Below are 72,089 nucleotides of genomic sequence, written 5' to 3'. Positions count from 1 at the left end.
GTCCTTAGCCAATCTTCGTTTAATCCATAGCCACTGTTTCGAGTTACAAATATGAGTAACCAAACCGGTATCAAATACATAGGCACTACTACGACCATTAGTAAGGTACACCATACACATCAATAACATGTATATCAAATATACCTTTGTTCACTTTTCCATCCTTCTTATCCGCCAAATACTTGGGGCAGTCCCGCTTCAAGTGACCAATCCCTTTGTAGTAGAATGTCACATCCCTAGCTTCTAGTGCTGCCTAGTGTTTGCATCATGTTTAAATTTTTGAAACTTGAACTGAGGAAATTTGGAAGCCTCAAAAACTTAAATAAAAGAAGGGCAAAAACCCTAAAATCTCATTCATTGTTCCAAAATGCTCTTCTTAAATGTTTGATAATTTTTGGCAAGGGTTCTAGTCCCAACCAAAATATTGAACATTTTTAAGGACTTAATCTTGGGACTTTGAATTTAAATCATTAGCTATTTGAATTTGAATTATATTCATATAATTAGAATATAATTTCAAATACCCCTGAAATATTTTATGAGCTTTTGGAAAAGTCCATCTAGCAAAATAAAAATATTCAAAGGAGTTTTTGGCATTGTTTGAATTATTTTAAATTCAAAACAGTGGCAAAACAAATTTAAAAAATAAAACAAACAGAAAATAAAACAGAGCACTTACCTGGTGCTCACCTCGCAGCCCACCTGGTGGCCCAACAGGACCGGCCCAGCGCGGCCCAGCCCACCTCCTCCTGTCGTCTTCCTCCCCTCGGCCCGAAGCAGCTCGGTGGCGAGCGCTGGCGATGCCCCGGCCACCTCCTGCTTGCCGCCTTCCCCTCGTCGCCCTGGACCCCGTCCGCGACGCCACGCAACCCCCCCCCCGACCCTTCTCACTCCCCCTGTGCTCCTACCCCTCCTCTGCTCTCTCCCGCAGCACCACCGACACGCCACCATCGCCGCCGATGCCGATTGCCGCAGCCACCGGCCACCCCTCGCCCTTCCGCTGAGCTCAGGAGCTCCGCCTCGACCCCCTCTTCCTCCCCACCGAGCCAAGCCCCTCAGGAAGCTCTGCATCGCCTCCACGCCATCGTCTTCATCCTCGACCGCCGCCGATGGTCGCCGCCGATTCGCCGTCACTCGTGCGCCCCCGAGCTCGTCGATGACCCCACCCGATGCGCTGTGAGATCCTCCGTCTTTCCCCTCCTCCCCGAGCTCGTTCCTATCCTCTAGCTATGCCAGCCGCCGTACCCGAGTGCCGCCGTCCGCCATGGTCGTTGCTCTCGCAGCCAGCGTGCGTCTCCGCTCGAGCTTGAGCCTTCGGCGTGCTCCTGGAGCAACGGCGAGTCCAACACAACCCCTAGCTAGCTCCCCCATGCACTGGAACCACGCGGCCGCCCACGCCCGAACTCCGGCGGCCGCAACCGAGCTCCCCGCCGCCGCCTCCGGCCGCCCCAGGCCCGGCTGGCTCCACCACTCGACGCGCGCTGGTCTGGGCTCTCGAATGAGCCCAACCCCGCTGCGAACGGGGCACCACAGCCCGTTCCCGAGTGCCCCGCCGCGTCTGCTGCCGCCGGCGGCTAAACGCCGGTGGGTTTGACCCACTTTGACCACGGCGGGACCCCCCCCCCTGTGTCCATGACATGTGGGGCCGGCCTTTGACTGAATTAGTGTAGGATTTTAATTAGTACTAATTGCCATGTTAGTTTAGGTGTTCGATTAGTTAACACTAATTAATTTAGTTAATTAATTAAGCCACTGACATGTGGGCCAGCCCTGCTGACATTTTCGTTAGTATTAGTTTAACCCTAATCAACCCAGTTAACCAACTGAGTCACTGACCAGTGGGCCCCACTGGTCAGGTTTGACCTGAACCCGCCCTGTTGACCTGATGACGTCAGGGTGATGTCATGCTGACGCAGTAAATGTTTTCTGGAGTTTTAAATAAATCAGAAATGATTTATTTATTTCAGAAAATATCCAAAACTTCAAAAATTCATAGAAATTCAACCGTAACTCCAAATGAAATAATTTATATATGAAAAATGATCAGAAAAATCCAATCTATCCATCTGTACTATTTTCATGCATGTTAGAACAACTTATAGCTGCTGTTTAGCACAAATCATATAAATGACATTTGAATTTCACATATGGAGTTTGGTTTTGAACTTAGGGTTCAAACCAACTTCATTTAACTTTGTTGCTAGCTGCATTAGCTCAAACCACAGCATATTGCCATGTCACACTCATGCATCATATTGTTGCATTGCATTGATTGTGTTCTTCTCTGTTGCCGGTGTTTGTCCCCTCTTGATAGACGTGGTTCGATGATGAGTTCGATGACACCGATGAAGAACTATTATTATCTTCAGAAGTGCCAGGCAAGCAAAACCCCCTTGTTCATTCCGATACAATCCCACTCTCTCGCTCCTGCTCTTTTTAACTGCATTAGGACAACACCGATTCAACTGTTACATGCTGCGGTAGTTGAACCCCTTTATCCTCTGCATGACCTATCATTGCCACAGTAAATAGATGAAACCCACTAGCATGAGTAGGAGTTGTTTGAGCCCTGTTGTGCCTACTCATTATGCTTGTTTGTCATGCCGGCTACTGCTTAGAGTTGAGTCAGGTCTGATTCATCGGGGATGAATCAGAGGTGTGTGAACATGTCCTACCGTTGAGAGCTAAGTGTGTGAACACGATTTGGTAAAGGTAGCAGTGAGAGGCCATGTAGGAGTACATGGTGGGTTGTCTCATTGCAACTGTCCTCAGGAACTGAGTTCTGTGTTTGTGATCCATGAACAGTTACTACCACACATTGGGCTCCGGGCGCTCCAAGCTCTCTCGACTTATTAATCAACATGATCTCTGTCCAGGAGTTGCAACTAGTTTCTGGTGTTTGTAGGTAGTGTTAGTAGTCTACCAAGTGGCACCCGGTACAGGTGGGCTTGGGACAGACTAGGAATAGTGGCACGGTGTATCAAGTGGCACCCGGATGGTGGGCTTGGGAACCCTGCACACATCGTTTGGGGCCGTGAGCGACACCCCGGCCGGATCTCCTTGCGGATAGAACCCGAATAGGCGATAAACCTGGACGAGAGACTTGTGTGGTTAGTCAGGTCGTGGCCGACACCCTCGCTGGGCTTACGCTTGAAGGTTGCCGAGTACATGTCGTGTAAACGGCGGTAAGTGGTGAGAGCATGTGTGAAGAAGTACACCCCTGCAGGGTTAATATGATCTATTTGAATAGCCGTGTCCGCGGTAAAGGACTTCTAGGTTGCCTGTACAGTTCATAGACAAGTGAAAGTGGATACTCTAAAATACGCAAGATAAGCGTGAGTGCTATGGATGGCGTTCTCGTAGGGAGACGGGAGCGGATCCATAGTGGTGTATTGATATGGTGAATATGTGGACTCGTGTGCGCCACCTCAAAAGAGTTACTTGCAGTCGTAGTTCAGGATAGCCACCGAGTCAAAGCTGGCTTGCTGCAGTTAAACCCCACCATCCTTTTATTGATAATGATGCATATGTAGTTAGTTCTGATGTAAGTCTTGCTGGGTACATTTGTACTCACGTTTGCCTATTTTATGTTTTTGCAGAGAGACTTCGGTCTCGCTAGTAGTTCCGCGTGGACTTCGATGTTTAGCTTGTTACCTCAGCTACGATCTTGTGCCTCGGCAGGATCTGGTAGATAATCAGGCTTCTTAGCCTTTTTCATTTGTAGATGTCTGTACTCAGACATGTTAAGCTTCCGCTTGTGCTTGACTTGTTTGCTCTGAATGTTGGGTCATGAGACCTATGTTTGTAATATCTCGCTCCCCGGAGCCTATTGAATAAAATACTTGAGTTGTAGAGTCATGTTGTGATGCCATGTTGTATTTGCACATATCGAGCATATTGTGTGTATGATATTGAAATGCTTGGTATGTGTGGGATCTGACTATCTAGTTGTTTATCTTTAGTAGCCTCTCTTACCGGGAAATGTCTCCTGGTGTTTCCACCGAGCCATGGTAGCTTGCTACTGCTCTGGAACACTTAGGCTGGCCGGCATGTGTCCTTCTTCGTTCCTGTGTCTGTCCCTTCGGGGAAATGTCACATGATGAATATCGGAGTCCTGTTAGCCCGCTACAGCCCGGTTCACCGGAGTCCTGCTAGCCCAGTGCTATAGCCTGGATTCACCCGCTGATGACCGACACGTTCGATGCTAGGTCATGGATGCCTGTCCCTGTAAGTTTGTGCCACTTTGGGTTTACGACTAGCCATGTCAGCCCGGGCTCCTTATCATATGGATGCTAGCGACACTATCATATACGTGTGCCAAAAGGCGCAAATGGTCCCGGAAAAAGGTAAGGCGACACCCGTGGGAATACCGTGCGTGAGGCCGCAAAGTGATATGAGGTGTTACATGCTAGATCGATGTGGCATTGAGTCGGGGTCCTGACATAGAAGCACTCAATTTCAGGCTTAGGTCCAGACTTGGGCTTGTTCCCGAGAGTGGCAACTTGCTTGACATTTTTCTTGAAGTTCCCCTTCTTTCCTTTGCCCATTTTCTTTAAACTAGTGGTCTTGTTAACCATCAACACTTGATGCTCCTTCTTGATTTCTACCTCCGCAGCTTTGAGCATTACGAAGAGCTCGGGAATAGTATTCTCCATCCCTTGCATATTATAGTCCATGACGAAGCCTTTATAGCTTGGTGGCAGTGATTGAAGAACTCTGTCAATAACACTATCATCTGGAAGATTAACTCCCAGCTGAGTTTAGTGGTTATGATACCCAGACATTATGAGTATGTGTTCACTAACAGAACTGTTCTCCTCCATCTTGCAGCTATAGAACTTGTTGGAGACTTCATATCTCTCAACTCGGGCATTTGCTTGAAATATTAACTTCAACTCCTGGAACATCTCATATGCTCCATGACGTTCAAAACGTCTTTGAAGTCCCGATTCTAAGTCGTAAAGCATGGCACACTAAACTATCGAGGAGTCATCAAATCGAGCTTGCCAGACGTTCAAAACATCAGCATCTGCTCCTGTGGCAGGCCTTTCACCTAGCGGTGCATCAAGGACATAATTCTTTTGTGCAGCAATTAGGATAATCCTCAAGTTACGGAACCGGTCCATGTAGTTGCTGCCACCATCTTTCAACTTAGATTTCTCTAGGAGCGCATGAAAATTCAAAGGAACGGTAGCACGGGCCATTGATCTACAACATAGATGTGCAAAAACTATCAGGACTAAGTTCATGATAAATTAAGTTTAATTAATCATATTACTTAAGAACTCCCACTTAGATAGACATCCCTTGAGTCATCTAAATGATCACGTGATCCAAATCAACTAAACCATGTCCGATCATCACGTGAGATGGAGTAGTTTCCAATGGTGAACATCTCTATGTTGATCATATCTACTATATGATTCACATTCGACCTTTTGGTCTCCAGTGTTCCGAGGCCATGTCTGTACATGCTAGGCTCGTCAAGTTTAACCTGAATATTCCGCACATGCAAAACTGTCTTGCACCCGTTGTATGTGAACGTAGAGCTTATCACACCCGATCATCAGGTGGCGTCTCGGCACGGCGAACTGTCGCAACGGTGCATACTCAGGGAGAACACCTATACCTTGAAATTTTAGTAAGGGATCATCTTATAATGCTTCCGTCGTACTAAGAAAAATAAGATGCATAAAATATAAACATCACATGCAATCAAAATATGTGACATGATATGGCCATCATCATCTTGTGCCTTTGATCTCCATCTCCAAAGCACCATCATGATCTCCATCGTCACCGGCTTGACACCTTGATCTCCATCATAGCATCATGGTCTTCTCGCCAACTATTGCTTCTACAACTATCGCTAACACATAGTGATAAAGTAAAGAAATTACATGGCGTGTGCATCTCATACAATAAAGCGACAACCACAAGGCTCCTGCCAGTTGCCGATAACTTTTACAAAACATGATCATCTCATACAACAACGTATATCACATCATGTCTTGACCATATCACATCACACCATGCCCTGCAAAAACAAGTTAGACGTCCTCTACTTTGTTGTTGCAAGTTTTAGGTGGCTACTACGGGCTTCTAGTAAGAATCGTTCTTACCTAGGCATCAAAACCACAATGATTTTTCATCAAGTGCGTTGTTTTAACCCTCAACAAGGACCGGTCGTAGTCAAATTCCATTCTACTAAAGTTGGAGAAACAGACACCCGCCAGCCACCTTTATGCAAAGCAAGTTACATGCCTGTCGGTGGAACCGGTCTCATGAACATGGTCATGTAAGGTTGGTCCAGGCCACTTCATCCAACAATACCGCCGAATCAAAATAAGACGTTGGTGGTAAGCAGTATGACTATCATCACCCACAACTCTTTGTGTTCTACTCGTGCATATCATCTACGCATAGACCTGCCTCGAATGCCACTATTGGGGAACATAGCATGCAATTTCAAAAATAATCCTACGCTCACGCAAGATCTATCTAGGACATTCATAGCAATGAGAGGGGGAGAGTGTGTCCACGTACCCTCGTAGACCGAAAGCGGAAGCATTAGCTTACGCGGTTGATGTAGTCGAACGTCTTCGCGATCCAACCGATCAAGCATCGAATGTTCGGCACCTCCGAGTTCTGCACACGTTCAGCTCGATGACGTCCCTCGAACTCTTGATCCAGCAGAGGGTCGAGGGAGTGTTTCATTAGCACGATGGCGTGATGATGATGATGGTGATGTGATCCGCACAGGGCTTCGCCTAAGCAATACGATGCTTTGACTGGAGGAGTAAACTGTGGAGGGGGCAAAGCACACGGCTAAGAGAACAATTGATGTTCTTTGGGGTGCCCCCCTGCCCCCGTATATAAAGGAGGAGAGGGAGGAGGCCGGCCAAGGGGCACGCCATGGGGGGAGGAAACTGACTCGGACTCCATGTCCAATCCGGCCTCCCCCTTCCTTCTTCCGGAGGAGGAAAGGGGAAGGAGAGGGAGGAGGAGAAGGAATGGGGGGGCGCGCCCCCTCCCCTAGTCCAATTCGGACTCCCCATGGAAAGGGGCACGGACACTCCTTGTGGGCTGCCTCCTCTATCCCCTATGGCCCATGTAGGCCCATTACTTCCCCCGGGGGGTTCCGGTAACCCCTCGGTACTCCTACCTGAACCACTCTGAAACCATTCCGGTGTCCGCATACCATCATCCAATATATCAATATTTACCTCTCGACCATTTTGAGACTCCTCGTCATGTCCGTGATCTCATTCGAGACTCCGAACAATCTTCAGCCACCAAAACACATAACTCATAATACAAATCATCATCGAACCTTAAGCGTGCGGACCCTACGGGTTCGAGAACTATGTAGACATGATCGAGACACCTCTCCAGTCAATAACCAATAGCGGAACCTGTATGCTCATATTGGCTCCCACATATTCTACGAAGATCTTTCTCAGTCGAACCGTTTATAACAACATACGTTATTCCCTTTGTCATCGGTATGTTACTTGCCCGAGATTCGATCGTCAGTATCTTCATACCTAGTTCAATCTCGTTACCGGCAAGTCTCTTTACTCGTTCCATAATGCATCATCCCGCAACTAACTCATTAGTCACATTGCTTGCAAGGCCTATCATGATGTGCATTACCCAGAGGGCCCAGAGATACCTCTCCGATACTCGGAGTGACAAATCCTAATCTCGATCTACGCCAACCCAACAAAACACCTTCGAAGATACCTATAGAGCATCTTTATAACACCCATTTATGTTGTGACGTTTTATAGCACATAAGGTATTCCTCCGGTATTCGGGAGTTGCATAATCTCATAGTCAAAGGAATATGTATAAGTCATGAAGAAAGAAGTAGCAATAAAACTTAACGATCGTTAGGCTAAGCTAACGGATGGGTCTTGTCCATCACATCATTGTCCTAATGATGTGATCCCGTTCATCAAATGACAACACATGTCTATGGTCTGGAAACTTAACCATCTTTGATTAACGAGCTAGTCTAGTAGAGGCTTTACTAGGGACACTATTTTGTCTATGTATCCACACATGTATCAAGTTTCTGGTTAATAAAATTATAGCATGAATAATAGATATTTATCATGATATGAGGAAATATAAACAACAACTTTATTATTGCCTCTAGGGCATAGTTCCTTCATTTAACCATGTCACTTTCATTATGTTGGTTTGATTCATGTTCGCTACTTCGATAATTTGATATGTGGGTGGCCCGTTGTTGTTCTTACTTGAAAAAACCTCCTACTTATGATTAACCCCCTCGCAAGCATCCACAACTACAAGAAAAATATTAAGATAAAATCTGACCATAGCATTAAACTTTTGGATCCAAATCGTTCACTTATGAAGTAGCGCATAAACTAGGGTTTAAGCTTCTGTTACTCTAGTAACCCATCATCTAATAAATACTCCACAATGCATCCCCTTAGGCCCTAATATGGTGAAGTGTCATGTAGTCGACATTCACATGACACCATAATGACGAAGTCTAACTCTCTTCCTATGCATCAGCATGTCATACAAGAACAATTCATGCACATCAATTAAAGGCCAATACATAGCATAAGAGTTTCTTGCAATTTTATCATGTTGGAAACATAAATAGGTGGAGATGTAGTTTCTCTCTCATAATAATTGTAAGTAGGAGCAGCAAGCACATGCATATTATACTCATCAAAATTATCATGGGTAGTGGTAGAACGCAACCCATCAATATAATCCTTAATAAGTGCAAACTTCTCCAATATAGTGTAGTTTGGAGAATTCAAAAATATAATAGGACTATCATGTGTGGGTGCAACAGCAACAATGTCACTCTTAACATAAGGAACTATAGCAAGTTCATCTCCATAAGCATAATTCAAATTGGCATCATGGCCACAAGCATAGCAAGCATCATCAAAGAGGGATATTTCAAACAAATCAACCGGATCATAGCAATTATCATGGCATTCATCCTTCGGTAAGAACGAAGGGAAATTAAACAATGTATGAGTTGAAGAGTTACTCTCATTAGAAGGTGGGCACAGGTGATCAATCCGCTCTTCCTCCTTTTGTTCTTCACTCTCCTCATCATCTTTTTCATCCAATGAGGTCACAGTTTCATCAATTCCTTCTTCCATAGACTCCTGCAAAATATTAGTCTCTTCTTGGACATCGGAGACTTTCTCAATAAATTCATCAGTATCGGAATTATATTTATAATTATCATAGCAATATTTAAGGATGGCAAAATTTCCAGATCTATAAACATCATCATCAAAAGCTTCATACTTAGATGAAAGTAGCTCCCGCGACTCCGCCGCCGCCGCCGCCGCCGCGGCTGCGGCTTAGCTCGCCTCCCGTCCTCCACCCCTGACCATGGCCTCCTCTCTCACCACCAACCACACCCCCTTTGATCCCTCCCCAGCCACCAACCAACCCACCCCTCCCCATCGTCCTAGCTCCCCTGCCAATCCAGATCGAGAGCTGCTGACTGCCGGTGCTGAGGATGAAGACGGGGACTCTCGGGCGCACTCCGAGGGTTGCCCTGGGATCCTCCCTCCGCTCAAGTTGCCACCACCTCCAGATCGGCTCCCCCCGAACTTCATGCCGCCGGCGGTGACCAGCCCATCGCAGGCATCTAAGGAGAAGGGGTGGGTGGAGGTCGGGGGACAGCATCGCCGGAGGTTGGAGAAGCTATCTGCCCCGCCCCGCAAGAAGGAGACCGACCGCGCCCTCACTTTCAAGCGGAGAGCTTATGGGCTCTGCTTCCGTTGCTTGGCAGAGGACCACTTCGTCGCTGACTGTCGTGGGCCTGTCACCTGCCTGGGCTGCGGCCGCTCTGGGCATCGCGAGCGTGGCTGTCCGGACCACCTCCCTGCCAGCCATGGTCATCTCCACAGCGCCCTGTAGTCGCCGGCTGCTCCTTGCCTCCCCAAGCACCCGCCCCAGCTCCTTCACTGCGGTTGCAGAAGCGTTTGTGGGCCTTTGTTGTTGCTGCTCCGACTGGGCTCGTTCAAGGGGTCCCTTGTAGCAATTCCGGCGCCCCTTGTTCAGGTTTGTCCGACCCCGACGAGTCGACCTTGGCTGCTGATTTGGGGCTACTGAAACCCCTCTTTGCAGCTCAGACCGAGGCGCTGCGCGCCGAGTTGCAGGCTCTGGTTACCGCTCGTGTGGAGGATGTCGTTCAACCCCTCCGTGACATGGCCGTTGCTTTGCAGGGTTGGGCGGCCCAGGTCTCGGGCCTCTTGGAGCGGCTGGAGGATATCAGTGGCAAACTTGTTGATTTGCCAGCCTTCAATTAGTCTCTTAAGGCGCGAGAGGGAGGGAATATGGTGAACGGTGGGGGATCTTCTTCCTTGGAGCCTTTGGATTTGCCTCCTCCCTGGTGCGAGCATGATGAGACGGTGCCCTTTGTTGTTGCCGATGGTAAGGATGTCAGTGACGCGGTAGTGGCCGGGTGTTCGTTTGAGGTTCTGGCAACTATGGCGCTACCTGCAGATGTTTTTCCTGTGGTGGATGTAGTTCTACACAAGATGGTAATTCAAGGTGAGGAGGAGCAAGCTAAGGTTACTGAGATAGTCACATCAAGCAATGATACGGAGCATATTGAGGTGGCCTTGCCTGATGGTTTGGTTGGCGAGGTGCCTCCCTTTGTCTCCTCTTCGGTGATGCTTGCTTCAGGGGGCACTACCAATATGTTGTCTTCTGGGTCCGAGGAGTCACTTGGTGATATTGGTGCGCCATCTGCCACCCTGTTGGATGAGTTCCTAAGCAGTTTTAGTTGCGCGGCACTGGGGTCCTTGCTCGAAGAACCGATTCATGTGCAGATTGACGGTGCATCTACTTGTTCCGAGAGACGTAGTGGACGTTTGGATAAGAAGAACATAAACTGCAACATTCCTACTGCCAAGTGTGTTGAATATAGGTTGGCGGAGGCTTATGGGGACCTGCCGAAAGGGATGACATCTAAGAAAGGCTCCGAGGAGGATGTGCAAGAGAAGATGAACTCTTATCTTCGGATGTACAAGAAACTGCTTATGCCGACGTCGATCCAGGCAATTCGTGCATTGGTGGAGGCCAATGGTGGATCTCATTTTTCAAAAGGTTAGGTGCGAGTTCACATCTTGTCGCAGGCATGTTCTTGAGGTTGCAGTGGTTGTCTTGGTCGGGTATGTTGTGTTGAGATGGTCTTGGGCCTCGGCACCCTTGTAGTTGGCTCGGACGACGTCCCTTGAGTGCTAGTCTGGTGTGTGGGGTCTTCGCCAGTTTCCCTTAATTAACTGATGCCATGTATGGTTTTTGGGTCCAGTTTCCCTTATTAACCAGACCAACTCTCTTCTTCTATATGCAATGCGGGAGCTCCCCGCCCTCTGACGAGGTTTCATCAAAAGCTTCATACTTAAAAAACAAAGATTCAATTTCATAAGCACCCTTAAAAGCAACAAATTCTTCTATTCATTCCACATCATAGTAATCATATATACCATTAGCGTAAGAAGCTAAGGTTTCATTATCATTAAATTGCATGAAAAGGGAAGATGTGGAGCGTTCATCCTAGAGCAACAAGTATAATCATATCTCAGCTCCCGAGCTTACCAATGCAACATATGAATTTGATCCCATAACAATTTCCCTTTATGACCCAACCGATAATCCCTAAAGTATTCATGTTGATCCAACGTTACTCCCATTATATAGTTGAATGGGGTTTTCTCAGGATTATGAAAGTAGTGCATAATATCTTTCACATAACAAGCATCGAGGGTTTTAGGAGGTTCCCCATCTCCATGAGTAGCAAGTACCACTAATTTTTTTTGTGTTTCGTGTTCCATATCCATAACTAAAGATAGAGAACAACTTAGAACAGAAAATAAAAAGTACTTAGTGATAAAGCAAACAAGCACACACGAGAATATTCACCCCATGCTATTGCTCCCCGGCAACGGCGCCAGAAAAAGGTCTTGATAACCCATAATTATAGGGGATCGTTTGTAGCCTTCTTCGATAAATAAGAGTGTCGAACCCAACGAGGAGCTAAAGTTAGAACAAATATTCCCTCAAGTTCTATCGACCACCAATACAACTTTACGCACACTTGACGTTTGCTTTACCTAGAACAAGTATGAAACTATTTTGCAAGAATAAAACTACGAGTAATTTGTGAGAATAAGACTAAGAATAAATTGTAAGGTAATAAAAGTGGATAGCTTTTGTCAACAAGAAAGTCATTTGTCTCTAGGCAATCGATAACTAGTACAGGTAATCATTCTTGTAATTCTATATGACAGAGAGGCATGAGCTAGCATACTTTCTCTACTTGGATCATATGCACTTAGATTGGAACTCTAGCAAGCATCCGCAACTACTAAAGATCATTAAGGTCGTGAAACCCAACCATAGTATTAAGTATCAAGTTCTCTTTATCCCATACGCCACAACCCACATACTTGGATTTAAGCTTTTGTCACCTTCGTAACCCACCATAAGCAAATCATGAATGTATTGCAACACCCTACAGCTGGGACCCTTCACGTTTGCGTGAGACGAAGGGCACCATAGGACAGCAACATAAATAAAATATACAATCATACCAACCAAGATCATGATTAACCCATGGGACAAAACGGATCTAATCAAACATCATAGGATAGCCAAATATCATTGGGAAATAATATATGGAGTTGAGCACCATGTTTAAGTAGAAATTACAGCGGGGAGAAGGTGTGTTACACCGCTGCATAGAGGGGGGGCAGTTGGTGATGACGGTAGCAAGATTGTTGATGTAGATCGCCGTCACGATCCTTGCCCCGACGGTACTGTGGCGCCACCGGGAAAGAGGGGGGGAGAGCCTCCCCTTCTTCTTCCTTGGCCTCCCCCCTAGATGGGAGGAGAGTTTCCCTTCTGGTCCATAGCCCCTCCGATATTGGATCTTCCTCTCTGTTCTCTTCTGTTTCGCGCTCTCCAGATCTGGCCAAAAATTGTTTCTTATATTCCCGGAGATCCGTAACTTCGATTGTGTTGAGATCCCTGTTCAAGAATTCATCCGATTAAGCAGTTAACTTGCCTATTAATCCCTACTCATAGGGTCACTGAGTAGCCAATAAACTGATAAATCATCCGATTAATTGATGAAATGGTAGATTAACTTGCCGATTAGCCTATTAATTCCCTACTGGCCAGCCAACCGAGCAGCTACCAGTTAACGATTTCCTCAATAATGACTGAGATTTTAACACGATATATTTTTGGATATAAGCTTCCTTGCGCCCAAGTAGACCTCCAACCGACGTACGAGGTGAGCACAACCCACCACCACGAGCCAGGCTCCTCTAGTGCCCTGTTGTCTTGTGGGCTGTGTGGGCCTCCGTTTGCGGTGATTCCAACTCCCAAAAATCACATATATTCCAAAATAATTCTCCGTAAAAATTTATTGCATTTGGACTTCGTTTGATATGGATTTTCTGCGATACAAAAAACATGCAAAAAATAGAAACTGGCACTGGGCACTGGATCAATAGGTTAGTCCAATAAATCATATAAAAAGGTGCTTAAAATATGTGAAAGTTGTATAATATTGACATGAAACAATCAAAAATTATAGATATGACAGAGACGTATCAGGGGGCTCGTAGGAGATGAGTGCGGGGGGAGTGGGTCGGGCAGGGGAGGACGTGCGGGGGGTTCTCAGGCACGAGGAAGACGATGACCAAGTCCAGCACAAGCCGTTTTGACGGGACTGTGATCCAACGGTCCTGGAGAGTATGTGTACGGGCAGATCTAACAGCTTGCGTGGTGACCGGGCGAATCTCGTGCCGGTCAGCACAGAGTGTTGCCCAAAAAACATGCTTATTTGGAACTCCAGTCACAAAATATGTGATTTTCCTTAGAAAAGAAACAAATACTCCGTATGTGATTTTGTGCAATTAACTCATGTTTTCATCGTGGACGCGGCTTGCCTGCGGCCGCTGCGTGCGACCATCCGTGCGGCGTGTCCATCACACGGCCCTGGCTCCACGCACGCCCCGCTCCACGCACGCAACGATTGATCCTGATTTTAAGTGAAAAAAAACAAAATACACATCGTAATACTGATTCCCTTCTTCACTACACTTCTATCCACATCTTTCCCCTTCTGCCTGAACAGAGCTCGAGCCACATCTTTCCCCTTCTGTCTGAACAGAGCTCGAGCTGAAGCCTTACAACCTACCATATCTCATCCCGTCCCCGCTCGGCTGGTCGCCGCCCGCGTGCGCGTGCGCTTGCCGGACCTGACCGTGCAGCAGCTTGGCCGGCACCGAAGCCCCCATCGGGGTCGGCCGGACCTGCGTCGCTTGGCTGGCCGCGGCCCATGTGCGCTTGCCGGACCTAGCCGTGTTGCAGCTTGGCCAGAATTGGCGCCTAAATCGACGTTGGGCGGACGGCGTACCAGCGTCGCCACCTAGTGGCGCGGAGGTTGGCGAGCCAGCACGGGGCGACTACACAAGAGGGCGGCGCCTCGAGCTTGTGGAGGAGCTTGGAGGAGGGGTCGAGGGAGCGAGATGAAGGACGTCGAGGACCGCAGCTAGAGCGCCATGGATTTGATATGCCCTTGGAGAGGAAGAAGGGGGAGGGGGATGCTTGGAGGGGGAGAGGGACTGCAATCTTTGTCTCCAGCTCGGGTCGTCAATTCCGTCCTCAAGAAAGTCGCCGGGCTGCAGTTCGTGTACTCAACATCACCTACACAGGACACATGTAAATCTCATTTTCTTCTTGTGTTGCTCCCATCTAATGCAAATTGAATTGGGATAAAGCTGAGAGCAAATCCATTCTGTTTAAATAAAATTATTTTCATGCAATTGTCAATCTAGTGCTCACAATGCTCATTACTAAACTCAGAGTCTCGGACCAATTGATCTGTTCTCTGCTTGCTCTATGCCTCTAGGTTTGACATTTGGATAGATGGTTATGTCTGCACTTTTGTCAATAGAATTAAAATTTATTCATGCCATCCCTATCATCATGCGTAAACTGAAGGATAGCTGACAGGTCAGATGCGCATGATGCATGTGGACATTGTGCATAGATAATTCTGTGAATGATTATATTTGACTGGGGAGATGGAGTAGCATTCAAAAAGAAAAGAAAAACCGGTTCATACAAGTTCAAATAAAAATCACTTGTAGCTTGGAAGTCTAACACACATGCGATAAAACTATTCCTTTTACAGAATAGATTAGGTTGGCTTCGGTTGATTGAGAAAGAATTGATTTTGTCCTGTCATCAAACTAGAGTAAGAGGTCCCAATGCTCCCTTGCGGTGAGGAATTCAGCGTAGAATGTTGCTGTTGTAAATATGTATACATGTAATTTGTTGGATGACCATGTGCAAAAAATTAGAGAAGTTTAGTTTCATTGAAGTTCTGAAACTATACTTGAAATGAAAGTGTGGACTGCTTATACCACTGGAGTATTGCCGTGTTCTTGGATCTGCGGTGGCATTGGGATGGTATGACCACTGGATTGCAGCATTGAAGCATTTAGGATAGATGTTGGATTCGGTTGATGGAGGAAGTCTTGATTTTCTCCTGTCATCAAACCAGAGTTAGAGGCCCCAATGGTACCCTGCAGCGAGGTGTACGTGTTATTTGGCGGATGACCCTGTAGAGAAAGCAAAGTTCAGTTGCACTGAAGTTTAAAAAATAGGAAAAATGGAAGTGTGAACTGCTTCTACCATTGTTGTATTGTATGGTTGGAATCCAGCCAACAGTTGTTGGGTCTGTGGTGGCATAGGGATGGCATTACCAATTGATGGTTGCATTGAAGCACTTAGCATAGCATTATAGTGTAATTGATATGCAGCCATTTGATTTGTGAAAAATTCCATAGGACCCTATAGAAAATGATAGAGAAAGGTCAGTACAGTTGAGGTTTTATAAGAAACAAGCAACATTGTATTATTACCGTCGGCGGGTCATGAGGCTGTAGTTGTATAATATCATTTGTGTTCTTTTTCTTCTTTAGAGTTGCTTTCTTCAAATGACCCTATCGAAAATGATAGAGAAAGGTCAACACATTGAATATTTTATACGAATCGAGTGACTAAATATTATACCGTTGAGGGGCCACGAGGCTCTAGATGCACAGTAACATTTGTGTCCTTTTTCTTCTTTGAAGTTGCTTTCTCAAATCCACCAACGGGTCTTTTTTATCCTTTCACAGTCTTCTCCTTGACCTTCATACCTTTTGGTTTTGCAAGCCCCTCACCGTGTTTTGAAATTCTACTAGAGGCGATGTTCGTTCCTGCCAGTATAATGCCAAATATCATTCGTTGTTCAACAATAGTGTAGGTAATTATTGTTAGTATAGTTTGTACCTTCTTTAGTACTGGAGTTACCCAAATTTGGATTAGCACTAACCAAATCTGGATCAGCGCGAACCAAATCTGGACCAACATGAACCAAATGTGGATCGGCGCTAATCAAATCTGGATTAGCTCTAATCTTCAAGCATTTCTCCACATCTTATGCTAATTGCTCTGCACACTTAGCAGCCTTATAGTCTGATTCTTCGGACTCAGCGGCACGAGCAGCTATTTTCACAAATATTCTTCGTAGTTCCTTGTAGCGGTTAGACATTCTTGCTTTTAGGTTATCATGCGGGTTTCATTTGCTTGTTATATCTAGAACTTTGGCATCAATTGTCCATCTTTTCAAGATATATTCCCCAGGGATATGCTTGATATTGTTAATATCAAGTACCTTTAAGCAATGAGAGCAAAGAATTCCAGCAAACTCAAACCTTTTGCAACTGCAGCTAACCTTTTCTTCTTTTGGAATGAATCTAACAACATGTTCACGTTGTGTGCCATGAAATTTTACTACATAAATCTTCACCTTTGTGTCACTTTCATCACAAAGCATTGTGTCATAGTTCAGAGTCCGAAGCACTTGATCTTGAACCATCTTGAATATTGCTGGAGTATATGTAGTTGCAGCTTGTTTTAACATATAGCTAGATTCAGCCTTCAACTTGGGAGTAGTCTGTATTGCTTTAAAGTCATACTTCACCTCTTCACATCTTTTATCCGAAACTAGCCGTTCAAAATGCTCAAAGAAAGTAAGCATGTCATATTTAATACTAATGTATCTCTTCAGTTCATTGTTCATGCTTTCACTTCTTTAGGTAGTGCTCATGTGGGCAGAGAACGTATTTTTACCGTACACTAGTGCCCAGTGTTCCTTTTTCTCAAATAGCCTTTGCAGCCATTCATTGTCATGCAGCCCATACTTGTCAATCATTTTATCCCATGCACCTACAAATTCATCCTCCTCTTCTATATCATATATACAGTGCTGAAAATCAACATTGAACTTCTTATAATCGTCAACAACTCCGGCGAGGTGCTTGCACGCATTTTGATTCATATGCCACACACAAAGTCTATGGTGAGAGTGAGGAAAGACTTCACGAATTGCCTTCGCCATTGCCGCATCTTCATCAGTGAGAATTGTACGTGGATGTTTTCCTGACATAACTTTTAGGAAAGTTCTGAAAAGCCAAGCAAAACTAGCAGCGGTTTGATCATATAGAAGTGCAGCACCAAAGACAATAGTTTTTTTATGATTATTCACCCCGACAATCAAACCAAATGGACGTCCATCATCTAGTTTTCTGTATGTGGTGTCAAAGTATATAACATCGCCGAACATTGCATAGTCTGAAACCATTTTGGAGTCGGCCCAAAAAATATTAGTTATCAACTCATCCTCATCCACTTGAATTGAATAGAAGAAGTTGACATCTTCTGAGACCTTTTTCTCCATGTATTCTAATACCCCCCCCTGTGTCACCTACCTTTGCTTTTATTGTTCTCTTTGAGTACAAACAATTTTTCATATCTTGAGGTGTAAAGCCAAGGTTTTCACTTCCACCTGCTTCTTTAGCCATCAAATCGATTGTTGCTTTATTTGAAATGCCAACTGACTTTGCAACCTCTGCGTTTGCTATCTGTGCTTCTATCACTTTTCTCTGGGATCTCAAGTATTGGGCCATGAGTCCATTAGCAAGAGTGTGGTTATGTGACGCCTCGAATTCATACACATAATAAAATCCATCTCTAAGGCTAATCTTCATACGGGCATCACAACCACATCGTGTTTCAGGCCTACTGTAAGTGAATGTCTCCTCTCTTTTATCTTCCCGACGATGGCCTATAAGTTGTTTTAATTGTCTTAGAGAATAAATAAATGATTATAATTTAAAAAAATGAAAATAACCCATACCTTGACGAGAGCATGTAAATGTCCGTTGCTGAAATGTAGAAGAGTTCATCACTTTATGACCACTGCTTCTTCTGATGCATATTTGTTATAAAATAAATAAGCTTCCTCTTCAGATAAAAATTTCATGCCAAGCTTTGGTACCCTTTCATCGGTGTGATCTACTGCAGTTTCTTGATCCTATATCAGTTAGGATTCAATTTAGTTAATACACACATATAGCAATCATATTTGCCTATCATGAGTTTTTATGAACTGCATCATAAATCATATTTATATCTCTTGCAATCGTATTTATCTCACGAAACATGGAGTGCATTGAGACATCAGGAGTCTTAAGTTTTAGAGCAGAAATCATGATGTACTCTAGAATCCTTGTTCTGTTTATATTTCATATCAGTACACGGTTTGTGCAAGTATATTCAACTATCTATTATGTTTGTCCATGAACTATATATATGTATTGTAAAAGGAATAGAAAAAACTGTAGTGCATGTTTTCCAAAACCTGAAATCAGAAATGGTACAAGAACGTCTGAAATTGGCTGCTGTACATGACACTGCTTTGTTTTTCTAAATTAAAAAAAAAACTAACTTTCCATTGTTGTTTGGCTTTTGCAGAATGCGGTCACAGATTCCTGTAGAAGTTCTACAAGGGTGCAGCACACTGCTTTTTCCCGGCCAACACTCTGGATCGTGTCACAGTTGATGGAAAGTGGATCTTTTAGGCAAACATATTTGTGTGCATTGCTAGATGTGAAGTCTCCCGCAATGGTTCAAAACAAAGAAATTAGAGAATTTGCCGCAGATTCATCGTCAGAACCGAATGAGATTTCTTACTTTTGGTGCATGAGATTGTTCGTCAGTGTTCTGTTCCCTGGAACACTCCTCGGAGAAGTCGTCAGGGATGCAAGACTCGGAGAAGCCATCAAGGACGCGGATTCCTTTGCTGCTCAATTGAAGAGAAGAGTTTCCTGATTCCTGGTTAAACCGCTATTGATAATTGTGTGCTTTAAGGCTGTAAGGTCACTTCCGCCTCATATGAGATGTAGATCTTGCATTTTGGCGCCCTTTTGTGTATTCTGTGGTTCTTTTGGCGGGTGCGAATCAGTATTACGATGTGTATTTTGTTTTTGTTTTTTCACTTAAAATCAGGATCAATCGTTGTGTGCGTGGAGCGGGGCGTGCGTGGAGCCAGGGCCGTGCGATGGACACGCCGCACGGATGGTCGCTCGCAGCGACTCTCGTTTCTCCCCCTAAGGGCCTGTTCGGTTGCAAGAGTTTTGAAGAGGATTGGAGTGGATTGGGAAGGATTAAATCCCCTATAAATCAAAATTCACCTCAATCCCGTCCAAACCTCTCCAATCCTCTCCAGAGAGGTTTAAACGAACATAGCCTAAAGGAAAAACTCTCGTTTCCCGAACGCAATTCGCGTGAGCGTCAGCCAATCATCATGACACCCCTGACGAATCGAAAGCGCCGCCCCTCGGCCGCGGTCGCCCGCAGCGGCAGCGGCAGCAAGCGCCGCCGACGCTCGGCCACCCCGCCGCCAATCCGGAATCCGAACCCCCCGAGGAGTTTTCCTCGTGGGCGTCGCTTGCCGAGGACCTGCTCGACCTGATCGGATGGCGGGTGCTGGCCGGCGACCTGCTCGACTACGTCCGCCTCCGCGCCGCCTGCCGCCAGTGGGCGCTCCTCCACCGTCTCCCCGGGCGGCCGCGGCCTCCACGACCCGCGCTTCCACCCGCGCCGGTGGATGCTGCTGCCCGAGGGCCACGGCCTCCACCCCGGCCACACCAGGCTGTACGGGTACATCCGCTTCATCAACCTCTCCACGGGCGCCATCGTCCGCTCCAATCTCCCGATCTTCAGCGGCCACTGCGTCCTCGACTCTGTCGACGGGATCCTGGTACTGCAGCGGGACCACGACACCGCCGTCCGCCTCCTCCACCCCTTCACCGGCGACATCGCGGACCTCCCGCCGCTCGCGTCCCTCAGGACGATGCTGACACCCGGACAGCAGCAGATATTGGATTGGTCCTTTTTCAGGACCATATGCGCGACCTCCTTCACTGTGAGCGCAGATGGGGTCGTCACCGCCATGATTGCTCTATTCTATTTAGGGCGGGTAGCCTGTGCCACCTCCATGGACCAGCAATGGAGGCTCTCGACATGGAGCGTATCAAAAAGATGGAGGCCAATGTCGTTCCAGGGCAAGATATACACGTTGCACTCTGACATATTGGACAGTGAGCTTCAGATTTCCCAGATTGACCTGCCGGGGCTCGGGGAGAAGGTGGATTTTGGTGATCTATTGTGTTATCTACCGGAACCGAAGTTGATCGCCACATTTCCGGCGGGAGTTATTTACCCAAAACCACTACACTTGGGTTAGGGTAACTACTTGGTACCACATTCAAGTTAAGGCAAAAAAACCATCAAAAATATGCCTAATGCGTAACACGGAGCACTGATTGTTTGATTTGCCAACGAAAACAGCGAAACCGACAAGTTGACTCCACCTGTCGGGCTGACGTGGCGTACCTATGTCGATAATTGGCTGAGGTGGCCCAAGGCCCCACCTGCCGGATGCATCTCCTCCCCTCTCTTCCTGTCAAAAAAGCAAAAGACCCCACCACTGCCATATCCCGCGCCGCCGCCGGAGCCCAGCCCCGGCGAGCCACCCCACCGCCGCGGCCACCTGCCATCCGCGCTGTGCCGCCCCGCTGGGCCTCAGTCTACCTCCATGAAGGCGGATGCATCATCAGGCACCAGTGGCCGCTCGGATCCGGCGAGGATCCACCCCGCCGCCCACACCGCTACCTGGCGCCGCCGCCGAGTCGAAGAGGAGCACGACTACAGGGGACGTCTCCTCGTTTGTTCTTGCTTCCGCAGCCACTTGCTGCTTGCTTGAGCACGTGCGCGACCAGGGCCTCCTGGCGGGCGCGGCGAGCATGGGCATGGCCATGGCATCCACGACGGTGCGCGCGACCAGGGACTCCGGGCGGGCGCGGCCATGGCTCTCGCGGCGAGCACGGGGGTGGCCATGGTGCCCCCTGACGGCACGCGCGGCCAGGGTTTCCCGGCGGGCGCCGCGAGCACAGGCGCGGCCATGGCGCTCCGTTACAGTGTGCGCGGCTAGGGCCTCCCCGCGGGCGCGGCTATGGCGGTCCACCACGGCGCGCGCGAGTTCGCGACCAAAACTCGTCGGATCCAGGCGCTGCAGAGGGCTGGGGCAGTGCGGCGACGACCGGGCAGCGCGGCGAGCTCGAGTTCATCCATGGCGGCGGGCGTGGGAGCTGGCTCCTGCTTGAGAGAGGGGGGGGCTAGGGAGGAAGGAAAAGATAGGGGCGGTAAGGGGAGCTCCAGCGGCCTGACAGTGGCAGCCAAGTCTGATGACCATCGACCGACAAGGACGGCGAGCGGCGCCGGCAACGTGTAGTGCGTAGGTAAGTGCCCACTACCTGTTTGTTGAAATGCCCAGGGAGAAAATGCCTAGGAGAAAAAGAAAAAAAAGGAAAATAGATAAACACTCTGAGTCATTGACAGGTGGGACCCTTGTCCACGTCAGCAAATTGTCCACATAAGCACGCCACATCAACCTGGCAGGCGGGCCCCACCTGTCGGTTTCGCTGTTTTCGCGACTAAATTCCAGCATTAGTGTTGTGCATTACGCATTAGGCACATTCATGGTGGTTTTTTGTGCCCTGGCTTGAATGTGGTACCAAGTTGTTACCCTAGCCCTGTTAGACTTGTAGACTTGTACGTATTGTAATCTCTATACAATGTATATGTACCCGATGAGGTACCCCCTCGTCATATATATGTTATCATGGCCGACCCTCTCAAGTGTCGAAGCCCATAACCCCAAAACCCTTTGTCTATCATGGTATCAGATGCGATCTAGCGATCCTGACCTAGCCATGTCGTCTTCCGCTGCTTCCTCCGAGGCCGCCGCCACCGCTGCCCTCTACGGCGCGGCCACCCTCGCTGCCCTCTCCGGCGCGGCGAATATGTCCGCCGCCACCACCTTGCTCGCCGAACCCTATTCGGCCCCTGCGTCGCTCACTGATCCGATCGGGACGGGCGCGTCCGTCTTCGCCTCGCCGTTCCTGTCCAACCTTCTCCAAGGAGGAAGATCGACAGGAGCCTTGTTTTCCGGGGCGACGTCCTCGGCTCCTCCCGGCTCACCGGCTCTACGCCCCAACTACGGCGCGTTGGCACCCTACACGCCGCCGCCGCCGTATGCGTACGACCCCGCCGCCTACGGTGCTTTTTACGGCGCTCCCTATGGTGCTCTCTACGGTGCACCCTACAGCGCCCCCTACGCTGGTCATGGCATCGGCTATGGTGCACCTCCTGGTGCCGGCTATGGTGCTCCGTATGGCCCTAGCTACGCGGGGTTCCCGCAGCCTGCGACTCATGGTGCGTCACCACAAGCGCCACCGGTTGCGCCGCAGTCCTCACCTGCGGTGGATGTCGCTTCCTCCAGTGTGGTTCCTGTGCCGCCCTATGACTTCGCCCTCGACGTCATCATGACTCCGTCGTTCTACTTCAGCAATCTCCTGCCGGTGAAATTGAAGATGGACAATTATTTGTTTTGGCGCACACAGATTCTTCCCCTCCTCCGTAGTCACTACTTGGAGGGTTTTGTGGATGGTACTCTGCCATGTCCCCCGCCGGATCATCATATGTACCGGCCATGGATTGCTCAAGATCAAGCAATTCTCTCGGCGATTCAGTCCTCTCTCACCGAGGGCGTCGCCGGATTGTTTTATTTGCTACTACGTCTCATGAGGTATGGGATGCGCTGGAGTCCAGTTTCTCCGCACAATCCTCGTCTCTGCACATGGCTCTTCATACACAGCTTAATGAGACTTGCAAGGATCATCACTTTGTCACCATTTTCTTCAACAAGATCAAACACCTCGCCGATCAGCTTGCCTCCATCGGCGAGCCACTTCGTGACACAGAGTTTACCACATATGTTCTCCAAGGTCTCGATGCCGAGTATGACTCTCTTGTGGAGGTGATCCAGGAACGCAAGGTTCCCATCAAGCCGCAGGAACTCTTTCAGCGCCTCCTCTCAACGGAGCAACGCCTTGCCAGTCGTCATCCGGATGAGGCTCCCTCGGTCAACGCTGCTGTCTGTGGTGGGAAGGGGCGTCCTGGTGCCCGTCCTGCTGCTCCTACGGCTGCTTTGACCCCTCCTACGGGAGGCAAGGGTGGCACTCCTCCTGCTGCACCTTCCCAGTCGCGTCCCACCATCATCGTCGAGAACAGGCGCCCATGTGCCTGTTGTGCCGCTTGTGGAGCTGCTGCCCCTTGTCAGTTGTGTGGAATTCCTCGCACGTTGCGTCTTGCTGTCATCGTTGTTTTCAGGCTGATTTTCTGGGTCTTGGCAACAACGGCAAGGGCAATGAGCGTCAAGTCAACATGACGCAGCATCAAGGAAAGACTCAGTCTTATAATGTTGGTCCCACCTTGTACATGGACACTGGCGCCACAGAGCACGTGACAAATGAATTGGACAAGCTTGCTATCCGGGAGGCCAACCATGGTCCTGACAAGGTTCACACAGCCAATGGGGCAGGTATGCACATCTCTCATATTGGTCAGGCATCTCTCCTCACACATACATCTCGGCAGTTGCGTCTTAAGAATGTTCTTCGAGTTCCCGCTATTGCCCGTAACTTACTCTCCGTACCTAAACTTACTTATGACAATAATGTGTTTTGTGAGTTTCACCCGTTTCATCTTTTTATCAAGGACCGGGCTACACGGGACGTACTTCTTAGAGGGCGCCTTCATCATGGACTATATGCTCTTGATGTGCCGCGATCTGTCTCTCCAGCTGTCCCTCAAGTCTTCAGTGATGTTCGAGTGTCTCCCTCGCAATGGCACTCTCGTCTTGGCCATCCGGCTACACCCATTGTTCGACATATTCTTCACCGTCATGAGTTACCGTTAGTGTCTAGTAGTAAAGATGTCTCAGTTTGTGATGCTTGTCAGTAGGGAAAGAGTCATTAGTTAACTTTTTTTGTTTCTAGTCATGTAGTCAAAACTCCTCTTGAGCTTGTATTTTCAGATGTTTGGGGTCCTGCTCAGATGTCTGTTAGTGGTCATGAGTACTATGTCAGCTTTATTGATGCTTATAGTCGCTTTACCTGGATTTATCTTCTTAAACATAAGTCTGATGTGTTCGATGTTTTTCTTAAATTCCAAGCACATGTTGAGCGTCTCCTACAACACAAAATTATTCATGTACAATCGGATGGGGGGTGATTACCGCAATCTAAATACCTTCTTCAAGAAACTTGGGATTTCGCATCGTGTGTCTTGTCCTCATACACATCAGTAGAATGGTTCAGCTGAACGTAAGCATGGTCACCTTTTTGAGACCGGCTTAACCTTACTAGCCCATGCCTCTGTTCCTTTTCGTTTTTGGAGTCATGCTTTCACTACTGCCTGTTTTCTCATAAACAGACTTCCATCGCGACTCCTTGGCATGAAAACTCCGCTAGAACTCTTGCTTCATAAGACTCCTGATTATACCTTTCTCAAAGTCTTCGGTTGTGCGTGTTGGCCGCATCTTCGTCCTTACAATAATCGTACGCTTGAGTTCCGTTCTAAAAAATGTGTCTTCCTTGGGTACAGTCCGTTGCACAAAGCTTATAAATGCCTTCACGTTCCAACAAATTGTGTGTATATTTCGCGTGATGTTGTCTTTGACGAGCATGTTTTTCCTTTTTCTAATCTTCCAACTCCTGTCACCACACCTAATGAACCCGTGCATTCATCTCATTTATTGCCTGATCAATTTGTAGATGCTGCACACTTGCCTCTTTTGTTGTCTAACCATGGTGCAGGAACTGGTAGAGGTGCTCGGCTTGTTCTCCTGGAGGACTCCTCCAATGCTCCGACGGCTTCTTCGACGGATCACGTCGATCATGCTACTGCGGCCTCCTGCATGGGGTCTAGGCATGCAGGGTCCCGTGCACCTGCGCCCGCCAGGCGCTTGGATCCGGCTCTGGTAGCAGTGGGTTCACGCTCAACGGATCACGTCGATCCCGCGCCCTCTTCCCCCTGCATGGGCCATGCAGGGTCGGGTGTGCTCACGCCCGTTATGCGCTCGGCCCCGACTCGGCTAGAGTTGGACCTCCCCGTGTCGCCTGTCTTCGCCTCGCCCGTGACCGGGCCGGTCTCGCCTGCATCGCCTGGTCCGGCGACGCCCGCGTCTACGGACTCGCCTGGGTCACCCGGTCCGGCGACGCCCGCGCCTACTGGCTCGCCTCCTGGCAGCCCGTCATTGTCGCGGTCACCATCACCCGCCATGTCTTCTTCTCAGGAGATGCGGGCCTCTCCATCGACGGTTCCTGTGACTTCGATCGCGCCAACTGCTCCGGTTGCTCAGCGTCCACACACTCGCAGCAAGAGTGGTATTTTTCGACCGCTCCAACGCACCGATGGCACGGTTGCCTGGCTCGCGGCCTGTACAGCTCATTCTGCAACTGATCCTTCTGCTGAACCCCGTCATTATCAAGCAGCTCTGGGTATTCCTCACTGGCGATCTGCAATGGAACAAGAGTATCAGGCATTGCTCAAAAATGGTATGTGGTGTCTTGTTCCTCCGCACAGTGGTGTCAATATTATTGATTCTAAGTGGGTATTCAAAGTTAAGCGACATGTTGATGGCTCCATTGAACGGTATAAGGCTCGGCTTGTTGCTTGTGGGTTCAAACAACGTCAAGGTCTTGATTATGATGATACCTTCAGTCCCGTGATCAAGCCTACGACTATTCGCCTGCTCTTGTCTCTTGCAGTTACTCGTGGATGGTCTCTTCGACAGCTCGATGTTCAGAATGCTTTTCTGCATGGTGTTCTTGATGAAGAGGTCTATGTGCGTCAGCCGCCTGGTTTTGTTGATCCCGCTCGTCCGCAGCATTTGTGTCGCTTGGTAAAGGCTCTTTATGGTCTTAAACAGGCGCCACGTGCTTGGCAAGCGCGCCTAGCTTCTGCTCTCCCTGCACATGGATTTGTTCCTTCGACAACTGATACGTCCTTGTTCATGCGACAGCGCCCTGCGGTCACTATGTACCTGTTGGTGTATGTCGATGGCATCATATTGATCAGCTCGTCGGCTCTTGCCGCGGATCGTCTTGTTTCTGCTTTGAGTGGTGATTTTGCCATTACAGATCTTGGTCGGCTTCATTATTTCCTTCGCTTGGAGGTCTCTCATTCTGATGCCGGTCTGACTCTCACTCAGCAGAAGTACTCTCTGGATTTGCTTCGTCGTGCTGGTATGCTTCAGTGTAAGCCTGCTACCACTCCCATGACAGCTTCTGATAGACTCTCTGCACTTGATGGTACCCTTCTTCCTTCGGATGAGGCTACAACATATCGCAGTATTGTTGGCGGCTTACAGTATTTGACGATTACTCGTCCTGATATATCTTATGCGGTGAACAGCGTGTGTCAGTTTCTTCATGCTCCTCGGGATACTCACTAGACCGCTGTGAAGCGCATTCTGCGCTATGTTCGCTTGACTACTGCTCTGGGCCTGCATCTTCGTTCTGGCCCTTCCGGTGGTCTCTCGGCGTTTTCTGATGCAGATTGGGCTGGTAGCCCAGATGACAGGTGATCCACGGGGGGATATGCAGTGTTCTATGGTCCTAATTTGATCGCCTGGAGTGCTCGTAAATAAGCTACAGTGTCTCGTAGTAGTACTGAAGTTGAATACAAAGCAGTTGCCAACGCCACCGCTGAACTTATCTGGGTTCAGTCCTTGCTTCGAGAGTTGAGAGTCTCTCAGCATCATCCACTTGTTCTTTGGTGTGACAACATCGGCACTACGTACCTTTCTTCAAATCCGGTATTTCATGCCCGAACGAAACACATTGAAGTTGACTATCACTTTGTCAGAGAACGAGTTTCACAGAAGTTGCTTCAGATCAAGTTCATCCCATCGAAGGATCAACTTGCTAACATCTTCACGAAGCCGTTGCCACTACCTCATTTTGAGGGATGTCGTCGCAATCTTAATCTTCTGAATTCTTCAGATCACGGTTAAGATTGAGGGAGGGTGTTAGACTTGTAGACTTGTACGTATTGTAATCTCTGTACAATGTATATGTACCCGATGAGGTACCCCCTCGTCATATATATGTTATCGTGGCCGGCCCTCTCAGGTGTCGAAGCCCATAACCCCAAAACCCTTTGCCTATCAAGCCCCAAGTGTGGTGGTTTTGGGTAAATAACTCTCCGACAGGCAAACTTCACATGCCTTACCACCTCGGAGAATGCGACTCGGAGATCATGTTGATCGGGCGTGAAGAATGTAGGCTCTCTTTTCATATTGGGGTTTACAGATTAGCTGACATTTTGGCAGACAAGATTACACCAGTAACAAGCATCAGAGGAAATGCTTTGTTTGTTGAAGACAGGGTTCTGAGTGTGAGCAGTAGAGTGCACCCTATCATTGTGGCTGACGCCATTGTACTTCTCCATCAGAAGGAAGTATATCTTTGGCAATACCACCTTGCTAGTAGGACGTGGTTGCCAACTGCAGATGGGGGTCTCAAAGGTGCTTCTGTACCGAGACCTTGTAGCCTCATTTACCATATTTTCACATGTTGCCATCGTATTCTTTGGTGAGTGAGTTGTTATCCCGCTTTTTTTGTTACTTAATTGGAGCCTTTTGTGGTACTTGGTGAGCTAAATGTTTTAACACATATGCTTGTAGGAACAAAGGACAAATTCTTTTTCAGGATATGCTTCAACCCATTTGGAGGGTGAGGAGAAAGTGGAGACTTGGGGTGAGTATGACCATTTGCCTTTCCTACTTTTGCTAATGATCCATTACTCTGCCTTTCGTTTATAGCTATAGCTTGCGAATGGTGGTATAGAAGTAACACTGGTTCAAATTAATCTCATATCAATAGGACAACTTTATCTTTTGACCTTTGGTAAGATTTGAGATATACAATGTACCATTCGGGATGGTATAACTATTTGTGGATTGGGGCGTGCAAGTCTTTATATGCTGCTACAATTCTTGTTTGTATTATAGTGAAATGGCACTATAGAGATCATTGGAAGTAAGTACATGCTTTGCGATCACCATTTGTGATATAAATTGTGCAATCAACTTATGTTTAGGCACCGAATTAGCATGATAGTTTTCCTAAAACTTGTTTTTACAATAAATCGGGAGAGGCTCTGGGTGCGTTGTATTTAACTATAATAGGGTTAAAATGCTTACGAGGAGGCTTTTCAAGCCTACATATCTGAAATGAAACCCAATTTGAACTGGTCTGAAAGACGGGTTTTGGGATCCTTCTTTACTCTATGAACTAGGCTTAGATCTACTTTGAAATTGTCGGGAAGTACTGATAGGGACCCGCTGTTGAATAACTTGCTGATTCTCTGCTTTCAAATGCAATAGTGTTGAGCAAGCATGAAAACCTTGAAGAAGAAGGGCTACTGAAAGGTTTGGTTTTCCTGATGTATCACCTATGTCGTGCAAAGGTTTAGCTACCAGACAGATATTGTTGAAGGCACTCTCAGAAAAGAATTGCCTTGACATCTCTGTATTAGGCAGACCAAGCATTCATAGGAAATGCCAATTTTGAAAGGTCTTCGCTGAGCCATGTTTTTAAAGGTCTATCAGATACAGGCAATCGAGAAATTACCATAGTTTTGATCGTATGCCTACTCCAAAATTTTATATTATACTTCCTCCGTCCCATAATATAAGAACGTTTTTGACACTACACTAGTGTCAAAAACGTTCTTATATTATGGGACGGAGGGAGTATCTATTTAGTATTGTAGTTGTTGATATGTTTTCCTATAAACATAATCAAACATGCGGGGAAGGGGCTCGAGGACGAGAAACTCGATGGAAACATGTCCAGGGGGCTACAGGAGCTCGAGGTGGTGCTACTGGAGCAGTCAGGCCGGGCTCCGGGACATGGAAACGACAACCAATTTTGGCGGGGCAGCCATGAACCCAAGCCGAGGAAGGAGGAAGAGGGCGTCGGCTAAGGGGTGTCTCTGTGCAATTGAAGGAGCTGGTGGTTGTAGGGGAGCGAGGCGGAGCCGTAGGACATGGCTGTGAGGTGGTAGAAGGACATTTCTTAAGATGTTGACATGTGTGTCACATATCTCATAACATCCAAATGGAGTTGATTTTTATGTCACATCAGCCCTGACAGATGGGCCACTCCTATCATAAATGCATTTGAATATGCTGCAACCCTCGATCACAGCAGTTGCAACCTGGTGTACGTGCACGCAGACAACTGCATTGCATCGAAGCACACCGATGCAAGCCAACCACATCCCTATCCTCACTCTACCTCTAGACCAGGACATAGGCCGGCAATCAACCATTGTTGGAGAGGGAGGCATGCTGCGTAAGATAGCCACTAGTGTTGCAGGGCTGCCGACGACATGCTTTTCGATGACGGTGCTAGAAGCTCTGCCGCATGTTGCTGCATGGGGTGACCACGGCTGCTGCAAAGGTCGTCGTGTTGACGATGCAAGGATCCTCGCCGACAGAACACGGGCGGTGACGTGGCCATCTAGCATGCGGTGCTGCGACCGAAGATACATGGTGTAACAAGTGTAAGCGTGTACTACTACAAGCCACGTGAGGCGGTAGTGTTGTGTTTGTAAACGACATACACTGTAACCAAGGGTTGCCGTGTTGCGAACGAGAGTGTAAACTTCTACTAGCGGCGATCGGTGCTACTGCGGGGCTTTGTGACAGAGCTGCGAGTAGTGCAGCGAGGCCGCATGATGGCGAGTTGGCGGTGCTGTGAGACCATGGTCTCGTGTTACAAGACCGCTAAGCAGTGTTGTAGGGCCGCCTCGCGGCTCTGGGGCAGTGGGAGATAGAAGAAGTTTTTTTACTGTGATCCAATGGTGCAAAACACCCCGATATGATGGCACGACACTCTCGGTAGCATGCAATCGGTCCACTGATGCAATGCGCTCACCGTGTTAAAATGCAAACATAATCATTAAATAACTAAATACAACACCACTTAAGCCATCATTCGTTTACAGGGATTTTATATGAATTTTTAAAGGATGTGAATTTTGTAGGATAAACTTCTTTGGAGCCCTTTGGTTTGTAGGAATGGATTCCTATTCCTATGTAGGATAGACACCAAGCCTTCACATTTCTTAGAAAAAATAATAGGCATTTTTTGGTTTGTGACAGACTCTAATAGGATAGGATTTTTAAAGGAAAAATTCATTCGAAGCCCTTTGGTTTGTATGAATGGATTCTTATTCTTATGTAGGATAGGAACCAATTCTTTATATTTCGAAGGAAGAAAAATTAACTAGACTTAATGGAAAAAAATTCTTATCCTACCTCTTGCGCTATAAGAATTGAGATACATGTCATTTTCTATGATTTTTCTATTCATATGATATTCCTACTCTATGAACCAAATAAAGCATGTCAATGGAAAAATTCTTATCCTATACGGCCTTGTGCAAAGCAAGGTGCTTATGAAGGTGTTTAGTAAAATAAATCGAGTTTTTCTTAAGCACCATCGCTTATCTTACATTCTTAAGAAGTTGGTCCCAATTCTTTTAACATGCAAAGTGTCCACATCAACGTCCCACTAAGCAATGCATTTAAGTCTTCTCTCTCACTAAGCCTTGCAAAATATGTCACATAAGTACCAATTCTCTCAACATGCAAAGTGTCCACCTCAACGTCCACTAAGCAATGCATTTAAGTTTTCTCTCACACTAAGTCATGCAAAATCTACCACATAAACGAGTCTTGCATTTAACTTCTAAATTACAATATTCTTTTCACTAGTCTATGCATGTAACGCTGACATACCATATATTCATGTTAGTCATCCTTCACATCTTTATTCGAAATGACCCTTTTAACTGTAATTAAATAATATCCTATTTTTAAACACTTTCTTTTCTTGATTTTCAAGTGTATACTTTCTTTTCATTAGATTTAGCAACTACTTATGCATTTTTTTAACAAAGTTACCGCAGTAACACGCGGAGAGAGAGTCATCCTCAATACTCATGTCCAATTTTTCCTTAATTAAAAAGACACCGCGTGGACAACTTCAAGGAATTTTAAACTCACGTTATGCTACTTATGTTTCAAAACAATTTTGCAACAATAAACTAATCAAGTATAATAAATTTCATATAGTTGTATTTCATGCTCATAATGTTAATTGTAATATTCAAGTTCCAATAAGCAAGTATCATCTAAACATATTGCCAACCATTCCCGTAGCAACGCGCGGGGAATTGTCTAGTTTGTATAATAGGGGTGCTTAATTAAGCGTCTACCCTATAAAAATAGGGGCACAGATGCTTAAGAAAAGATTGGTTTATTTCTATAAGCATATTGCATTGTACAAGGCCTAAATCAATCAATCAAGTGACATCTCTTTCTCTAAAGAAATTGAGATATATTTCTATAATTTTTCTATTTTTATGACATTTTTATTCCTATTATTATTATTAACCAAAAGGCCTTAAACTACAACACGCACACATAAGAACCAATGCACTGGAGTTCCCTAATCCAAAAAGGACACCTTTTTGGGGAAATGATTAGAATCAACTGCCCAATTCTACGTCTTGTTTTCGCTGCATCGAGAGCACAACCACCTGTCGGATCAGTCCCACACACCGCAAGACTCAGTATTTTGCATATCGCCCATATTTCTGAGACATGGGAAATGTTGCAGTGGCAACACGACAGTGTGACGATGTAGGCGGAAAATTTCTACAACATAACCCCCGTTACCAAAAAAATCTGCATCACAATCCCTGTTACAAATATTTTGCAAAAGTGGTTTATACAACGGAACCCTATGTTGCAAAATTGACAAAGGAGAGAAGGACGCTTGGCGAGGTTATGCTAGATCTAACAGCTCGCGAGAGGGCGGATCTTTCAAAAACGTTGAGGGCGGAATGAAATTCTAGTCTTATTTTAATAAATTGTGAGATTCAGGATCTGGTTGATATTTTGAGAGTTTTTACCATTTAGGTTTCTGGTAACGCACATCAGGAATGCACACTTAAATTTATTTTAAGTGTGTACCTATCATTTGTTGTGTTTTAACATATCTTGCCATTACTCTGTAGTTAAAGCACAACGTCAGGCTGCAGCAGAAGCTTGAGGAATGCAGGGGCTAATGATAGTACTCATCAACCAAAATTACCGGCGTTGCCAACCATGCTTTGAACTTTTGGAGATCAAGCTGTACGGTTGTACAATGAAGATTTTTGGTAACTACCTCAACTCTCATGAGATGATTATCTTAGAAAATCGAGATATTTTCTCATGAATTTCAGCTCTCCTGATGAGGCACATAGTTTTGTACTTGGGGTGCTCAGAAAGAATAGGATGTTTTCTTTTTTATACATCTCGTGGCTTATCCTTGTGTCAGAACAAAAAGGAAAAAAGAATACTTGGTCTTTACATGGAAAGGACGCTCCTGTGGTTATTGTGATATCAAAATTTGCATAATTTCTTCTAATGTTTTATTTACTCTTTTACTGGCTTCCCTGTCTTTATTTGTGGTGCTTAGTTGTTCAACCTGGCATGCTCTGTTACCCAAGATGCAGTTTAAGGATTCAAGTAGCGATTGCAACCCAAAACATTGCAAAGAATCTGCTACCAGAGGCTTCATTATGCACATCTTTTCTTTTTACAAAATGGAGTCTGATCTGCTGTCATCACATCAACAGGTATGCCTACATCACCAATGTTTGTACATCGACATTTATTCACACACAAATGAAGATATTCTAAGGTTAGAACGAACATCACCTTCAACACCTGGTGTGTATCGTAGTTGGGTGACAGCAGATTGCGCAGTGGCCTCTCGGCGGTGTGAAAATCCGGCAGAAGAAATCACCTGATCATATATTTAATTATACTTCTGATTGCTCGATCATATGTAAAGAACAGAATATAATGGACAAACCAGGTGATATTGCCGCGGGTGTCCTAGATGGGATGTGTTCTGCATTAAGAATAGTAGATGTAGCTTTCTTATGAGCCCTGTTTAGTGTATACCTCTCCCTTTCCCTTTGTCTCTTCAACTCTTTAGGACCTGCCATTTGGCCTGCGTGCACGAAATCTTTACCTAGGCTCGAGTTGGTGATATATTTAAGTTACTTACCTGAGTTGGTGATGTTGAATAGGTCCTCAAGTGGGGTCCCTAAGTCGTCACGCTGATCGTAATTATTTACATTTTCCTTGTTACAAAATGTCCGGTTTGCATTCAAGGAATTTGGATCATGTATGGAGCCTGATCAGACGTCATCACATCAGCATTTATGCCTATACCACCAATGTCAGTATAGTAACATTTTTTACACACAAATGGAGTTCCAAATTCGTTAGGCTGAGAGGATGCTATATGCAACTGTCTCAATCAGGATCTTAGTGTTCCCAATCATGGTTGTTGTACATGAAAGATTTACTTGAGCCATAAACAGGATGGTTGCAGGAGAAAATGTGTACAATGATTTGGTGTTTTCAATGCTTTGAGCTGAAAAACAGTTCAGATACCTGAATTGCTGATGTTGGTTAGGTCCTGAAATGGAGTCCTTAAGTCGTTACGCCGAGAGGATGCCATATGCAACTGTCACAATCAGGATCTTACTGTTCCCAATCACGGTTGTTGTACTTGAAAGATTTAGTTATGAGCCATAAACAGGATGGTTGTAGGAGAAAAATAAGTACAATATTTGATGCTTCCAATGCTTTGAGCTGAAAAACAGTTCAGATTATATGCTTCCAGCCGTGAAACTGCTTATCGCATTAGTCTTTTTCATTGTATTTTAGTGCTTCCGGTGATTCCTTCTCTGTCATCATTGTGCTTTCCAGGTTTGATTCTTCTGTGACACATTAAGTGGCCTCACAGGTTGGTTGCACGTTCCCCTCTGTTATGTAAGTAGCAACCCATAGTGCCACTTTTTTCCTTGGTGCTAATAGAAAAAATTCTCAAACATAGTACACAAGAAGTATTCAATGGCAGGAACACCGGTACGATATTGTGCATATATAATCATTAACATACTACAATATTTGTTTCCTCAGGTTCTGGTCCCAGTTCAATCACCGCTCCACACAGTAGGGTTAGCCGAAGAGTCTCTCGGGACTGTTCAAAAACACCATGAGAAAACTCTGTTAGAGCCAGCACACCTGTAGACTGTGAATCCAAGTAGCAGAACATGACAATTTTTTGTGAAATCGGTCACTCCATCTAACCACACTGATTAATGTGTTTATCCAAGAATAGTATTCAGTAGAATAGAAGTAGAGTAGACAGGCATGGTAAATCTCAGACAGATATAGGAGAGAAATTCTGCAGTGAGGGAGCAAAGCGAAGCTGGGACTGAACCTGGAGACAATATCCGATGACGCCGATATGCTCAACACCCTTGAACAGGACCAGCGGGAACACGTTCCGCCCTTGCGCCACCAGGTCTTGCCGTCCTGTTGTTGCTGGTTGGCGAGCCGGTACTTCCCGTCGGCCTTGTTGGTATCGGAAACGCCGGAGAAGAGCTACGCCGTAGGCACGAAGTCTTTCCCGGTGACCATGTATCCGTCGGGGACTCGAACGTCCACCATACGACTGTGTCGTCAGCACGGAACAACACAAAGTTGTCGTCATCGCGCAGGGCGCCCGCGACTCAGGCAGATCTAATTGAGCGACCAGGTGGGTTTCCATTGGCCGTGGAAATCATACCTAGCCGATTTGATGGGTTGACTGCTGCTTCAAGACTCAGGCAAATTGTTGCATAATAATCTTGTTGTAGCCTGACAAATCTGTGAATATTTGATTGTAGGTGAAAGGAGGAGCGGCCACCCACTCGACGGTGCGGTGCAGGGTGGCAAGGGAGCCGGCAGGGAGGTGTCAACGCGGTCCATGGCCGCGAGGGAACCGTCCAGGAAGGCGACGATGCGATGCAGGGATCGAGGCCGCCGTGCCGGGAGCCGACGGGGCTGCTGAGCTTCCTTTGGGGCGGTGGCGAGGAAAGGCAGGAGAGGGGCGAGGGAGACGATTAGGTTTAGATTGCTTTTTTTCAAATTTATTAGATGGTTAGATTAGCGTGATTTGAGGGGCTGCGGAGGTGGGATGGAGAGTTTCATATTTTCATCTGGTGGAGTACGGTCAGTCCATGTAAATTGCTAAGCGCACACCAGATCTCGAATAAATTAATGATGGCTGTTAGATTGGGTCGTGTGGGCTTCATCCTGTGGTGGTGATGTATCTACGTACATTTGTTGGGGTGTACATAAGAAAGTTCTTGTTTGATTGTTTAATAGTAGTGGAGATGGTTAGATTAGCGTGATTTGAGGGGCTGCGGAGGTGGGATGGAGAGTTTCATATTTTCATCTGGTGGAGTACGGTCAGTCCATGTAAACTGCTAAGCGCACACTAGATCTCGAATAAATTAATGATGGCTGTTAGATTGGGTCGTGTGGGCTTCATCCTGTGGTGGTGATGTATCTGCGTACGTTTGTTGGGGTGTACATAAGAAAAAGTTCTTGTTTGATTGTTTAATAGTAGTGGAGAAGTGGAGATTAGATAAAATAAATTTATAGAAGGCCAAAAGTTCGACGCGGACGACAACGGCGGATTCCCCTGCTCCCGCTTAACTCGCCGCCTGGCACGGCGAGACCCCTCTCCTACGTCGTCGGCACCGAGGGCCTCACCGGAGCGAGCCCATGGAGCTCCAGCGCACGAGCACGACACAGCAGCCCCTGCCGGAACTCGACGCTCCTCCTCCTGCAAGTACGTATCCCTCTCCGCAACCCAGTTCCTCTGTTTTATTTCCGCCCACGCGCCGTCGAGCGATGCTTTGTCTACCAAATCTAGGTTTCTTCCCCGCCTCCGGCGCTCGGCCGCGGCAGTGAACTGCCCCTCCGCTGAGCTCCACCAAATTGTGTTCGCGTTGCCGGGCTTCAGCTCTACTCTACCAGACGCTTCCTTAGCACCTGAGCATCCCTCCACCCCTACCAGTTTCAGCCGTCCTAAATCCGGCTACTCGGGAGTTGCTTCGGTGTGCAGCGACTTGGGCCAATCCCTTCCGGCAGTTCTACATAGATGCGATTGTGTGCCGCCACACCCGAGGGCATCGATGAACTGCAGAATATTACTGGCTGTGGGGAAAAAAAGTTGCTCTTCTCCTTGGATAGTGGGCTATCCGATCGATTTAGATTATGCAAGGAACTGAGATAGATTCAGCTTAAAAATTTGGAAAAACACTGCAAGTACATCTGAGTTGGTGCTTTAAGAGATAAAAAAAACAATTTCAACAGATTGCAGATTATCTTTTGTAATCATGCTTTGTGTTTTATCTCTTCTTTTGAGCAATTATTATGTCCCGAGATTTCCTCGCGTTCACATGCAAAACTTTAATGGCATGATGGATCTGCAAAATTTGATATTAATGTGCCCAAGTGCTCTGCAGAGAGGGGGCGGAGAGCTTCATCAGCTGAAACAAAGGCTCAACCCTGCGGAGAAGGTGACTTTTGTCAAGATGCCGCAAAAACGAAACAAGACTTTGAGCTTGACAAACTTCCTGAGGTATGGGTTGCAAATAACTCCATGGTTATTTTTACTTCTGGTGCTGCATGCATTTGGGGTTTGGGCGCAGCACTCAGATGTACACCACTTATTATTGATCAACAATCTTGTGCATGGTAAATTCGCTAACAACAATTAAATGAACTTATGTGCTATTTTATCTTCCATGCAGGTTTTGATGCAACACACATGCTTCAATTAACACTATATATAGTTTTGTTGTTAATTCCAAGTGAAGTCAGTGTTAGTGCTAGCTATATCCTAACTACTAAACTTGTCAACAATGCTACTGCAGGACATGCTACATCATATACATTCCCTCATGCCTGTATTAGACGCTGGTCGTGCTGCCTGTGTGTCTAGACGATTTCTGGGTTCATGGAGATGCTACTCGAACCTCACACTCAACATACAAACACTATGGTTGCCTGGTGATAAATTTGAGGGAAGTGAAATGTATTTCATCAACAAAGTTGACAAAATTCTTAGTAACTATTCTGACAATGGGATGAAGGTGAAGACACTAAAACTTAATCTTTGGCATTGTAGCAGTGTGAGTGCCTCCGACCTAGGCCGGTGGCTCAGAATTGCTGTCAAATCTGGGATCAAAGAACTTTGCTTGTCGCTGTCTCCTTGCATGAAGGAAAAGTACTGCTTCCCATGTTCGGTTTTATTTGATGAGGCGGTTACGAGTTGGATCGAGTCCCTCTATATCTCCAACTGCACTTTTCATCCCATAGAAACACTTGGCTGCTTTAGAAGATTGAAAAGTTTAGTTCTGTGCGGTGTTCGCATTACTGAGGAGGGACTACGACAGTTGCTCCCAAAATCTTTCAGCTTGGAATGGTTGGAGATCTTTTCGTGCAATGAGATAATTTGCTTGAAGATACCTTGTACACTGCAGAAGCTCAAGCTCCTCAAGGTTGGAAGGTGTCGAAAGATTCAGGTGATAGAGATCAGTGCCCCAAATCTCTCCGCTTTTCACCATTATGGGTTCCCGCCAGAGATCTATATTGAAGATTCTTCCCAGCTTACGGAAGTATATTTTTCATCTTTATATCCGTCCGGAATTCTCTCTTACGGTCGTGCAAAGCTTCCATCTATCGCCAGCAATGTTGAGAGGCTTACCCTGGTGTTCTGCGGTGAGGTATGTTTTGGGTACATTTTGAGAAAATTATATTTAGAGGTATCAGTAGACTAGCGTGTAGTGGTTATATTGAGTAACAGACTTTGTTCTTCAGAATGTCAACACTCCAATGCTTCCTGAAAAGCTCCACCACCTCAAGACTTTGGAGTTTGAACTTCACGGCTCAGGAGCCTGCTCCCCTGTCTATGATATCTTCTCTCTGGTTTCTTTTCTTGATGCTTCTCCTGCCTTGGAATCTTTGATCTTGCGTGTAAGTCACTATTCATGTCTTCTTGAGCTATATATACTATCCATGGAAAACCTGGGAGCATATCTTTCATCTTTTAACTATTGGTTATCAAAGAACAATGATATTGATGATGATGTAGAACAATGATATTAATGTTGATGCTACATCACCATTTGCAGGTAGGACGAAACGCCATAGTAGATCATTGTGATGCTGGGGACGATGTATACCTAAAGGGGAAATCAGCATGCCAGCATGACCGCCTCAAACGGGTGACGATCACGGGCTTCTGTTCAGCCAAGAGCCTGATTAAGCTTGTGATCAGCATCCTTGAGAGCGCTCCTTCACTCGAGCGCCTCACGCTGGATACGACACCGCGTGGCTGCGGTAGGAAGCTTGGCGATACTAGCATATGCACTGCCGCAAAATACAGGAGTAAATGCTGTTGGATAAGCAAGAGATCCCTCAAAGAGTCTAACAGAGCTGTTGAGGCTGCAGGTAGATACATCGCAGGGAGAGTTCCATCGGCTGTTGAATTTGAGGTCCTTAGCCCTTTAGGCAATGCCATACTGGCAACCCGGTAGATGATGTGTTGAATAAAAGTTAGTTCACTTAACTCTCGAGTTTGTAGCTTGGCTCATTTGACCCTCAACTATGAATTGTATGCATACACGTGTGACCCTCCAAAGTTTCAAAACCAATGCGCATAGCCTGGGTTATGTGCCGTGGTTTTGAAAGATTTGCAGGGTCTGATGTCCGCAGCATGCCCCCACCCCGTGTAACCTTTAACAGTTATGTTATCTCATGGCCTTTAGCTTCAGACGTCATAATGTCGTGCCATAACCTTGATTTGTGTCAACATGCATTGCATAGAGGAGGGGGGAGATGCCAATTGACTATCTTTAACCTACTAAAGGAATAGGCATAGCATACTTGCATATTCCATCTTAGCATTTTTTTTTTCTTGCATGCTCATTCTATGGATTGTTTTTCCCTTGGTTTTTCAGTAACCCAAAGCTGAACCCTTATGCGGTTATATCATCGAGATACATGACAAAGAATCAATAAGAGCTTCCACTTCCAGAAGGAAATGTTTTGTGCTCCCAATTTTGTTCTCAAGCATAGCGACGACAATAAGTGACATTACCACGAGCTAGTGTTGTGTAGGCCATATGTGCAGGCTTTCTAACTTCTTCTCTGTTCATCATATGTGGATATTCTCGTGCTTCAGCAAAGAAAATTTTCTACAGTACATTTTATGAGCTTTCCATTTTAAAAAAATTTGCAAGATGGTATATACTTAGTATCCAATGGCATTACTCTGGATGTAAAATCTGTCTTCTTTCTTATAGTACTCCCTCCGTCCTAATATTCTTGTCTTAGATTTGTCTAGATACAGATGTATCTAACACTAAAATGTAACTAGGTACATCCGTATTTAGACAAATCTAAGACAAGAATTTTGAGACGAAGGGAATAGTATTAAGATGAGAGCACCTTCATGAGCTTTGGCAATACATGAGGAACTCTGTACTCTTTCTCTGCTACCCTATATATTGCGCTCATACTTTGGCCAGTAGAGGCGTCAATAATACATGCTTACGATGAAGTTATGCCAAATGTTAACTAAATTATAAAGATTAAAATCCAAATTCTCTCATCCAAACACCACTTAACTCAAGCCTCAGCTGGAAAAAGCCTAGTCGGAAACCAAAGCCCTCAACTAAGACCTGACGGTGCAGGGGTCTCCAACGCCAGCCGCGCCACCGTCTGATCTCTAATTTTGTACACACAGGAATTGAGGAAGTCCTCCTCAATATTATGGATCACACTCCGCTCGCTCATGAAGTAGATGCAATATTCCTGAGCTCCGCCGCCGACAGATTGACCACCAAGAGATCAGCCTTGGCTGACAAACAGAGCATGCCCCTTCAATGTACCGACCTCGCTCCACCATCCGCGGCTGCTGCTCAGCAGTGGCGGATCTAGAACTTGACCAACGTGGGGCAACATTACAAAGAATAGCATTTTTTGTCGAAACACATTAAAAATAGTTAATAAAATGATGAATATACATATGAATGCACTAGTAAAAAAAGTTCTACAAATTGTTTGTGGGGGCCATGGCTCCCATCACCCCAACCCTAGATCCGCCACTGCTCAGGTCAGCTGCCTGGAACTGGAAGACCTTGAAGCACTGCGATGGCGTGGGCGAGTCGATGGGATACGGATGAAATCCGTCCCACCGGCAGCAAGACCACGAACAAATTAGGAAATCATTGTTGCTCATCTAGCCAATCCCCTGTCCTAAAAATTTAATTTTATCAAATCTTCAAAACGATCACTCAAACAATTGTAACCAATCGATCACATTTCACACAAACACAAACAATTTGAATGCATAACATTATAGTTCAACTACGAGCATAAATATAGTTCATCGAATCCATCTAACATAACCATAATTTGTGCCAAAAACCACCGAATAAGCATGTCCGTCCACCCCCTCGGTTCTCTCGTTTGGGTATATGTATATGGCATTGACATCACAATGTCATTGAGCCCAAGTGTGTATCTTGCATTCAATTCATCCATGAAAGGGGTGGCATCATCATTCAATTGCTCACTACAAACGTAAAGGAAAACCTAGCAATCAGTATTTAATCATGCATCACTTTGCGAAGCAATTGCAAACAAATCGGCCACATCCACCTCGTCCAAAATTAAACAAATCATGCATCCGTTTGTGAAGATTTTTTTACCTTGCGGGCATTTCCTCGAGCATGTCGTCGCCACTCGTGGTATCAGCTGACTCCACCTTGTCCTCGACCGCCGGAGGTGGAGGGGATGGTAGTGCGGCTGTAGGAGGCCGCATAGTACTCGCTGACACTGCGACGGGTCGAGGAGGAAGCGTCGAGGCCACTATGGTCTTCTTTATCTTTGTCGTCGCTGTGGTGTTATCGGTCAACACCGAATAAGCAAGTTAGTCCACCATCGATGGCTGACGGGCCCTTTTTCGTTCGGCTTGGGCAAGGGTGATACGGTCGTTGCGGCAGAGCGACTGCCGACAAACACCAGTGACGATGTGCTACCGAAGATGTTCCTTCCTTGCCGCTACTGTTCCTGTGGTACCGCCGCCAAATTCGTGGTTGTCGGTGAGTCTCTGGTGTCGGTAATGGTGTCCATGGGTGCGGCGGGGGATGGCCTTTCCATTCAGTCGGTCATCAGGGAAGGGGGCGGTCAGCGACGAGGACATGGACGGCGATATCGGGGTGGGTAGGGAGGTTCTGAGCAAGCGTGAGGCAGCATGGCTTCTGGTCAGACCACCCTGAACAAACATATTTTGCTCAAATATAACTTTTAGGGGATCCGCTAGAGATGTTGCTCTCCTGCATGGCCCATAACCCCCTAGATTCCTCGCTTAGTATAATAGATTCCAAGGCGGGAGTAAGGTTTTTACCCAGGACTAGGGGGCAAACCAAGGTAAACTTTATCGCCTTGTATTCTTGATACCCACATGGCATGAGGTGAAGTTTCCATGACTACTCCTATGTCTCGACGAAAGCCTCCTCGGTAGCTGGTTCCAACCATGTGGGTAAAATGCCACCAGATCAGATCTATGTCTCCATCTTCAACATCGGACAGCAAGGCATCGCTACCAGCAGTTCGACGAAAGGTCTTGGATGATAGGGATCTCGGGGGCTGACCACGTTAGATCAATAGTCGTCTGGTCGTGCTATTGACCCAACCAATTCTAGAATCCCAACCTGGCAGAAGCCGAACGGGTCGGTCGCGAGCAAGGCAAGGAGACTCTTGGTGTTCATCATGTTAAGCTTGGGGATGAGGCTTCGCCCCTATAAAGACCATCTGGTGTTGCAAGTTCGAGAACAAATGAGGGTGTGTACAATGCTTCTATCTTAGAAGTGCCACATAGGATAAATACAGAGGTGAAGGAGAGTGGAGTGAGAAGAAAAGGCTTGCCTTTTCTTAATTATAAGAGATGATTTCTTAGCACAATATCTCTCATCAGATATTTAGAGACATCTGATTATAAAAAAAATAGACTAAGAGATAATCCTTTGTACATCATTTTTATTATCATCTCTAGATTACGTTGCAGATCTAAGCTAAGACTGCATTATCACCTTGTACATGTTCTACATGGCTGGACCATGACCCCCTGGCGATCCCCATTGCTTGATTTACTTTTTCAAAATTTCAAGGAGTGCCCACCACATTGCTATATCTTAGATCTATAGATATAATAATGTCTTCCTTATTTATTTATGTTCGCTTGATTGAATTTATAATTCAACTGAAACCTTATGTTTTGGAAAAGCGCACATTATTGTATCTTTTCAATACGGTCAAATTATGTTATTTGAGCCTAGTTAATAGTTTAGTTTTTGGATGCTAAAATATCTTTATGCAAAGTGTAATGTTTTTTTGCAGGGATATGCGAATGTTATCTGAGCATGATATGGTAAAAGGAAGATGCAAAATGTGGCCAAATCAACCAGCGAGTGCAGAGATGTGTTGTCCCAGGTGTCTGATTGTTAGGATACTTATCACACTATCAAAGATATATCCGAATTCTGCAAGACTAGTATTTTTCAGCATACTCCAGGCATTCGTGAATTGCTTATATCCGTAGTAATAAACACGTTGCAGCCAATTCATCATCGATGATAACACTGGTAACCGTACCCAACGCTGACATGTCTACATAGAACTAGAGGACGCGACAATCACCGCTAAGACGACAAAAGAAAGTGGGATTTTCTCTCCTAAAAACTCTTCATCCCTTCTCCTATGAAAGTGTACTACAGGCTCTTTGTACAAACAGGCGCCGCCGCCATAATATATAATCGCTAACTATACAATTGGTGTGCAACATTTTCAGATGATATCGAAACATTCCATCCACTGCATCGGTGTTGTGAATGATCGACAGCACTGGGTCACCTCTGCGGCTGGGTGCGAGAACGCAAACCAGGTGCATTCAGGGAGGGCATCAGCAGTGATATGTCACCCTCAGGCGGTCAACCGGGTGTCGGCTTTATCTTTTGATGTCCTCTCTTCCTGTATCTCCTCCAGTTCATCGCCCTCGCTCCGCTTGCCTGCTTGCTCCTTCCAATAAGAAATCAACTTCTTCAACCGCATGATTTCTTTGGGGGAAACGTGCTTGCTCGTGTCGTTAACAATGCAACGTACTCGTGAAGCATACCTTCAGCAGTCAAAAACAATGTCAGTGAACAGCTGCACTGCAAATTCAAAACAATGGAACAAAAAAAAATATCACAGAAGCTATGCACATGATGCAGGATATCAAGCATGCAATGCAAGAAAATTCAGTTAGTTTTCCTATCTGCAGAACAATCTGAGGGATACAGTCAACGACGGCAATGAAAAAGAAATGCAAAGAGTAAATAAGTAATGGGAATCCGTACATGAGTGAGTTGTAAGTCTCCTCCAAGTTTGATTCCGCTGGTGAAACATTCACAAACATTAAGGTTTTTGCGTTGCCTCCAAGTGAATCACTCATAAGCATCGTCAACTTGTGGTTCCGATATGGTATATGTTGTCCATCAGAAGATAAAGCACCAATAACATCAGCCAATGCAGAAAGGGATTTATTGATGCTCTGTGCTTCTTTTAATTGTTTTCCTGCTGAACCGGACTTTTTCACCCTCTCGGAACCAGCAAGATCCACAAAACTTAGCTGTTAAGGAATGCCAATATCAGCAATTTACTAAGAAAAAATAAATTAATGCATATTGCAGAACTAACTTTCTAGTAAATTAATTATTTCAAATGAAACAATAATTTGATTATGAGCTAGACTAATTAGGCAAGCCTAACGAGACGACATTTTCTGAAAAAAAAAACGAATTCCATTTGACTAGAAATGGTGAGTGCAAAGACAAAACATATAGGAGAGCAGAAGTTTGTTCTTTTGTGTTCTTTTGGGGAAACAAATGTCATAATCACGAGGACTATAAGCTAAGCAAATTGAGCCTTAGCAATTATGGTAGTTAAAATATGTCTACATAAGAGTAGTTTTCTAGTTTTATTCCCAAGTGTTTGCCAATCTGAATCAAGTGAAAGATCTGACTATTTTTTACAGCACGCATACATAGTTCTATAAATGTAAGAAGTGTTCACAATTGAAGGTAGACTGTCAGAACATGCAAATCTCTCGTAAGAATAACGGATCAAAAAAAGAGCTAGGACTCAACAAAAATTATGTGAACTTTTCAAGTTCATCCTGTCATACCTTTCCTCTTGCATAAGATTGAGTTTGGAGATTGGTGCTTTCAATAATTATTGAAAGGATTAGATGAGATCTTGAGCTCTCATCATTCATATTTGTTCCAGCGGTGTGTCTTCTCTCAGAACCTCTTGTGATTATAGTTTTCAATTCTTCAAAACTTGAAATGCTTACAATTGTAACATTTTCAACAGTAACAACACCCTAGAAAGAAAAGCACAAGTTAACTAGGTGCGCAGAAATATAAACATCTACCGTTCATGGAAGAAATGCTTCACATGTTAACAAAGGGAAGTGACTCCACACTCTACACTTCCCAAAATAATTGTGCAGGTGGAGATGATGAGTCTATTACTCTCGAATCATAGTTATTTAGAATGGTGCAGCTTTATTATGGAGGCATATGAAAATAGTCATCATTACCAAGGAGTGGTCTATTATCTAAAAAATGATAAAATTGTCTGCTCTTGATCTAGTACAAAAGTAAACCAAGATAGCAAAAAATACTCCGTAGTAATACCTCCAAGAGGTGCTGCTCAAAAGTCAAAAGCACACAAGAAAAATCAAACAGGGAAACTTGTAACTTGTCTTACTGAAGAGCTACAAGAAAAAGTAAAATGTGCAAATAAAGAAGGATTATAGTATGACCATTAACTCTGGCGAGTTGTATGAAAAATGGGAAGTAAATGCAAAGAAGGAAAGGGCTTGTATACCTTGGAGTCCTTTTTTATTTCTAATTTTTGTCGCATAGCATTTTTGGGCAACAACAGGTCCACAAGATTATCTTGATAAAGTTCCACCATATATGCCTGGACGTTATATGATAATGATTAGTCAACAAAGGATAACTAAACAATGTGTAATGATCAACATTGGAGTGCCAACAGTGCAAATCATTTCATCAACATTGAAAATTATATTTGTCGAATAGTCCAGAAAGAAGAGATGTTCCAGGCCATATGGAACCATATAAAATGCACACGAAAATATTCCTTACCTTCAAGGAAAATGAATACTTATTGCCATCACGCTTTATCACCCTAAAAAGTTCTGACGTGGCCCTTGGAGTAAGACCAGGATTGTTGTCCGAACCATATATTGTAAAAGTCTTCCCGGAACCAGTTTGACCATAAGCAAATATACAAACATTATATCCATCAACAGCTGATTGTACTAGATACTGCACCATGTTCAGCAAAAAAAACAGAGGTGAATAATCTCAGATACACAATTTAGATTACAACAAACAGAAAACCTAAATTTAGATATATTTTACCTTAGTGTCCTCGAATACATCTTCTTGAGTCGTATATGCATCAAAAACACGATCATATATATGTTGCTTTGACTTGTCATCTTTCCATGGATGTGCAATTGTAAATTCATCAGGACTGCATACAATATTCTTATCCTTTAAAGAAAGCTCCTTGTCATTTAGAGGACGCAAGCGGCAAAAAACTCTTATTTTTCCTTTCATATCTGTGAAGAGTTGCAGCTCAATTTATAATCAAGTTATTGGCAAAATATCAAATAACTACAGTTGTGTGAATACTTTTATTCTACCATACCTTCAATTGTGTTATAGTAACGTTTTCGCAAAACCTGTTCTTGCTTATAAAGACTTTCAAGCTCAACCAACTGTGCTCCTTGTCTTTTAAGAATCTCAGCGGTCTGTTGGTTCTTTCTGTCCACATCCTGAAGAGATGCACAATGGAAGTATGTGAATTTCTACAGAACCTAAGAGACTGAATGTGGATATTATGTGTTGCACATACCGCTTTAAACTCTCTTAACTCATCAAGCTCTTTGAGAGTATTTTGCAATGTATCCACCTCAGTATTTCTCAAGGCAAGAGTTGATTCAGCAACATTTAATGACTGTGTTGTACTTTCCAATTTTTGCTCCAGTGTAGCTGTATGAGCTTTTAACTTACGACATTCATCCTCATAAACTCTTTGCATTGTACTTTTCTGCATAGTTAAAGTAATAATATTTTCAGAATATGAAGTGAATAAAGTATTCGCTGCAAGACCAGCAAATGGAAGAGGAAATGTTTGATGATTAAACAAAAAACCTCTTCACTTTTTGCTCTCTCGAGCCTTTGAATCCTCTGTTCGAGCATATTCCTTTCCATTATTAACTTCTTTGATACTTCTTTTGATGCAGCAAGCTCTTTTTGACATGATTTCAACTCCTCCTCGAGCTTCGTCAACATCTTTCCAAACACAAGATAAACAAATGAACTATGAAATATTTGCAACCATAAGTTTGGCCACAGAAGTTAGAAGCAGACCGTATCATGCAAAACTCAACCCTAATGTACATGATTGTTGTAAAATACCTCAATGCCACTGTTGACGCTGCCTACAGTAGTCAAAGTATCTCTTTCACAATGACTTCCAGATAAGTTTACTTTAGTATTGTTCTCTTGGCCCTGACCATTTGTTAATTTGGTCTCCAGTCTATTTTTCTCCACCAATGCAACCTAATAAAATTGCAAGTTAGATGATCCAAACAATTTAGCTAACAAATCGCGTATCACCATACCTGCAAAGAAGATTCCTTTTCATCACATAGGGATTTTAGCCTGTCCCGCTCGCTTGTTACTTCTTTAATGATATGTCGTTCAGATTGTAAGGTATCTCTTAGCCCTTCCAATTCTTCTTGCATCTCTCTTTCTTGTTGTGTCTTCCTCTGTAACTCATCCCGCAACTAACAATAAAAAGGGCCATTATGTACTTAGATGGCCAGTTATGTAAAAGATAATGCCATTTTCTCCAATATGTTGCAAGACAAAAGTTATATATTCCAAAAACATCAGCTAACTGGAATTTTAGTCTTTCTTCATGAAAGAAGTCATGTAAACTGAAAATTGCAGATACACTTGGGCACATTACAAACTGGTGCATAGCTAGCCCAAAAATCCAAATTTTATTAGTTATCATCCTTTTGACCTACTAGCGGTTTGTTACATTTTTCAATCCAATTGCAATGAAATGATCTAGATTTCAATGTAGCAGTGTAAACTCACCTCGTCTGCTTTCTTCTGAGACTCATCAACTACTTTTGACAGTTCTTGGACACGTTTGTCGTGCATTTCAGCATTTGGTAGCTTATCTGCTTGAGAAACATCATTCTGAGAAACCGTGCTAGTAGCAGAGCCAGACCGTGCTTTTGAATATCTGCGGAGCATCACATCATTTATATGTGTTTGAAGTGCTACACATATTTCTTCACCCTAGAAATATAAATACTTGGTTATTTTGACCCAGTTGACAGCTTTATGAGATTATGCTGATGTACTATCTCCTGTGAGGGTTCAAAATACCTGCTTAGTTTCAAACTGAAAGATATGTAGGACACCAGCAACTCGCATCTTAAAGAAAACAGCAGTATTGCTGCTCCCAAACTGCATTATGTCTCTCAGCTCTGCAGAATGTAGGTATTCCTTAGGAACCGGACGAAAAAAATGGACCTGCGTTAAAGCAGAATTACAATATTAGCTTCAATTAGGAGAAGAGATATACCATTTTCATCATATGAAAAAGTATCTTACCCCTCGTTTGTTGATTCCCAAAATGATTCTTCCAGGTAAAAGTCCTATTGGGTCATCAATTTTCCGAACGCTGAAGAAAACTGAATTGCCGTATGGAAGAGTTCGTAAGATTCTGAGAAACTGGTTCCTTGCATCATCTTTTGACAAGTGTTCCTGGATGCAACAGTGAAGTACTTAGGTAATTGAGGTATTGCATGTGCTTGCCAATGTAGATTCAGATCTTGGAATTTTTCATTTCACCAGGGCATGCATCAAAATTAATTCCTTCAGAAACTCTCAAATAACTAAAATTTAAAACAATATCGCTTTCTTACGAGTTAGTACAATCTGTAATGCATCACAAATACACTCACTGTTATGATTAGTGTAGGACATGGAGATGAACAAGAAACATGTGTTGAAAATAAAGTGCACAAATTTGTGTGATGTGATGCATCTACAGTTGATACTCAATAGCATAAAGTTGCACAGCTAGATGAATACCATTAACTGATAGCGTGAGATGATGTCGAGCTCCCAGTCTCTCTTTGCTCTAGTAATTGCAACTTGTCTAGGTAGAAACCTCTCTAGAAGAGATATCCATTCACTAGCAAAAAGAAAAATGGCATCTCAGAAAGAAATACAATGAATTATTATCAAGACAAGACTATGGAAAAGTGAAATAAGAGATCGTAGAGCCTTATAAATTACATACACGCAGGACTCAGGATTGTCGATGAATCCAATCTCGACCAATATTTGCAGGGCAGTGAGTTGTGCAGCATCATCCCTGCCTACTGGGTAGTTGCCTAGAATATAATCATGTTGTAACTGCAGAAGAAGGATATTAGTAAGTGCTATGTAGGAAACTAAATTACCTGCATAGCCTAGAAACTGTAAGCACTTCAACTGGCTATGCAACCCAATACCTGGACATATGATAGCTGAACGAACATCGGATCAGTCACAGCCTCATCAGACTCACGAAAGAGGCGTTTCTTAAATACAAGTTTGCAGTGCAAAATTTCTCCTTTGTTGCGATCCTTAGATGACTTGAATTCAGATAGCAAGTCCCCGATGTACTTGTTATCGTCTAACCCAATGTATTCTTCTGCATGCCAGAAATAAATAAATAAATTCCAATTTTGACTGGGGGGGGGGGGGGGGGGGGGGGAGATGCAACTTGAGAGTAGAAAGAAATACCGTTGCCAACTTCTGAAGACTTTGATCCATTAACAATCTTTCGGCATTCAAAAAGACTGAAACTGGAATATACTGAAAGTTTGATAATGCCAGCAAGTTCCTGTCATAACAGGATATTTTGTTTACTTACGACTTCAAGTAAACAAAAAAACACTGTGCACACAAGTTTGAAGCCAAAACTTAATAAGAAAAGGTACAACAGAAACACATATACTGGGATGTGATAGTATGGTTGAATATCCACTATTTGGTCAAACAATATTAAGGAATAAGCAAGTAGCCACAATGGCTGATATGTATGATACAGAGCACAAAGTGCAACACCTTTGCAGGGTTGAGTAGCTGCGCATTTAACTTATGGAACTATGGGAGCTGAAGAAGGTGTCTGTGAGTTGTGACTACTTACTTCCTTGAGTGCCGAACGGTGATGAAAACAGTCAATAGCCATACTGACACCACACCTACGTCTTAATTGTATAAGGTGGTTAGGCTCAGTCATGAGTTATCTGAAATTCTGAACAGAGCAACTTTCCAGGCTCTGTATACACCTAGTAGCAATGAGCTGCATACAAGTGAATCCAGCCAGAGATGTTGTGGCACAGGTTCTATCTTAACTATGGTTGAGCGGTTCCAGCAAAATGTACGTTCAATCTATGAATGGACGACTTGTATTCAGTACATACTTGTGTACTGACAATCCAGGCCCATACTTTATGAATATAATTTGAGAGAAAATAGTCATGACCACAAAACTAACAAACTGGAAGTCTGGAACTCAATTAAATGAACCACCCTGTGCACACACTCTAAGAGGCAAATTTGAAAGTATTGACAATCCAGACCCATTACTTGGTTAATTTATATCGTCGTTATACCAAAAGAGACAACTCGAATCACATGCAACACCAAGTAATCTTCTAGATTTGACCAAGGTACATTCTTCTAAAGAATCATTTGGCACATATCAGTTCCAAACCCACATTAGCTTAGGAGAAATGCAGATACCTCAACAGTATCAGCAACAGTTGTTGCCATGTCGTAGGTGATCTCTTCAAATGTTTCATCCAAGAAAAAGACAATTGTTGTAAGCTTCCGGCTGGTTAAAAGAGCTTCTATCTCCTCCCGCGCAGGAATTGCAACCCGTGGGCCTGCCTTAACCGAGCGTTTTAATGCATTTAGTGTGTTCAGTGCTAGAACTCGAACATCTGAATCCGTTGTGGCTCCATGAGCAATGTAGTGAACATACTCAGACAAGTATGCCCCGATATCTTTGCTTGGAGGCATGGAAGATGCACATAAATACATTAGCTCCCAAGCTCTTATCAACCAACTCCTGTAAGAACAATAAAATTACGATCCGTAAAATAAATCTGAAACCACCAGGTGCTTGTTCTACATGAGAAACCCATTACTTACCTATCAGGATTGTTACGTGTTTGTTTTGAAATCTGTGCAAATAGCTCATCTCGAAGTTCAGAACGCTTCAAAGTATGCTTGTAAAGCTTTGCAACAAGTTCAATTCTTTCTTCCAAACTTATTATTGCGGGTGAATCGACGCCCATGTACTTTAATATGACATGGAATAATTTAATTGAGCGGCTTACAAGGTCGTTAGGTACTTTCAGTAACGAAGTTGGAATAGGATCCTGCAAAAAGAGAGCATAGAAACGCTAAATTAATAAAACAAAATGGCACCCTAAGCAATTTCATGATGATTTTATAGTTCTGCATATGATATTAAAACGCGATAAGAGAACATGCTCAGGAATCAGATTGCTGCAACATGATCTCGTACATGGAATGGGTTTCAATAACATTACCTTTTGGAAACACAACATATCTTCCAAAGTGAACTTCTCACGAACTTGCGGACCCACTGATTTTTTAATAAAAAACCCACGCTTTCCAGATGATTGAATCTGTTTTTGCATTGCCTTGAGAAATCCCTCCACCTGTTATATTTCAACACTAAATTTAACATGGGACAAAATGTGACTATGGGAACCACATTCATGCTTACTGCTTACTAACTGATACTGAATAACTGTGACATACTAATAAACCTGATCCTACTAAAATGTTTCAGTGCATCTATAGAATGGTTAACAAAAGTTTCCATTGAGACTGAAAATAAGAGAAATGTAGAGAGACCCAACCCAATAAAATGGTTGCTGTTACTGTTCCTTTGAATGGAGAGTACTGTGGGACTAAGTAGGTAGAAGAAACTCCTTTTTTCTGGTAGTTTAGAAGAGAATCCAAGCATGAAAGTTATGCAACTTATCCTTAATGTAAAGAACCCACACACCCACCCCACACAAACTAATTTATAGAGAAGAACAAAATGGTACCCCGTCCCACGCATCAATAGAATAACCGATAACGGGTTGTGCATCGATGCTAAAGTTAGCATTTCGTACACTAGCAGAAGATTTCTCCCTCCCTTTCAAAATTGCCCTGAGGTATATCACGTCACTGGGTAAAGTGGGTATGCCAGAATCAAGGAGGCATGTACCTGGAACCTGTCGATTAGCGGGATTGCTCCAGCAAGCTCCGGAGGTATGGACATGGACAATGTCGATGGAGTACTGCAAAAAGCAATTCATGGTGTAAATATTGATCAGACATCGGACTGTATCTCATCAGGTAACCAAAAGCTTGCATGCCGAATGTGACAGGAAAGACAAAACATGGAATGTTGAGACCGTCTCCAATTGGAAATAACCATTATATTGCGGTGCGGTGGGTCATGATTACGAGCCCAACAAACATAACCGATTGTAGCGACATTAACCCTGAATAAATAAACAAGTTCCCGTCGGAACCCAACCTTTCTCCGCTTTCCACCAGTCTGGGAAAACTTTTCTGTTATGAAACAAGCTTAGAAAATTCAAATCCTGGGACGCACAAACTCACCATAAGGCGTAGCATGCGTAAGCAGCAACATCCTAGGATAGTTATGCCAGAATCGAAACAGGTTCAGAAAGTAGTACTATTATTCCACCAAGCAAAATACTAACAACCGAATTAGGTACAGGAGACGGGCAAAGAGCTCCTCAATTCGAAAAAAAAAAGATGCGCGAGACGGCGGAGGAGGCTGGGGCTACTCACGGCGGCGCGAAGCTGTAGCTGCCGTCGCTGTCGTACCCGTCGGCGCCGTTGGCGCCGGCGGGCGCCGCGGAGCCGTGCAACGGCGTGGCGGCCGCGGAGCCGCCGAGGTGCTGCTGCGGCGGCGGCGCGGCCGACGCCATCCTCGTCTCCCCGGCGGCGGCGGAGACGTGCGCCGCGTCTCTGTCAGAGCCCAGCTCCCATCCACCAATCGCCGCCGCCGTGCTGGAGCTCAGATCCGGGGGCGCGGGGAATGGCGGGCGGTGGCGCCGGCTGGCAGCTCCGGCTTCCAGCTCCGCGGAGGCAGCGTGCAGCGTCGCGTGAGCAGGTCGGGGGAGAGGTGGAGCGGCAGATCCCCCGCAATGCTTGCGTCGGGCGGCGGTAATAATAACCAGGCGCGCGCGAGAGACAGGGATAGGACCAGGTCGCCGCCGCGTGCGCGTCCGGCAGCGGCCGGCAGGGCGAGATCCGAAAGCGAGCGGGGAGGCGGGGGTGGGGACGGGGCGAGGAGAGGGGAGGGGGTCACGGGGGGAGGAGGAGTGGAGTAGTAGTGGCGAAGGGCGAGGGAGGAGGCGGATTAAAGAAATCACGCGGAGGCGCAGCGCCGAGGAGAGGGAGCTTTTTGGGCAGCTGCGAGCGAGGAGGGGAGGGGAGGAGGGAATTACTGCGGGCTTTGATTTTCGCGCTGCGTCCCGTGCGCCCGCCAGGCGAGGGGAATTTCCAGTAATAATTGAACACTAATTCGAATATGGTATGCCTAGGTGTAAGGCCCTTTTCAGTGCTCTAAGGTGTAGAGATGCTAAAGACGCCATGTAGGCAAAAAAAATGATGTAGTAAAACAATTAAAAGAAGAGAGTATTACAGTTACCAGGAAGAAACGGTGCTAAGCATGCGAACCTATGTAAAAAGACTACCAACCAATATATAAGGGAGTTTAACTATTAAACAATTCCATGAGGGAAGAATGCACTTAGTACCTCATCTAAGCACCCATGCATTGGAAGAGCAACTCCATTGGGGCGATCCATTTCGTCCGTCGCTGTTCGTTTGGGTCGACGCAGACAAAAAAGGAGGCCCAACGTGTCGACCTAAACCCAAATTGTGTCTGCTTCGCGTCTGTACCGACGCATTTGCGGCCCAAATTAGCATCCCAAATGCGTCGACGCGGACGCGGAGCGGCCGCCACGCGCATCTTCAATGTCCGTCGCGTCCCCACCTAGCGGTCGTCCAACTGCCCGCGACCAACCTGGTCAACTTAATTTATGACCTCGGACCCACGCGTCAGCGATGGCGGTCGTCCTTTTTTAAGCCGACCGTGCGGTAGAGCCGTCCTCATCCGCTTCCCCGTCCACATCTAGCACGCTCTACTCCCCCGCCGCCGGCAAACCCTAGCCACCACCACCACAGCGAGACGGGGCTCTTCTTCGGCGCCAGCAGCAGCAAGGCCCCCGCCATCCCTTTCCACTCGGAGTTCCTCCCGCCTCCGCCGGCGCCGGCTCGCTGACAGAGGCAGCGCGTCAACATGCGAGTGCACCAGGCGGAGTGGCACCGGCAGCACGGCGTGCCTCTCCCGTACCCCGACGCAACCCTGCCGCACGACTGGCACCTGGATCCGGAGAGAATCTCAGTGTCGGCGGCGCCGCGGTCGGCTAGGGCGCACGCGGAGGAGGTGCGGCGCTGGCGGGCGCTCTTGACGCCGGAGCAGCGCTGCGACCACGCCTACGCAATCGACTCGCCCAATTGGGCGAGATGGGTCGCCTTCGAGCACGAGGAGGCGAGGCGATGCGGAGGACGCCTACCAGGCAGCCCTTGCCGCGGTCTACCGGGAGAACGAGGAGGACGAGCGGCGCAGGGCGGAGACGGTCGAGGAAGAGGAGGCTCGGTACGAGGCGGCCATGCCGCAGGCCATTGCTCTCTCCATGGCGGGCGACTGCGTCCTGCCGCCGGTGGCCCCACCGTCCCCTCCCTGCCTCCGCGTCAAAGCCGAGCCGAAGTCGGAGTCGTCCCCCATCGAGCGTTACTCCTGGAAGGGAGTAGTGCGCGAGTGGGTCCGCGCGCCACCGATCTGGATGGAGGCGACGGTGGAGCAGGACGCGGCGCACCTAGACATGTGGCGCCAGCGACGCCTGGCCGAGGAGCGCCGTGACGGCGAGTACCTCGAGATGCTCGAGCGCAATCTCGAGGAGGAGGCGCGCCAGGCCGTGGCGGCACAGGCGGCCGCACAACCCCCCATGCCAGCACCGCCCGTGGCCAACATCGCCGTCGCCTGAAACACGACGTTCCCGTAGGCCGGCCCTGCGCCGAAGCTCATCGACCTCACCGACCCCAAGGACGACGACGACGACGCCTAAGGCAGCACGCCGCCTCGTAGTTTAGTTTGTTTTTAGTTTTATTTAATGCTAATGTGGACGCGTAGACTTTCGACGGCCTTCCTGACCGGCTTTAATGTTTAATTAAGTTGTTTTTATTTTAAATATGCATGTATTCTTTTTTTTGTTGGGCCGTTAAATGAGTCGGGCCAGCGTTGGACGCATGCGCCGACCCAAACGCGGAAGCCGACGTCCGTGTCCGCCTGACCGACTCAAATGAACAAAAAAATGTACAAAATCGCCGTTCATTTGGATCGGTCTGTTGAAATTGCTCTAGAAAGGAGGAGAAATGTGCGGGCGGCCTGCCCGGCTGGCTTGGGTGCGGTGTCCGGGCCCGGAGCGACGTGCGGCGGCCATGGCCGAAATGAGCGCGTGTGTGTTTTTCTCGAAGCAGGCTTCCATGTTGGTCGTGGAATGATGGAACGGAAGCACACCACCCACACCGTGCGATCCTGTCTGTGATTTTAAGTTTTGGACCGAGCCGTCCATGCCCCCTGCTAACTCCAGCTTGTCTAAAAAAAGAAAAAACTAAGAGCATATGCGGCCGGACTTGGCAAATGCAGCTCATATTTTCTTTCATGCATTCACATATCTCAAATTCATGCAAACACATGCACACTGATCATCTACAACACAATGTTGCATGTAAATAACAATTATTGGTATCAAGCATACACAGTGTTTACATGAAATTTATTTTATTTTATTTTTTGAAGTTCAAGCAGTTCATATTTAATCATAAAAGGCAGGAATCTCTGCCGATGCAAAGTGCAAAATGCAATCGGGTGGTTCATGTAACCAGACCTTACAAAGTTCATTTGAAACTCCTTTCTTGGCGAGTGTATGTGCCACTCGGTTTGCCGATCGTCGAATCCAGCTAATCTCCCACTGCTGCCGCGCCTCCGGCATCTTTTTCACCTCTTCGATCATTGGTCCCAGCACCGACAGGTCCTTCTCCTTGCTCTGAAGCTTGCAAACTATTTCCTTACTGTCCATCTCAATGTGCAGGTTAGATGCATTTACCTCATCGGCTAGCAGCAGTGCCCTACGGCAAGCACGGAGTTCATTTGCAGCTGGATCACCTCCTACAGGAAAGAAATGACACGCCCCGCCCAGGAAAGTGTTGGGGAACGTAGTAATTTCAAAAAATTTCCTACGCACACGCAAGATCATGGTGATGATATAGCAACGAGGGGAGAGTGTTGTCTACGTACCCTCGTAGACCGAAGCGGAAGCGTTGACACAACGTAGAGGAAGTAGTCGTACGTCCTCCGGTTCAACCGATCCAAGTACCGTTACTCCGGCACCTCCGAGTTCTTGACACGCGTACAGCTCGATGACGCACCCTCGATCTCCGATCCAGCAGAGGCGCCGAGGGGGAGTTCCGTCAGCACGACGGCGTGGTGACGATCTTGATGTTCTCCTGTTGCAGGGCTTCGCCTAAGCACCGCTACAATATGACCGAGGTGTAATATCGTGGAGGGGGGCACCGCACACGGCTAAGGAACGATCAATGATCAACTTGTGTGTTCTAGGGTGCCCCCCTACCCCCGTATATAAAGGAGGGAGGGAGGAGGTGGCCGGCCCTAGGGGGGCGCGCCATGAGGAGGGGGAAACCTACTCCAAGTAGGTTTCCCTCTCTTTTCCTTATCTTATTTGGAGGGGGAAGGAAAGAGTACTAGTATTAGGAAGTAGTACTAGTAGTAGTAATAGGAAGAGGGGGAAGGAGAAAGGAAAGGGGGGGCCGGCCCCCTCCCCAATTCGGATTGGGCTTGGGGGGGCGCGCCCCCTTCCCTTGCTCCTTCTCTCTTCCTCCTACATGGGCCCAATAAGGCCCATATACCTCCCGGGGGTTCCGGTAACCTTCCGGGGCTCCAAACTTCTCCGGAACCTTTCCGGTGTCCAAATATATCCGTCCAATATATCAATCTTTATGTCTCGACCATTTCGAGACTCCTCGTCATGTCCGTAATCATATCCGGGACTCCGAACAACCTTCGGTACATCAAAATACATAAACTCATAATATAACTGTCATCGAAACCTTAAGCGTGCGGACCCTACGGTTCGAGAACGATGTAGACATGACTGAGACACATCTCTGGTCAATAACCAATAGCGGGACCTGGATGCCCATATTGGTTCCTACATATTCTACGAAGATCTTTATCGGTCAAACCGCATAACAACATACGTTGTTCCCTTTGTCATCGGTATGTTACTTGTCCGAGATTCGATCGTCGGTATCCAATACCTAGTTCAATCTCGTTATCGACAAGTCTCTTTACTCGTTCTGTAATACTTCATCTTATAACTAACTCATTAGTTACATGCTTGCAAGGCTTAGGTGATGAGCATTGCCGAGAGGGCCCAGAGATACCTCTCCGACAATCGGAGTGACAAAACCTAATCTCGAATTATGCTAACTCAACATGTACCTTCGGAGACACCTGTAGTACTCCTTTATAATCACCCAGTTACGTTGTGACGTTTGGTACCCAAAGTGTTCCTCCGGTAAACGGGAGTTACACAATTCTCATAGTTACAGGAACATGTATAAGTCATGAAGGAAGCAATAGCAGAATACTAAACGATCAAGTGCTAAGCTAACGGGATGGGTCATGTCAATCACCTCATTCTCCTAATGATGTGATCCCATTAATCAAATGACAACACATGTCAATGGTTAGGAAACATAACCATCTTTGATTAATGAGCTAGTCAAGTAGAGGCATACTAGTGACTATATGTTTGTCTATGTATTCACACATGTATCATGTTTCCGGTTAATACAATTCTAGCATGAATAATAAACATTTATCATGATATGAGGAAATAAATAATAACTTTATTATTGCCTCTAGGGCATATTTCCTTCAGTCTCCCACTTGCACTAGAGTCAATAATCTAGATTACATAGTAATGATTCTAACACCCATGGAGTCTTGGTGCTGATCATGTTTTGCTCGTGAGAGAGGCTTAGTCAACGGGTCTGCAACATTCAGATCCGTATGTATCTTGCAAATCTCTATGTCTCCCACTTGGACTTGGTCCCGAATGGAATTGAAGCGTCTCTTGATGTGCTTGGTCCTCTTGTGAAATCTGGATTCCTTTGCCAAGGCAATTGCACCAGTATTGTCACAGAAGATCTTCATTGGTCCCGATGCACTAGGTATGACACCTAGATCGGAAATGAACTCCTTCATCCAGACTCCTTCATTTGCTGCTTCAGAAGCAGCTATGTACTCCGCTTCACATGTAGATCCTGCCACGACGCTTTGTTTAGAACTGCACCAACTTACAGCTCCACCGTTTAATAAAAACACGTATCCGGTCTGCGATTTAGAATCGTCCGGATCAGTGTCAAAGCTTGCATCGACGTAACCATTTACGACTAGCTCTTTGTCACCTCCATATACGAGAAACATATCCTTAGTCCTTTTCAGGTATTTCAGGATGTTCTTGACCGCTGTCCAGTGATCCACTCCTGGATTACTTTGGTACCTACCTGCCAAGCTTATTGCTAAGCATACGTCAGGTCTGGTACACAGCATTGCATACATGATAGAGCCTATGGCTGAAGCATAGGGAACATCTTTCATTTTCTCTCTATCTTCTGCTGTGGTCGGGCATTGAGTTTGACTCAACTTTACACCTTGTAGCACAGGCAAGAATCCTTTCTTTGCCTGATCCATTTTGAACTTTTTCAAAATTTTGTCAAGGTATGTACTTTGTGAAAGTCCTATTAAGCGTCTTGATCTATCTCTATAGATCTTGATGCCCAATATGTAAGCAGCTTCACCGAGGTCTTTCATAGAAAAACTTTTATTCAAGTATCCCTTTATGCTATCCAGAAATTCTATATCATTTCCAATTAATAATATGTCATCAACATATAAAACTAGAAATGCTACAGAGCTCCCACTCACTTTCTTGTAAATACAGGCTTCTCCAAAAGTCTGTATAAAACCATATGCTTTGATCACACTATCAAAACGTTTATTCCAACTCCGAGATGCTTGCACCAGTCCATAAATGGAACGTTGGAGCTTGCACACTTTGTCAGCACCTTTTGGATCAACAAAACCTTCAGGTTGCATCATATACAACTCTTCTTCTAGAAATCCATTCAAGAATGCAGTCTTGACATCCATTTGCCAAATTTCATAATCATGAAATGCAGCAATAGCCAACATGATTCGGACAGACTTAAGCATCGCTACGGGTGAGAAAGTCTCATCGTAGTCAACCCCTTGAACTTGTCGAAAACCTTTTGCAACAAGTCGAGCTTTGTAGACAGTAACATTACCATCAGCGTCAGTCTTCTTCTTAAAGATCCATTTATTCTCAATGGCTTGCCGATCATCGGGCAAGTCAACCAAAGTCCATACTTTGTTTTCATACATGGATCCTATCTCAGATTTCATGGCCTCTAGCCATTTTGCGGAATCTGGGCTCATCATCGCTTCCTCATAGTTCGTAGGTTCATCATGGTCTAGTAACATGACTTCCAGAATAGGATTTCCGTACCACTCTGGTGCGGATCTTACTCTGGTAGACCTACGAGGTTCAGTAGAAACTTGATCTGAAGTTTCATGATCAATATCATTAGCTTCCTCACTAATTGGTGTAGTTGTCACAGGAACCGGTTCTTGTGATGAACTACTTTCCAATAAGGGAGTAGATACAGTTATCTCATCAAGTTCTACTTTCCTCCCACTCACTTCTTTCGAGAGAAACTCCTTCTCTAGAAAGGATCCGATTTTAGCAACGAAAATCTTGCCTTCAGATCTGTGATAGAAGGTGTACCCAATTGTCTCCTTTGGGTATCCTATGAAGACACATTTCTCCGATTTGGGTTCGAGCTTATCTGGTTGAAATTTCTTCACATAAGCATCGCAGCCCCAAACTTTGAGAAACGACAACTTTGGTTTCTTGCCAAACCACAGTTCATAAGGCGTCGTCTCAACGGATTTTGATGGTGCCCTATTTAACGTGAATGCGGCCGTCTCTAAAGCATAACCTCAAAACGATAGCGGTAAATCGGTAAGAGACATCATAGATCGCACCATATCAAGTAAAGTACGATTACGACGTTCGGACACACCATTTCGCTGTGGTGTTCCAGGTGGCGTGAGTTGCGAAACTATTCCACATTGTTTCAAATGTAAACCAAACTCGTAACTCAAATATTCTCCTCCACGATCAGATCGTAGAAACTTTATTTTCTTGTTACGATGATTTTCTACTTCACTCTGAAATTCTTTGAACTTTTCAAATGTTTCAGACTTGTGCTTCATCAAGTAGATATACCCATATCTGCTCAAATCATCTGTGAAGGTGAGGAAATAACGATATCCGCCACGAGCCTCAACATTCATCGGACCACATACATCTGTATGTATGATTTCCAACAAATCTGTTGCTCTCTCCATAGATCCGGAGAACGGTGTTTTGGTCATCTTGCCCATGAGGCACGGTTCGCAAGTACCAAGTGATTCATAATCAAGTGATTCCAGAAGTCCATCAGTATGGAGTTTCTTCATGCGTTTTACACCGATATGACCTAAACGGCAGTGCCACAAATATGTTGCACTATCATTATCAACTCTGCATCTTTTGGCTTCAACATTATGAATATGTGTATCACTACTATCGAGATTTAATAAAAATAGACCACTCTTCAAGGGTGCATGACCATAAAAGATATTACTCATATAAATAGAACAACCATTATTCTCTGATTTAAATGAATAACCGTCTCGCATCAAACAAGATCCAGATATAATGTTCATGCTCAACGCAGGCACCAAATAACAATTATTCAGGTCTAAAACTAATCCCGATGGTAGATGTAGAGGTAGCGTGCCGACCGCGATCACATCGACTTTGGAACCATTTCCCACGCGCATCGTCACCTCGTCCTTAGCTAATCTTCGCTTAATCCGTAGTCCCTGTTTCGAGTTGCAAATGTTAGCAACAGAACCAGTATCAAATACCCAGGTGCTACTGCGAGCATTAGTAAGGTACACATCAATAACATGTATATCACATATACCTTTGTTCACTTTGCCATCCTTCTTATCCGCCAAATACTTGGGGCAGTTCCGCTTCCAGTGTCCAGTCTGCTTGCAGTAGAAGCACTCAGTTTCAGGCTTAGGTCCAGACTTGGGTTTCTTCACTTGAGCAGCAACTTGTTTGCCGTTCCTTTTGAAGTTCCCCTTCTTCTTCCCTTTGCCCCTTTTCTTGAAACCAGTGGTCTTGTTGACCATCAACACTTGATGCTCCTTTTTGATTTCTACCTCCGCGGCTTTCAGCATCGCGAAGAGCTCGGGAATAGTCTTGTTCATCCCTTGCATATTATAGTTCATCACAAAGCTCTTGTAGCTTGGTGGCAGTGATTGGAGAATTCTGTCAATGACGCTATCATCCGGAAGATTAACTCCCAGTTGAATCAAGTGATTATTATACCCAGACATTTTGAGTATATGCTCACTGACAGAACTGTTCTCCTCCATCTTGCAGCTGTAGAACTTATTGGAGACTTCATATCTCTCAATCCGGGCATTTGCTTGAAATATTAACTTCAACTCCTGGAACATCTCATATGCCCCATGACGTTCAAAACGTCGTTGAAGACCCGGTTCTAAGCCGTAAAGCATGGCACACTGAACTATAGAGTAGTCATCAGCTTTGCTCTGCCAGACGTTCTTAACGTCGTCAGTTGCATCAGCAGCAGGCCTGGCACCCAGCGGTGCTTCCAGGACGTAACTCTTCTGTGCAGCAATGAGGATAATCCTCAGGTTACGGACCCAGTCCGTGTAATTGCTACCATCATCTTTCAATTTTGTTTCTCAAGGAACGCATTAAAATTCAACGGAACAACAGCACGAGCCATCTATCTACAAACAAACATAGACAAGCAAAATACTATCAGGTACTAAGTTCATGATAAATTTAAGTTCAATTAATCATATTACTAAAGAACTCCCACTTAGACAGACATCTCTCTAGTCATCTAAGTGATTACGTGATCCAAATCAACTAAACCATGTCCGATCATCACGTGAGATGGAGTAGTTTCAATGGTGAACATCTCTATGTTGATCATATCTACTATATGATTCACGCTCGACCTTTCGGTCCCCGTGTTCCGAGGCCATATCTGTATATGCTAGGCTCGTCAAGTATAACCTGAGTATTCCGCGTGTGCAACTGTTTTGCACCCGTTGTATTTGAACGTAGAGCCTATCACACCCGATCATCACGTGGTGTCTCAGCACGAAGAACTTTTGCAACGGTGCATACTCAGGGAGAACACTTCTTGATAATTAGTGAGAGATCATCTTAAAATGCTACCGTCAATCAAAGCAAGATAAGATGCATAAAGGATAAACATCACATGCAATCAATATAAGTGATATGATATGGCCATCATCATCTTGTGCTTGTGATCTCCATCTTCGAAGCACCGTCGTGATCACCATCGTCACCGGCGCGACACCTTGATCTCCATCGTAGCATCGTTGTCGTTACGCCATCTATTGCTTCTACGACTATCGCTACCGCTTAGTGATAAAGTAAAGCAATTACAGGGCGTTTGCATTTCATACAATAAAGCGACAACCATATGGCTCCTGCCAGTTGCCGATAACTTCGGTTACAAAACATGATCATCTCATACAATAAAATATAGCATCATGTCTTGGCCATATCACATCACAACATGCCCTGCAAAAACAAGTTAGACGTCCTCTACTTTGTTGTTGCAAATTTTACGTGGCTGCTACGGGCTTAAGCAAGAACCAATCTCACCTACGCATCAAAACCACAACGATAGTTTGTCAAATAGACTCCGTTTTAACCTTCACAAGGACCGGGCGTAGCCACACTCGGTTCAACTAAAGTGAGAGAGACAGACACCCGCCAGCCACCTTTAAGCACGAGTGCTCGTAACGGTGAAACCAGTCTCGCGTAAGCGTACGCGTAATGTCGGTCCGGGCCGCTTCATCTCACAATACCGCTGAACCAAAGTATGACATGCTGGTAGGTAGTATGACTTATATCGTCCACAACTCACTTGTGTTCTACTCGTGCATATAACATCAACGCATAAAACCTAGGCTCTGATACCACTGTTGGGGAACGTAGTAATTTCAAAAAATTTCCTACGCACACGCAAGATCATGGTGATGATATAGCAACGAGGGGAGAGTGTTGTCTACGTACCCTCGTAGACCGAAGCGGAAGCGTTGACGCAACATAGAGGAAGTAGTCGTACGTCCTCCGGTTCAACCGATCCAAGTACCGTTACTCCGGCACCTCCGAGTTCTTGACACGCGTACAGCTCGATGACGCACCCTCGATCTCCGATCCAGCAGAGGCGCCGAGGGGGAGTTCCGTCAGCACGACGGCGTGGTGACGATCTTGATGTTCTCCTATTGCAGGGCTTCGCCTAAGCACCGCTACAATATGACCGAGGTGCAATATCGTGGAGGGGGGCACCGCACACGGCTAAGGAACGATCAATGATCAACTTGTGTGTCCTAGGGTGCCCCCCACCCCCGTATATAAAGGAGGGAGGGAGGAGGTGGCCGGCCCTAGGGGGGCGCGCCATGAGGAGGGGGAAACCTACTCCAAGTAGGTTTCCCTCTCTCTTCCTTATCTTATTTGGAGGGGGGAAGGAAAGAGTACTAGTATTAGGAAGTAGTACTAGTAGTAGTAATAGGAAGAGGGGGAAGGAGAAAGGAAAGGGGGGGCCGGCCCCCTTCCCCAATTCGGATTGGGCTTGGGGGGGCGCGCCCCCTTCCCTTGCTCCTTCTCTCTTCCTCCTACATGGGCCCAATAAGGCCCATATACCTCCCGGGGGGTTCCAGTAACCTTCCGGGGCTCCAAACTTCTCCGGAACCTTTCCGGTGTCCAAATATATCCGTCCAATATATCAATCTTTATGTCTCGACCATTTCGAAACTCCTCGTCATGTCCGTAATCATATCCGGGACTCCGAACAACCTTCGGTACATCAAAATACATAAACTCATAATATAACTGTCATCGAAACCTTAAGCGTGCGGACCATACGGTTCGAGAACGATGTAGACATGACTGAGACACATCTCTAGTCAATAACCAATAGCGGGACCTGGATGCCCATATTGGTTCCTACATATTCTACGAAGATCTTTATCGGTCAAACCGCATAACATCATACGTTGTTCCCTTTGTCATCGGTATGTTACTTGTCCGAGATTCGATCGTCGGTATCCAATACCTAGTTCAATCTCGTTATCGACAAGTCTCTTTACTCGTTCTGTAATACTTCATCTTATAACTAACTCATTAGTTACATGCTTGCAAGGCTTAGGTGATGAGCATTGCCGAGAGGGCCCAGAGATACCTCTCCGACAATCGAAGTGACAAAACCTAATCTCGAATTATGCTAACTCAACATGTACCTTCGGAGACACCTATAGTACTCCTTTATAATCACCCAGTTACGTTGTGACGTTTGGTAGTACCCAAAGTGTTCCTCCGGTAAACGGGAGTTACACAATTCTCATAGTTACAGGAACATGTATAAGTCATGAAGGAAGCAATAGCAGAATACTAAACGATCAAGTGCTAATCTAACGGGATGGGTCATGTCAATCACCTCATTCTCCTAATGATGTGATCCCATTAATCAAATGACAACCCATGTCAATGGTTAGGAAACATAACCATCTTTGATTAATGAGCTAGTCAAGTAGAGGCATACTAGTGACTATATGTTTGTCTATGTATTCACACATGTATCATGTTTCCGGTTAATAAATTCTAGCATGAATAAAAAACATTTATCATGATATGAGGAAATAAATAATAACTTTATTATTGCCTCTAGGGCATATTTCCTTCAGAAAGCACCCTCATGGTTTCGGAACACCACACCAGCGCCTCCTTATTTCCTGCTTTGTCTGCAGCTCCATCAACGTTTGCTTTGATCCACCCTTCCTCCGGTGGTTCCCAGCTCTTCTCCATAGCCTGACTCGCCCCTTTGCTTTCTCTTCCATGGACTTCCTGCCACGCCTCCATGGCTTTGAAAACCTTGTGTGCTATATCGCGAGCATCATCTATCTTTCTCCCATCCCTCGCATTGTTCCTCGCCAGCCATAGTCCGTATATACCCTGCAGCATGACTGCTTTCTCGTCGTCGGATGCATTAGCTATCCAGGTGAGAAGCCAGTTAGAAAGATCACCCTGAGAGCTGACTGACATCGGCGGGATCGCCATCGGAACTCCCATTTCTGAGTGCATAATATTCGAAAACATAGTTGAGTGATGGCATCCCCATAAGAGGTGGTAGTTAGTCTCTTCACGTCCACATGCCACACAAAAACACCATGCTTGATGCATCTTCTCTGGAGCTCAGAACCTACAACCAGTCCATTCTGAATCAATCTCCAAGCGTGCGTTTTAACTTTGCCTGGGGCAACCGAGTCCCAAAGGCTCAACCATGCCCTATGATTCTGTACTGACGACGAAGACTCCGGTCGTCCGGATCTAAGCCTTTTCTGTGCCATTCTCAGGTGATACACGGATCGCACGGAGAAAATGCCATTTTTTGTAAAGTTCCACGCCTGGTAATCCTCTATCTCCGGCCCTCCGATTTGGATTTGCAGAATTTCTTGAGCCTCATCCGGTGGAAACATCTCCTGGACCTTGCTTGGATCCCATGCGGTTCCATGCAAGTTTAGTAAGTCGCTGACTCAAGATATACCCTAGATATAAGTCTGGCCCAGTGGCTTCAGACTACCCTTTCGTGGAATCAAATTGTCATGATGAATGCTGATTTTTGTGCCATCTCCAACTCTCCAAATAAGTCCGTCCAGCAACAGATTACGCCCATGGATGATACTTCGAAACGTGTAAGATCCAGCACTAGGACAGGTGGCATTGAGGATGGAGTTGTCCGGGAAATACCTTGCTTTGAGCACTTTTGCACATAATGAGTTAGGGTCCTGTAAAATCCTCCAAGCCTGTTTGGCCAACAAAGCTTGGTTGAAAGCCTCCGGGTCCCTAAAACCAAGTCCTCCTTCGTGGTTCCTTGTACACATCTTATCCCATGCTATCCAATGTACTTTCTTCACACCATTCACTGCACCCCACCAGAAGTTCGAAGAGATTGTTGACAGGTTCCGGCACATTTTCTCTGTGAGTTGAAAACAACTCATGGTGAACGTCGGAGTAGATTGGAGACCGGATTTAACAAGTACCTCCCTTGCTGGTTTGGACAAGCCTTGCCCCTTCCACCCTCCAACCTTCTTACCCGCACTTTCCCGCACATACTTAAATGTCCCATCCTTGGATTTGCCCACCACAGTAGTCAGCCCCAAATATCTTTCACTCAACGCCTCTGAAGAAATCCCAATAGCCTCTTTCAAAATAACCTTGTCCTCCTCTGTGGTTCCTTTGCCAAAAAAGATAGCCCACTTCTGCATATTAACTTTTTGCCCCGAGGCTATCTCATAGTCATGAAGGATAGTATGGAGGGTCTCGAGGCTTTCTTTCGATCCTTCCAAAAAAACACACTACCATCAGCAAAGAGGAGGTGAGTAATCGTGGGGCCAGTGCTCCCAAATGAAACTCCCTTAATTTCCTTCTCTGCTTGGGCATGTCTCAAAAAAGCTGAAAATCCCTCCACACAAAATAGAAAAAGATATGGGGACAGAGGGTCTCCTTGTCGGAGTCCCCTCGACGAAGTAAAAATGTGTGAAAGCCCTCCGTTCAACTTAACTTGGAACCTGGTTGTTTTAACACACCGCATGATCATCTTTATCCATAAACTAGAAAAGCCTAGTTTCTCCATCATTTGTTCCAGAAAGACCCACTCCACCCTGTCGTAGGCCTTCATCATATCAAGTTTTACCGCACAAAAAGGCTTCCTCCTCTTCCTCTTCCTTATCGCATGCACACATTCATACGCGACCAGTACATTATCCGCTATTAGCCTACCGGGTACAAAGGCACTTTGTTCCTCCGAAATCAAAATAGGTAGCACCCTTTTAAGCCTATTTGCTAACACCTTAGATGCGATTTTGTAGAGCACATTGCATAAGCTTATTGGCCGGAACTGCGAAAGCAACTCCGGTGAGTTGACTTTCGGTATCATTACAATGATCGTGTTGTTGAAACCATCCGGTGCTATCTTCCCCGCCAAAAAATCTCTAACAACAGTACACACGTCATTCTTTACCAGCGCCCAATGACGTTGGTAAAACATGGTTAGCAGCCCGTCCGGGCCAGGGGACTTTGTAGACCCCATCTGGAAGAGGGCTCGCTCGATTTCGTCATCTGTGATCGGATCAACCAGTTGCGCATTCATCTCATCAGTGACCATCTGATTAAAATGTTTCAAAATACGCTCGCTCTCTTGTGAGCCATCAGCCGAGAACAGTTTCTCGTAAAAAGTTGCTGCCATAGCTCTCATTCCCTCGTCTTCAGTGCACCTCGTTCCATCCTCCCATCTCAACGATTTGACTGTGTTTTTTCTTTTGCGGTGACTTGCTCGGTTTTGGAAATACCTTGTATTCTGATCACCTTCCCTAAGCCAGTCAGCGTTTGTCCGTTGTTTGTAGTAAACCTCCTCTCTCTCATAGAGTTCATGCAGCTGGTATTCTTATCCTTTACTTCCTGTCTATACCCTGTACTAGTTGCTTGTATTTTTGCATCCATAAGCTGGCCCTTCAAGTGATTGATTTGCCTTTTGATTGAGCCAAAAACTGCATTTGAAGTGTCAAACTTAATCATTGCCTCCTTGGTTGCCATTGTGGATCCACATGTGCTTACAAGATCATTGAGTAGCTGTGTGTGCACTTGTTGATCTCGAAGATTCTGATGCATCTACAGAAAGTTCATAAGTTGAGCCGCACCTTAATCTTCCGGATTTCAACTTGTTCTCCAGGTGCTTCGAAATCATGGGTTTGGGCTACACCATCACCCTCATCCTCGACAATCATATTATGCAGAATAACACAACATGTCATCAGCTGCCACAAAGTTTTCGATTCCCACATCATTGCAGCGCTCTGCACAATTCCCCAACGAGCTTGAAGCACACCAAATGCCCTCTCCACGTCCTTCCTGGCCGCTTCCTGCATTGATGCAAAGTGGCTCTATTTATTGCCACGCGGCTCGGATATGGTCTTCACAAACGCCGCCCACCTGGAGAATAGATACCATCGGCTAGATAATACCCCATGTTATAGTCCCGACCGTTGACGGTGTAGTTGCACGGCGGTGATTCCCCATTGCAAAACCTCCTGAATATCGGAGATCGTTGAAGCACGTTGATGTCATTATGAGAACCGAGCATTCCAAAGAAAGCATGCCAAATTCATAAGTCATGTGATGCCACCGCTTCTAGTATGATGGTGGCCTCTCTGGTGTGACCTTGATACATTCCCCGCAAATCTTTGGGGCAGTTTTCCATTGTTAATGCATGCAATCAATTGATCCGAGCATTCCTGGAAACCCCCTTGCCACTCCAATAGCCAACAACTTCTTCGTGTCCTGCGCATTTGGTTCTCTGAGATACTCCGGTCCAAACAGCTGAATCACGGCGTGAGAAAATTTGACAGTAATCTTCAGACACGTGCTCTCCCCATACTGACCATCTCACCACGCAGTACCAAGTGCAAGCATCCTCAGAGCAGCTGTGCACTTCTTCTTGGCCGAGAAAGAGAGTTGGCCGCAGCAATCCCTTCTCGGTTTTGTAGTAGTTGTCATGTGCCTCCACCCCTCCACAATGCGCAAAAACAATGGTTTTTGCATGCGAAAACGGGGCGAAACCATGGATCTTCTGGGAAAACCATCTGTGCTCTCGCATACGTGGCTTGATTTGATTGGAACAAAATAAGGCCCGGCCCCACCCTCTTAAAATCAGGGGGAGAGATGATTAGATTAGAAAAAAAAAAGAAAAAAGGACAGCCGTAGGATGAAGTGGGAGCACGAATGAGAGCATGGGAAAGGAGCAGGCAAGCCGGATCCGTTTAAGAGGTCCGATTGTAGGGACCGATCGTAGATGATCTAACTAACTCCAGGTGGCAGCTGAGCCGACGATCGACCATGCAGATAAGAAATGAAACGGTCACATTCGACGGGATGACCACATTGCATGCGTCGCACCGTATCCTTGTCCTGCCGGCCGGCACCGGCAGGATAGTTAATTCCGTTTGGTGCATGTGGCGCTACGCTATGCCATCCAGCCTGCCTAGCAATTATCCGCGAAAATGTCTGCACGTGATGGCGACGCGCGAGAGGTGTGAGCGTGCCCTTTGGCTCGCGCTACGTGCCCGAGCCCGAAATCCGCCAAATGGACTAGTTCCAGCATACAACAGATGCTCCACCACAACAACCTCCTCTAGACTCGCTACTCGATCTAAGCTAAGCATGAGCAGCTAGTGGTAGTCACTCTAGTATACTCTACTTACACAACTTTTTGTACTACGGTTGCTGCAGCGTAAAGCTTGGAGCTGCCAAGCCACAGGGCATGGTTGGTTCACGGTACAGGGCTACGCATAGTGCTAGAAACAAGGAGGTGTTTGTTTCGGCGAGAAACCTCCGTTACCTGTTTACGGGGTAAACGAAAAATGTTACTTCCTCCGTCCGGAAATACTTGTCATTGAAATGAATGTATCTAGATGTATTTTAATTTTAGATACATCCATTTTCATCCATTTATGCGACAAGTAATTCCGGGCGGAGGGAGTACAAGTGTTTGGTATGTGCACAACGTAATTGGATGCCTCCGTAAACGATTTCAGGTCAGTTTTAGATCGATACCACCCACACCCCTCCGTAAACGCTGGCGTTACCGCACCTCTCCTCCCATGATCCGCTCGTCCTTGACCTGCCCCGCCGCCTCCCTAGTACCCTTCGACTCCGGCGCTGGCGCCGGCGCCTTCCAGATCCCCTTCTAGCCCCCTATCCATCTCCATCGATCCACCTCGTCCAGCGCTACCGCCGCCAGGTAGCCATTGCCGCCGCCCCGTTCCCTGCCGCACCAGCTCCCCCTCATCGCCGGACTGCACGGTACAGGCTCCGTCCCTCCTCCTCCTTCTTTCCTCGCTCCTCCATTCTCCTATGTTGGTTGCTCTCCTTCCCATCCCTTGTCTGCTCTCCTTTTCAGCCACCGGCCACGACGACCCGTCGACCCTGAAGCAGACACCGTAACTCGATTCGCATGAACCAAACAAAATAGAGATTTTTTTCCCCATTACATCCCTGTTACCAGCGTTATCTAATACCCTTGCCATTTACGTTACCAGCCTCTAATCCAAACACCTCCAAAGAATTTTGCCAAAAAGCGGGGAGGGCATGTTCCACGTATCATCATGCATGCGCATCTACGGTGTCCGGCGCCTTCCCGTGCAAACGAACGTACGTACACACCGTTGCCGCTGGTCCCCGGTTCCAACTTCCAGCCGAGCACGAGCAGGCGGCATGTGTGCATGCAGCAAGGTCAGTAGGTGTCACAGTAGTAGCACCGGGCGGCGCATTGTTCCGCGCTCCACGGCTCGGTACGTGGGTGCGTACGCTACGTACCCAGACGGGTCCCGTCGCCACGTGAAATACGCCAAAAGGAAGGAATGGTCCCGTCCTTTTCTTTTTAACATAGGAATGGTCCCGTCTGGTAGTAGTAGTAGTATAGAGATAATTCCGTTTTCCTTTCCAAATGCATCTGGATCAAAGTGCTAGTAACTGGTGTGGTATACTTGAGAACAACAGTGGGGCCCATTCAAACCGTTCCAAGAAATGATATTTTTCCAATAAAAAGGAATGAGATGAATAAAAAACAAGTTGCGTGGAATAGATCGGGCGTGGCGTGGAGCTTGGTCGACCGTGGCGAGCGACTGGTTCTGCCTTTTGGTCGCTGCACACCGTGAGAGCCTCTGCAGCGGGATGCCTCAAAGCGTCCGGGCAGTTGACCGTCCACGAAAAATCGACTTAGACGAACTTCTCAAACCGATATCAAACGTCCTGTCTAACCGGCACCCCTCATATCTAGCTCAAATATGGAGCGTCCAAACGTCCACCACGTCGGATTGATGTCAGGGTCCCACGCGATCGCCCGGAAACCCGGCGGTTCGACAGACGTCTTCTCCGGTGGGCGCGGGGGCGGGGGGAGGGGGGGGGGCAAGTGGCACCGGTCCGGCCGCCACTCGAGGTCAAATCCGGCTATTTAAGCCAGCCGGCGTCCCCCAAACCTAGCCCATCCACCTCCTCCCTCCCCGCGTCGCTAGCCCGAGCCCATCCACCTCCTCTCTCCCACCCCGACGCTTTTCCCACATTCTCCGGCTTCGCCATGGTCTAGAAGAAGATAACTACATACGTTATGCTCACGCCAGAGCACCGATGCAAGATCAAGCAGGAGATCCGGGCGAGGCACGCCGCCCGCATCGTTGTCGGGCTGCCTCTGAACTCACTGGAGCCAGAGGAGGAGAAGGCGGAGGATGAGGAGGAGGATGAGGAAGAGGAGAGAGAGGAGCAGCAGGCGGCTCCGATGAAGGTGGGGGGTCCGGAGGATGACGAGGAGGCGGAGCAGCTGGCGTGGGCTCCGGAATTCAACATGGAGCAAGTAGAGGTGGAGTTTGCCGACGCCCAAGCGGACGAGATGGCGGAGCAGCAGGTCATCCTGGAGTCCATCCAGGATGAGGTCTATGTGGAGGCCAACCAACGGTTCATCCGACAGGAACGGACGGCGACCGACGCCCTCTTCGATGAGGTCGAAGCGGAGATGGATGCGGATGCCGCCGCGAAGAAGTAGATAGTGGACATCTTCAACAAGGACTAGTCTAGTTGATCTACGTAGCAGTTCTGCTACACGGTGCGTAGATTTTTTTTTCTTTGTATGTTTTTGTATGAATTTAAGATTTTTAGTATGCGGATGTAGGTGAGCAAGTTTAAGACTTGACCGGTCACGTTTATGGACATTTGAGGGCCCGAACTTGGCTACTCGGGCTGTACATGCTCCCACCACCTCGGATAAACAAGAAAAACGGTACGGAACGAGATCTACAGATCAATCTAGGCAGCGGCCAGTGTGCACCGCAGAGATCACAATTCACACCCTCCTCCCTTTTGGTTTATCCTGCTCGCGTGTTGGCATCCTTTTGGACGCAGGCCTACCATGTGGAGAGAAAAGCCAGGGCGACAACACCGATGTGCCCCCAGAGCGAGAGCCGTCTGGCAACCGGCAGCTACTAACGCCGACGTGCACCGTCGTCATCATGATAAAGGGACCGTGGTAGTACCGATCGAACTGCGAAGAACTAGTTCCGGGTCAGCATCGCTGTC

General features: G+C 46.1%; 2 protein-coding genes and 1 long non-coding RNA gene across 3 annotated transcripts; 2 read left to right on the top strand and 1 right to left on the bottom strand.

Annotated features, from left to right (window-relative positions):
• The first annotated feature begins 32,434 nt into the window (after nucleotides 1-32,434).
• Nucleotides 32,435-35,505, top strand: LOC123042273 (uncharacterized). Its single transcript, XR_006418743.1, has 3 exons — nucleotides 32,435-33,036; nucleotides 34,184-34,220; nucleotides 35,149-35,505. It is a non-coding gene; the product is annotated as an uncharacterized lncRNA (long non-coding RNA).
• Nucleotides 35,506-35,892: 387 nt separating this feature from the next.
• Nucleotides 35,893-39,089, top strand: LOC123046930 (uncharacterized). The gene is made up of 5 exons (XM_044470382.1): nucleotides 35,893-36,098; nucleotides 36,778-36,893; nucleotides 37,189-38,040; nucleotides 38,135-38,290; nucleotides 38,449-39,089. Exons 1-5 carry the CDS (start codon nucleotides 36,032-36,034, stop codon nucleotides 38,851-38,853), a joined length of 1,596 nt encoding a protein of 531 aa, XP_044326317.1. The 5' UTR covers nucleotides 35,893-36,031; the 3' UTR covers nucleotides 38,854-39,089.
• A 3,789-nt stretch (nucleotides 39,090-42,878) lies between these two features.
• Nucleotides 42,879-52,898, bottom strand: LOC123046928 (kinesin-like protein KIN-14I). Its single transcript, XM_044470381.1, has 23 exons — nucleotides 52,387-52,898; nucleotides 51,791-51,863; nucleotides 51,099-51,230; nucleotides 50,695-50,924; nucleotides 50,284-50,611; nucleotides 49,279-49,378; nucleotides 49,005-49,186; nucleotides 48,791-48,906; nucleotides 48,580-48,682; nucleotides 48,097-48,249; nucleotides 47,869-48,015; nucleotides 47,572-47,778; nucleotides 47,088-47,252; nucleotides 46,882-47,025; nucleotides 46,615-46,755; nucleotides 46,316-46,510; nucleotides 46,109-46,235; nucleotides 45,817-46,019; nucleotides 45,538-45,720; nucleotides 45,254-45,349; nucleotides 44,547-44,744; nucleotides 43,720-43,991; nucleotides 42,879-43,496 (listed from the first exon to the last, which is right to left on the bottom strand). Exons 1-23 carry the CDS (start codon nucleotides 52,524-52,526, stop codon nucleotides 43,304-43,306), a joined length of 3,828 nt encoding a protein of 1,275 aa, XP_044326316.1. The 5' UTR covers nucleotides 52,527-52,898; the 3' UTR covers nucleotides 42,879-43,303.
• Between the last annotated feature and the right edge of the window lie 19,191 nt (nucleotides 52,899-72,089).

The sequence above is a fragment of the Triticum aestivum genome, chromosome 2B, assembly GCF_018294505.1.
Source record: "Triticum aestivum cultivar Chinese Spring chromosome 2B, IWGSC CS RefSeq v2.1, whole genome shotgun sequence".
Taxonomy (NCBI): domain Eukaryota; kingdom Viridiplantae; phylum Streptophyta; class Magnoliopsida; order Poales; family Poaceae; genus Triticum; species Triticum aestivum.
The sequence above is the reverse complement of the archived record's forward strand: the minus strand, read 5'-3'. Positions and strand labels throughout refer to the sequence as shown.

Coding starts and splice junctions, on each gene's coding strand:
- LOC123046930 (XM_044470382.1), top strand. CDS start 36,032: ATGGAGCTCCAGCGCACGAGCACGACACAGCAGCCCCTGCCGGAACTC. Junction 38,041..38,134: donor CCCTGGTGTTCTGCGGTGAG/GTATGTTTTGGG, acceptor TTTGTTCTTCAG/AATGTCAACACTCCAATGCT. Junction 38,291..38,448: donor TGGAATCTTTGATCTTGCGT/GTAAGTCACTAT, acceptor CACCATTTGCAG/GTAGGACGAAACGCCATAGT.
- LOC123046928 (XM_044470381.1), bottom strand. CDS start 52,526: ATGGCGTCGGCCGCGCCGCCGCCGCAGCAGCACCTCGGCGGCTCCGCG. Junction 47,779..47,868: donor TTCAGTTTGAAACTAAGCAG/GTATTTTGAACC, acceptor TTATATTTCTAG/GGTGAAGAAATATGTGTAGC. Junction 45,721..45,816: donor ATGTATTCGAGGACACTAAG/GTAAAATATATC, acceptor AACATGGTGCAG/TATCTAGTACAATCAGCTGT.